Source organism: Equus quagga, chromosome 15 (genome assembly GCF_021613505.1).
Source record: "Equus quagga isolate Etosha38 chromosome 15, UCLA_HA_Equagga_1.0, whole genome shotgun sequence".
NCBI classification, from domain to species: domain Eukaryota; kingdom Metazoa; phylum Chordata; class Mammalia; order Perissodactyla; family Equidae; genus Equus; species Equus quagga.
In genome coordinates this window covers 88,547,892-88,619,980 of record NC_060281.1, presented here as the reverse complement: position 1 = coordinate 88,619,980, position 72,089 = coordinate 88,547,892, and the positions used below count along the sequence as shown (strand labels likewise).

The window sequence follows — 72,089 nt, the reverse complement described above, 5'->3', positions numbered from 1 at the left end:
TTCTCTGCCTGCAGGAATGTCTGACACCAGACAAAGAGCACCAGACTCACTGGGGTTTATTTTGTCTCTCAATTTCTCCCTTTCTTCAGTAGTCAAACTATTTTAATTTTCATACATTTGTGCATACAGGAAATTTGAGAGGATAGTACAGTAAACACTCATAAATCCTCTCCCTAGAATCCACACTGCAAACTTTGGACCCTACTGGTCTCTCTTTCTCTTTCCCATCTGTCCACAAAAATATAAATATACATATTTTTCTACTAAGCCTGACATTGTTATCATATATGAGAATGCTAACAACAATACTCTGCCTGGTCCATAGTCGCATTTCCCCCGTTGCACAAGAATATCTATAATAGCTGTTTAGTTTTTAAACCGAGCAGTATCCTAAGATTCACACTCTCACATTTCGTTGTTAGCTGTTTCTGATCTATCATTTCTCAGCCCAGATTCTTTTGAACCAGAGGCTTCCACGAAATTTTCTTAAAGTTCCCTAAGAAAGGACCACGCTCATCGTACACAATAGGACTGTGTTCACCTGTTGAGTCAATTTTAAGTTTTAGGGACTCACAGGGAGATCACTTATGACTGCTGGGCACTGAATTGCAGAGGTGGGTAGAAGGGGGCTGATGATGGTGCTGTCAGGGTCTATAAAATTGGACAAGGTCTACTGGGCAGATGGGAAGTTGAAGAGATGAGCGTGTAACTTTACACACAGAGTTTTCCCATACTGTATCTCATGCCCAGCCCCCACCCCATCCATGCACATGTTGTAAACAGGAATCACGCTGGGGAGAAGTCGCTGGGACTGGTAAGTTTGCATTTTCTCCCACCTTCTCCCTTGGTAATATATTATGTCTGTCTATTTTGTATTTTATTAGTGTTTGTGTTCTACAGACATGCCTGATGTGCAAATTGGTGATTTCTGAAGATGAGGTGTGAGGAGGGAGAGGAGGTTTGGGTCTGGGCGTAAGGACAATCCTGATTAGGGTGATGATGCAGAACTGCAGACATTGTTTCCACTGCACTAGTGCGAGGAGGGATGGAGTCCAGGCTACAGTGAGATTTGCTCATCTCGGGGTGTTACCAGGGCTTGACCATAAGCATCACGTCTACTGCACGCCTTTTGCGGAAAACACCCCACAAATGCAGCCATGGCTGGAGCACAAACAAAGAGATGCTTAACTGCCAATCACAGACATTTCACAAGTCCAGGTGATTATTATTTTATATGGCTTAGGAGTCTCAAAACAAACAGAGGAAAGATTATGTTTTCAAAGTGATCTTGAGGGGAGAGTCTCAGGGAGTAAGTTAATTAGTAGCACAAGATTTTTCCCAGAACAGCAAGGATCACATGTTTGGTGAGAACCTAGTGATGCCACCATGTAGGGGGGATGGTGCCTGGATGAGGAGCAGGACGGAAATGAAAAGTCCACGTTTCAACATGCAATGAGTTGGCACATTGAAGACAGGTAGCATATGCTGAGTTTTGTGTAAGAAACTGCAAACAACTGCTTCTTTATCCAAATTGATGAATGAAAACATTTCACCAGTATCATGGTGTAACATGTGTAGGTGTTGTAAATGATGGTTCCCATCCAGAAAACCTGTTCTGTTTCAAAGTACAACCCCAACCTTCACAGTTACATATTTCACTTATACCAAAGGCTTAATCTTCATCTGAAACAAGGTCCTGGGTGTAACTGGGTTGAGTCTGGATGGCTATTGACCCATCAATCATTGGCTGGATATGTTTCCCCCTCCTGTCTGAAGAAAAACAAAATCTGACATCTCAGAAAGCATGGCTCTCCTCACAAAGGGCCAGCATCCAAACTCTTAGAGGGACAGTGAAGAAATTTCTGGATGACCTAGAAAAATGGTGAACTATACACATAAAGACCATTTTCTGGAGGATGTTTAACAAACATGTGACAACCTGAACAAGAGGCACAAAGATCTCCTACAACACAGGGAAAGACAGAGTCTTAGCAGGGGAAATGTCCACATGGGAAATACACATTTTTTTTTCTTTTTCTCCCCAAATCCCCCCAGTATGTAGTTGTATATTTAGTTGTGGGTCCTTCTAGTCGTGGCATGTGGGACGCCGCCTCAACGTGGCCTGACAAGCAGTGCCATGTCCGCGCCCAGGATCTGAACCGGGTAAACCCTGGGCCACCGCAGCAGAGCATGCAAACTTAACCACTTAGCCACGGGTCCAGCCCCCCAAAATAAAAAATTTTTAAGTGTGGATTTTTTTGAAAGGAAAAACCAGAAGCTCCCTCCACATACACTCGTGTCACGTATGAGAGCTGAGGTCCAATGTGAGAGATGGGGACTACACATGGAAAAAAAATCATATACTGTTAAAAAATTATTGACAATTATAATTGGATGATTAAATGTATAGTTGACATTTCATGCTAATGGACCATGAGCAGTCAATAGATGATATTTTATGCACCAGATCCCTAAGACCTAAGGAATAATTCCAGGATTCTTCCACGGTAAAGACTATGAAAATGTCACTCTACTTCCTTCTGGAATATGGTGTCCTTGGGGTTTCTGATCAGCCCCAAAGGAAGCAGGAAGCTGACTGCCCTCCCAGGTGCATGACAGGCCCAGGTCAAGGTGCAGCAGCGCCCCCACAGGCATCTGGCAGAACTGAGAGGGAGACTCTTCATCAGAGACCCAAAAATTTTGGTAAGGACTTTCCCACAGCCCCTCTCCAAGCCCAGGCAGGTTCTAGAACATTCATAAGAGGTGATTATTTAGGGCATAAGACCTCTCTCTTCTCTCTTCATCCCCAAGTGACCTTGGGACTCCCACTGCCTCTCTCGGCCCCTTCCTTCCCTGCCAAGGACACTCTCAAAATTCCATACTCCCATTCACATCAGCAAATCTGTAGAAATTTAGCGAAAGCAGTGACTGGTCACTCACTCGGGACAGTAGACAGGTGGCTCAGGACCAGAGGCACATGCAGGTTGTGATGCTCAGAAACTGTGATCAGCAGTAGGACACTGCACTGATCTAAGCCTTGTATGGTCATCTCTATAGTTAACACTTCTATGATCAGTTCAGAAAACACAGACTTCACCTCTGAGCTCTGCCATGGTCAGGCCAGCCCAGGAGTGAGTCCAGGACACAAGTGGAGATGTCAGACCCAGAGTATGGGACCAGCAAGAGGAGGAGAATCCTCTGGTCTGATTTCTTCATGGATTTCCGTCCCCTCTCTGTGTCCCTTGGGGCTGAGTCCTTCTCTGAAACCAGAAAGCTCCTCAAGCAGCATCCCCTGAGCCCTGGCTGATCTGCATACCCAGAAGCTCTCTCCAGCAAGGAGATAAGAGAGGCCTAGGAGGAAACCTGCCCAGCCTTAGGCCTCAGGGAGCAGAATTGGGGGCACCTCCATCATGGCCAGGACTCCTCTCCTCCTCGGCCTCCTCATTCATTGCACAGGTGCTTCCCCCAGGCCCACCCCCAGCCCCAAGGCTCTGGGACAAGCCTGGCCCTGACTCTGAGCTCAGTAGGGTGGTGGACAGGATCCTCATGACCTTGCTGCAGGATGGTGGGTTGGTGGGACAGAAATCCCTCCACTGTGCTCACTGGCTCTGTGTGAGCCCTGAGGGACTGCACCTGCCCAGAGAAAGGGAGGAGGAGGTTCTCATTTTCACAAAGGCTCCATCCACTAGTCAGACCCATGGGCCAATGGGCTGAGAATGATGAGGTGGGGAGACATCTTGTGAGTCCACAGATACCCAGGAACTCAGGCCAGGCCAAGCAGGCAGAGGATTTGCAAAGGATGAGATACATCTCCTCTTTGCTCTCTTGCAGGTTCTCTGGGCTCTTATGAGCTGACTCAGCTGTCCTCCATGTCGGTGGCCCTGGGACAGACACCCTGTATCACCTATGGGGGAAACAACATTGGAAGGAAAAGTGCTTACTGGTACCAGCAGAAGCCAGAGTTGGTCATCTATAGTGATAGCAGCCAACCCTCTGGGATCCCTGACCGATTTTATGGCTCCAACTCAGGGAACACAGCCACCCTGACCATCAGCAGGGCCCAGGCCAAGGACAAAGCTGACTATTACTGTACTGTATGTGATGGCAGCAGGAGCATCAGTCAGTGACTCATGGTGACACAGACAGATGGGGAAGTAGGATGCAAACCTCCCTGCCCTGACCTGGCCCTTACTGTCACCCGCCCTCTGAGCAGCTGTAGGTCAGGACTTAGGCTCAGGTGTCCTTTCTGGTCCTGGCCCAGCCTCTCCAGGGCTGGGACTCTCAGGAGGTTCTCTGTCTTCTTAGGGCCTCAGTTTATCCTGTTGAGAAATGGCAGGATTGGGGGTTGTTCTGGCTATGGGGACTGTGGGCAGGTTTGTATTAGACACAAAAGGTGTAGAAATTCATCACATAGTCTCCACATATAATTAAGTGTCCTGTGAGAGGAGAGAGATGTCTTACATGGGGCAGTCCTGCTGGAATTCCTTTTCCTTGAGTAGGACCAGCACTGTGGAGGTTCTTGAATGAGGCATCCTTGACATCTGGACTGGCTGTGTGAAGCATTCAAAGATATCTAGAAGAGTCCTCTGCTCCTCCTGGGGTTGTTTATATCCTAAGATTTTAGAGACACTGCAGAGAAAGTGTAGACACTACCTCGGGTCCCTCCTGGGGACTTTCTCCTGGCAAAACTGCCCTCCCACTGCCCCCAAAGTCCCCATCACCTGCATCAAGCAGAGCTGACCCTATTGGGGTTGACCCCACTTCCTTGTTGGGTTTGGATTTGGTCAATGGGCTCTGAATTGCATTCCCTGGGGCTCATCAGGAAATGCTCCAGGCTAAGCTGGGGACCTTCTCCTTGTATTCATTTTCCATGGCTACAGGCAGAATGGAAGCATCTCTGCTGGGTGAGGCTGAGGGAGTCGGCCTGGAGGGACGTCTGATACCAGAGCATGAGTACCAGTTTCACTATTTTGTTTTTTTCTCTCAATCTCCCCATTTCTTCAGAAGCCCAATGACAGTGCTGGAAGCTTTGATAGTGAGGATGGTGCAGGAACCATCCAAACAGCCGATGGGAAACCCCATCACATGAACCAGTGAACATGTCTCTGCAAGGCCCTGGATGTCAACGGACAGAGATTCTTGGGTTTCAATAGAAACTAACTCTGACAAAAAGCACACTGAAAAAGGAAATACTGACATGTGTCCCAGTTGCTTTAAAAAATAAACAAAGAAACACTCATTTGTAGAAATACTTCAAGCAAAGTTTTAGGGATGTAATTGAAGTCTCTCAATGACAGAAGATGGTGCAGGTGTATTGAAAAAATATTGGCCAATAATGTTCTGAATTCTATGAAAACTCTAATCCCACAGATCCAAAAGTTTCAACAAACGCCATCACTGAAAAAAACGCCACAGCAACAAATTGTTTAAGACAGTGAAAACAAGACAATCTTAAAAGCAGCCAGAGAGAAATGACACTATTATCAAGGGAACAAAAATAAGGAATCTTCCAGATTCCTCATTGGAAAAACTGTAAGCGAAAGACAGTGGATTGACATCTTTAAAATGTTTGAAAGAAAAAAAATCTTAATTCTTTACCCAGTGAAAATATATTATAAAAAGGAAAGCTAAATAAAAGAATTCTTTAGACATGCAAAAACTGTCAGAATTGGTCATGAGCAGACCTGCAATCCAGGAAATATTTAGTGAACACTTGTCAGGCAGAAGAAGATGATACCAGAAAGAATCTGAATCAACAAAAATGAATAAAGAGAATTGGAAATGCTAACTACAGGGATAAATATTAAGAGTTTTGCTTATTATTTATAGTTTTTGAAAGATAATTTACTGAGTAAAGCAAAACTAAATAACCATGAATGTTGAAATTTATAATGCACGTAGAACTAAAATGTTTGACACCAATAGCTAAAAGAGTGAGAGAGAAGAGATGGAAGCATCTTATAAGGTTCTTATACTAGATGTGATGTGATATAATATCACCTGAATGTAGGCTTTGTCAAGTTACAGATAATAAGATGGCAAAGAGTTATAGCTGGTAAGACAAAAAAGGACATAAAATGGAATTGTAACATAACTTTATTAAGAAGAAACAGATTAAAAAAAGATGAATAAAGAACAGATGGGACAAAGAAAATAAATAATAAGATGTGATATAAAAATACATTAACAGGTATATTCATTGTAAATGGTCTAAATATCATAATTAAGAGATAGAGACTGTCAGATTTAACATAAAATGAAGACCCACCTAGGCTGCATGGAAGAAATCTACAAAATAAAAAGATGTAAAATTCTAAGCAAGAGTTCCTGATAAATATTCTCCCCAATTCTGCTTCCCAATGCAGGACAAATAAAAATTCATATTGAACAGACAGAGGATTCTGAGATAACCTGGACACGTAAAAACAGCCAAGATGGCAAATTTTAAGTCATACATGTTTTACCACAACAAAATAACTGGAAAAAAATCACAGTGAATAGATCATGAGGAACAGCTATAGAAATGCCCTTCAGCTCTCCCATCCCAGCTTCCAAGAGCTGGGACCCCTCGCAAGAACACAAGGTAAATAGGCACATACATGTTAGATCAAGGTGAAGAAGGGAGGCTCTGAAGATGTAGTGGAAGGAGGCTGTGAGGATGAAAGCCAAGATGGCCTCATTTGTGTGGGGACAGCCCTGTGTGAGGGCTTTGGTAGGGATTTTGTTTGCTTCATTGAAATCATGTAAAATGTTGGCATTCATTACTTGTTGCATTTCCTCATAATGCTATTAATTAATGTTGGGTGATTAGTGATATTTTTATCTTCCTTTACTTACTGGGTTTGATTTTCTCTTCTTTTTTTACCTTTAACAGGTGAGAGCTTAAGCCGTTTATTTTAGATCTTTCTTCATTTTTAATGTTCAGCGTTTAGAATGATAAATTTTCCTCAAAGCACTGCTTAAGCTGCAGTCATTAAATTTTGATGTTTTGTTTTGTGTTAACAAAAGTCGGTATTTTCTCACTTATGTTCTGATTCCTCATTGGCTCCCATTTACTTCAAAGTAGTATACTCTTCAATTTTCAAGTTATTGAGATTTTCCACATTTCTTTAGGTAGTGGTTTAAATGTTATTGTCTGGTCATGATTTTTATGATTCCAGTCCTTTTAATTTTGTGATATTTGATTAACGTCCAGAGTAGAGAGAATCCTGCTTAATTTTCCAGACATATTAAAAAATTTTGTCCTTGGTTACTATGGGTGCCATGTCCTACAAATGTTAGTTATGTCAAAGTGTAAACAGCGTTGTATAAATCTTCTATATCCTTGCTGATTCTCTCTCTCTTTCCCATCACTCCACTCCCTCTCGCTGGGAGACAGATATTGAAATGCCTGAATCTAATAGTAGAATTTTCAGTTCCTACTTTGGGAGAAGAAACTCTTCAAATCATGAGTTCAATGGCTTTATGATCCTGACAAAAGTCCTCCTGTGATTTCCCAATACTGACCAGGAAGAGAAAGGCAGAGCATAGATGCCACCTGGCAATGTCCCGGGAGCAGGTGAGGATCACAGGGATGTGCCCCCACTGGTTAGGCTGATTCAGGCAGAGATTTTGCCTTTTTCAAGGTCACAGATTCACGAAAATATCTATCAGAGAATCTGAAATCTATTTTTGAGTAACACATGATTATCTAAACTAAGGTCGTTGCATACATACAAAATTCTTACAGATCGTGCAACACACTGAAGTGAGTTCCAATCCACTGACAGTCTCAGACGCTGTTCAGTTAGCTGGAGATTCAACAGTGAACAAAGCTGGTCAAACTGCCTACTTCATGGAGCTTCATTCTGATGGAGATCAGCAATAAAGAATGAATATAGTAAATAAATGTAAAAATCATTGAATGGTACAGTACAGAAGAAGGAGATTAGTGACGGTGAGTGTCTGGGGCCGTCTGTAACTAACCTGGTGACTGGCTGGCTCCTCTCTCCTCACATTCATTCAGCCTCCATGCCTTGGGCATAAACTGCCTCCTAGAGCTGAGCTCCTGGTCTTGGCTTCTGGGCTGCTGCCCCCTCTTCCGGGAGCCCTGACCTTTTTGTCACAGTGAAGAGCTGGTCACTGGAGAATCCCACTCACTGGCCCTGCTCATCTAGGGCCAGGAGATTCCAGCCCCCTCTATCCTTTACCCATGGGCTCTGCTCACCCCTCAGGCTCTGCTTCCTGTCCCCAAGCTGAGGCTGCATCACCATGGGGCTTCCTTTATTTCCAGGGATCCTCCTCACTCAGGCTTTGCTGGGAAGTGCATTGCTTAGGAGCCTATGCTGGCATGAAAACAATTCCCCCCTCAGAGGTGCTTTTTCAGTTAAATGAGTTCTTGTGGTCAAAGCCGGAGGCACAGGGCAAAGCACATCACATGGTCAGTACCAAATCCCTGTTGCCAAATATTGTTACAATTATTCAGAGCCCTACACAGGGGTCAGTCACACCCACACACTACTGCCTGTTCCCCAGGAAAGAAACTCCTGGTGTGGGTTCTCCTCCACCAGCAGGGGGCAGCAGAGCTGCAGCCAGGAGCATCCAGGACAGAGGCTGAGGTAGCCCAGGAGCAGCCACAAGGGAGACAATCCCTGAGGGTCAGTACGTGTGGAGGGGTCAGTGCACAGACTGGAACTCAGGACAGTTCATCCCATCCCCTCAGGGTTCAGAGACCACATTCTGAGGGTCAAATTCACACAGTGACACACAGGACACTGAAGTGACCCAGGCACAGTGAGTGCCTCCCCTGGGAACTGCAGGTCAACTGACTGTGCAGCAGAAGCCCCAGAGAGCTGACTCCTCTGTCCTGGTCACGTCCAGAGACACCCTGATCACTCACCCTCTGCTTCTCCATCCCCACCTCCAGGCAGACCCTGACTTGCGGTTGCAGCTTCTTTACTCAGGGTCATCTCAGTGTGAGGGGACAGGCGGGGCAGCAGGATGGGGCATCCGCAGCCTCCTTCAGGAGACTCTCCAGAGTGAAGTGGACACTCACTCCTCAGGTCACAGCTCTGGTCACTGGGCTGTCCTTGGTTCAACGACAGGATCCACCTCACTGGAGGGACCACTGACCATCCAGTCCCCAGAGCTCACACCCTGTGCAAAGATATGACCCTCAGGACCCTCATAGAGGGCATGGAGCCATAAATTGGTGTCTCAGCCAGTGCTGGGTTAGAGGAGCTTTTAACAAGTTTATATTTATGATTTAAAAAACAAATCAAAGACAATGCCTATTGTTAGCCTATTGTGGGATGATGAAAGGGTGCATATATCATGTGTAATATGAGACTAGAAGTTGGGATGAATCTAGAAAAGTGGGTGGTTTTTTAACAAGGAAACTATCATATGTGAGATCATTAACAAAGATTCTAATGACACAGACCCACATTCTAATGATGTGGACGAGGGGGACAAAACTGTGTAGGAGACACTTTGAGAGGACAAGAAGGAGGACAAGGAAGTGATGGGGCCCATGGGAAGACCTTCAGCTGAATCTGTGTTGTCAGTTGTCTCTCAGGGAGGCAAGCTTAGCCCCATGGCCAGGCTCCTAGAAGGCCCACGGCCCCATTGGGCAGCCCAGGACAGACCACAGGCCAGAATATTTAGGGACAGCAGTCGTGTGGCCAAACCCCATGAAAGTGAGTGTAATCATGCATCCCAGAGTCCATGGCTGATTTTATGACATGAGAAGAAGCTTAGAAGAAGCTGGGAGACTCCACTTTTTCCCTCCTAGTCAGCTGGCCTGTATCTTGCAGGTTTTAAGAATGATCTATGTTCATTCGTCAATTTTGAGCCCCAGATGAGGAGCAAATTCGCATAAACACAAAAACTCTCTGCCCCAAAGCACTGAGAGGGAAGAATAGGGTCCTCATAAAGGCAGCAGTGCTGTTAGGTCTCAGGAGATAGATCTCTGGGGCACCTCCACCATGGCCTGGACCCCTCTCCTGCTTCCCCTCCTCACTCTCTGCACAGGTGCTGCCCACAGGCCCTGCCCAGAGGCTCAGGCCCCACAGGACCCTGGGCTGGGCCTGCACCAAACCCTGTGCTCAGCCCAGACACAGTCTCAGGGTGGGACCTGCTGGGTTAGGGTCCTTCATCCTCAATCCTCCTCTCCTCTCCTCTGTTACAGGTTCTGTGACCTCCCATGACTTGACTCAACCACCCTCAACGTTGGTGGCCCTAGAACAGACGGCAACAATCCCCTGCTCTGGAGATAATCTCGAGGATGAATATGCTTACTGGTATCAGCAAAAGCCAGGCCAGTCCCCTGCCCTGGTCATTTATAAGGATAGTGAGTACCCCTCAGGGATCCCTGACCAGTTCTCTGGCTCAAACTTGGGAAACACAGCCACCCTGACCATCAGAGGGGCCAAGACAGAGGACGAGGCTGACTATTACTGCCAATCGTGGAGCAGTGCTAATGCTCACAGTGACACAGGCTGATGGGGAAGTGAGACAGAAACCTCTTCCCCATCTGTGTCACACTCTCCTCCAGCCCCAGGAGGACTGTCGAGAAAGTCATGAGCAGGTCTGTTCCAGGTCCCAGATCTGAAATCCCCAGGCTCCCCTCTCCTCCCAACCCTCTAGGCAGGTTTGGCAGAGGGTGTAAATTAGGAGAGGATACAAAATTTAATATTATAACAATATTTTATTTGTTTGAGGAGCCTCAGGGATGGTTGAAAATGTTAAATGAAGACCTGGACGGCATTCAAACAAAACCACATCTAACTTCCGGATACGAAAACTGCAATTTCTGAGATTAAAAAAAACGCCGTATGAGACTGACAACAAATTAGATGCTGCAAAAGAAGGGATTGCTGAACTTGATAACATAAAAATAGAAATTATTCAAAACAAAACAAAGAAAAATGACCAGAGCCTCAGTGATTTGTAGGACAATTTCATGCAGCCTAATATGTGTGTAATGGAGTCTCAGAGCAGAGAAAACAGGGAGGGGTGAAGATAAAGAATGCTTAGTGAAATAATGGCCACAAATGTTGCAAATTTAGTGAAAACACTAACTGAAATATCCAAGAAGCTCAACAAAGCACAAGGCCAGGAAACAAGAGAAAACAGCACCAACACATATCTTAATCAATTTTCTGAAAACCAGTGATGAGCAGAAAATATTAAAAGCCGCCTCAAGAAAACACACATTACCTACAGAGGAACAAACATAATGGTAAAAGTAGGTCTCTCATTAACAGCAATGCAAGTAAAGAGACAGTGGAGCAACGTCTTTAAAAGGAAAGTTTCCAAAAACATATCTTTAAACGTAAGAAAAAACTCTGTCAACCCTGAATTCTTTGTCCAGTGAAAATAGCTTTCAAAAATGATGCAAAATAAACATTTTCAGACATGCAAAAAGTTACATAATAGGTCGCCCGCAAGAAGAATTAGTAACAAACAGCCCTCAGGCAGAAGGAATGTTATAACAGGAAGGAATGTGAATCTACACGAGGAAATAAAAAGCATCAGATGATAACTAAATGGATAAATATAGAAACATTTGTATTATGTTAATGTCTATAAGAGATAACTGTGTCAAGCAAAGAAAAAAAACCAATATGCCTTGGTTTTTAGTGAATGTCAAAATAAAATTTGTGACAAGAATAGCAGAAAAGTTGGGGGAAGAGAATAGTATGGGAAAATATTCAGATATTACATGTGAAGTGACAGCGCTGGAGGATAGACCTTGATAAGTAAGATTAGTGCTGTGACCCTAAAGCAACTACTCTAAAAAAACTATTTTAACAAAAAAGATTTGGCTAATAAGGTGTATTATTGAGAGTTCTCCAGAGAGTCAGAACCAATAGAAGATAGGTAGATGATAGAAAGATAGAAGATAGGTAGATGAAGTAATAGATTGTGTGTGTGAGAGAGAGAGAAGTTAAGGAAGTGGCCCATGTAATCATTGGGCTAGAAAGCCTGAAATCTGTAGGGCAAGCAGGAAGGTGGGATATTCAGGTAAGAGCTGATATGGCAGTGCTGCATCCAAATTACATCCAAAAATGATTGAAACTGTTAAGTGGAAACATGGAAGACAATAAAAATAGACAAATCAAACTTCTGGATAGGAAAACAAAATATCTCAGACCAAAAATGCAAGGGATGAGATTAATGTCAGATAGGACAGTACTGAAGAAAAGATGATTGCGCATGAGGGCATAGTAATAGAAACTACAAAACTAGAGAGAGAAAATATTTTTTTTAAATGAGCAAAGAATAACTCATTTGTAGGAATACTGTATGCAAAAACTTAGGCAGGTAATGGGAGTCTCCCAATGATAGAAAAAGGGGAAGGTGTATTGAAAACAATATATGAGGCTGTGTCACAGGGCTTCCTTTTTCCCCGGGGTCCCTTCTCATTCAGGCTCTGCGGGGACGTGCATTGCTTAGGAGCCTGTGCTGGGATGAAAAAGACTCCCCTCCAAGTGTGCTTCTGCAGCTAAATGAGTTCTTCTGTGCAGAACTACCGCACAGGGAAAAGCACAGCACATGGTCAGTGCTGAGTCACTGTCATCAAATATTGTTCCGATTATTGAGAGCCCAGCACAAGCGTCAGTCATACCCACACACAGCTGCCTGTCCTGAAAGCAGGGAAGCGCCAAGTCTGGATTCTCCTCCACCAGCAGGGAGCAGCAGAGCTGCAGCCAGGAGCATCCAGGACAGAGCCTGGGGCTGCCCAGGTGCACACTCAGAAGGACAACAGCCGTGGGGGTCAGCAGGTTCTCCAAGGGTCAGGGAACAGACTGAAATTCAGGACAGTCCCTCCCATCCCCTTAAGCTGCAGTAACCACGTTCTGAGGGCCAAATTCACACAGTGACACCTAGTTCACCAAGGGGAACTGGACACAGTGAGTGCCTCACCTGGGAAATGTAGGTCAAATCATTTTCCACCAGTGGTCCTGGGGAGCTGACCCCTCTATCTTAGCACGTCCAGACACTCCCTGACCACTCACCCTCTGCCTCTCCTTCCCCACCCCAAGGGAGACTCCAACTCAGGGCTGCAGCTCCTCTGCTCAGGGTCATCTTGAGGGAGAGGGAGAGATGGGGCCCTTGGAGCCCCTAGTCCCTGGATGGAGCGTCCGCAGCCTCCTTCAGGAGACTGTCCAGAGTGAAGGGGATGCTCACTCCTCAGGTCACTGCACTGCTCACCAGGCTGCCCTTGGTTCAGTGACAGGATCCACCTCTCTGAAGGGACCTCGAACATCCAGCCCCAAGAGCCTGCACCCTGTACAAAGACGTGACCCTCAGGACCCTCATAGAGAGCATGGAGCCATAAACTGGTGTCTCAGCCAGGGCTGGGTTACTAGAAATTCTAAGAAGTTTACATAAAATATTAATGAAAGAAAACAAAGGGATTAAATAATTGTCAATGCCGTTTGCTGGTCTATTGTGGGATGAGAGGTGTCCTAGAAGCCATGCAAACACCAGATGTAAAATGAGACTAGAAGCTGTGATGGAAAGCAAGTAGTTGTTTAACAAGGAAACTACCACACACAAAATGGTTAATAAAAATTCTAACAGCACAAGTGCATTCAAAGGTAACTATGCCGAGGATGGGGACAAAAATTCGTGAGGAACAGAGAAAGAGTGTTAAAGAGGAGGAAGAAGACAATGGGTCCAATGCAAACCTTCAGTGAGTCAGTGTTGTAAGTTATCTCTCAGGGGCCTAGCTCAGCCCCTTGACCAGGTTCCTGGAAGGCCACAGCCCTGCTGGGCCAGCCAAGAGCAGGTCACAGGCCAGGAGGGTTAGGAGACAGTGGTCATGTGGTCAGACCCCAGGAAGGTGACTGTGATCTCAGACCATGGGTTATGACTTATTTTCTGACCTGAGATGTAGGTGGAGCAAGCTGGGGGACTTGAAGCTGTTCTTCCTCAGTCACCTGGCTGTCATGACAGCAGGATTGAGTGACTCCCCATCTCAATGAGGAGCCCCAGATGAAGGGTAAATTTACATAAACACCATCCCTCACTGCCCCAAAGGCACAAGAAGAAAATAAGAGTGTCTTTGTAGAGCCCAGCAGTGCTGTGAGCTCAGAAGCAGAATGCTGGGACATCTCTACCATGGCCTGGACCCCTCTCCTGCTCCACCTCCTCACTTTCTGCACAGATGCTGCCCTTCATGGCTCAGCCCCCAAAGAAACCAGGGAGCAGCCTGACCCTGAAGTTCAGCTCTGCAGAAGAGAGGCTGCAGGGTTTTTGCCCTCTGAGAATGAGACCCTCATCCTCACACTCACCTCTCCTCTCCTCTCTTGTGGGTTCTGTGGCCTCTTCTGAGCTGACTCAGCCCCCTGCCGTGTCTGTGGCCTTCAGGATAGATAGCCACCATCACCTGCCCGGGAGAGAGAGCACAGAAAGCTATTACGCTTACTGCTCCCAGCAGAAGTTAGGCCAGGCCCCTGTGCTGGTCATCTATGAGTCTAGTGAGAGGCCCTCGGGGATCTCTGATTGATTCTCTGGCTCCAACTTGGGGAACACGGCCACTCTCACCAACAGTTGGGCCCTGGCTAAGGACGAGCCTGATGATTACTATCAGGTGTGGGATAGTGATACTGATGAAGCTCATAGTGTCACAGTCTGACGGAAAAGTGAGACACAAATCCCTTCCCCATCTGCGTCACACTATCCTCAAGCCCAGGAAGACTGTAGACAAGCAATGAGCAGGTCTGCCCCAGGTCCCCTGATCTGAGATCTCCAGGCTGCCGTCTCATCTCAGCCCCCAAGGCAGGCTCTGCTGAAGGGGGATCAGGTGTGATTTAGGGCTGGCAGGACCAGGCCCTCCTGGTTTTTTCTGGGCCAGGGTGTGATTAGGAAATAGAGGGACTGAATGGAAGGACAGACACACATTCATGCTTCTTTGTAGTCCCTGGATTTCTTACACGTGGTGATGATGACTATGGCATTGCCTTCTCTCCATGGCCCACATGTCCTGGACTAGCCCCAAACTGCCTGGAGCAGCTGAGTGCCTGAAGTCCCATGGCAGCCTGGGATTCTGAATGGAGCAAAACAGTGCAGTGGACACTGTGGTGTCCAACTAGATATCTCTTCACTCCTGCCCCCCCGCCCCCTGCCACAAACCAGCTGGGAGTCCCTGGCAGCTCAAAGTGTGTCCTCACTGAAAAATGCCATTGTCTGCAGAGAATTGCCTCCCCCAAGGTTGTGCCCCTTCTCTGAGTGCGATTTAGGTCCAATGACTGCACCATGCCAATTCTCCAGGGACTTGCCTCAGTTTAGGATGACCTTACAGGGCATCTAAGTTGAGTCCTCAATTGTTACCACATTGCAGGTCTGCCCAGTCTTAACTCCACACTCCCCTCCAGAGAGACCACCCAAACCCTGTGCATGCAATTCACCATGTCACAGTGTGCTTCCAGGGAGCCGGAGAGAAAGTAAAAGACCACAGGGAAGAGTACAGATGTGGAGAGATTTACACAGAGAGAGAACCCTGGAGTTCTGCAAATATCCCTAAGAGGACTGATGAGTCATGTGTGGGAGGAAACTGCCAGAGGCCCAGAATGAAACACCTAAAGTCATTTGGGGGAAGACTCTGCAGAATTTACATGCACACCCTATCAGAATAGCGTTTCTTCCCACCGTTAGGAATGGAAAAGCTCTTAATTAAATGGTATCTGGTTTACTAGTCCAAGAAGCTTTTCCTCAGTTTTCAGGACAAAACCAGTCCAAATAAATGGCTTCTCTGGTCCCACCTAAGAAAGTTAAAAGGAAGTTGAGATAGCATCAAACTGTTTCCAAGCAGCTTTACTGAATCCAAGAAAAATGTCACAATTATATCAAAAAAAATAAAAAAAAAAACATTGTGCCACCCAACATGGAACAAGTTACAATGTTTGGAATTCTATCAAAGATTTTCTGCAAAGAAGCAGAAAAATATGACCCATAATGGGTAGAGAATTTAATCAATCCAAACTGGATAGGAAACTGCAGCCGTGATGACGTTGTAGACATGGATGCAGAAGAAATCACGATAACTGCATCCCTGTGCTCACGAGGGGAGAGGAAAGATTGAACGTGTTAAGTGGAGACATGGAGCCATAAGCAAAGAACTTCTAGAAATGAAACTAAAATCTGAGAGAAAACTGCACTGGATGAGTTTAACAGCAGGAGAGATGCTGCAAAAGAAAAGATGAGCGAACTTGAGAACAGAGCAAGAGAAACTATTCAGAATGAAACACAGAAAAAATAGACTAAAAGAAAATAAGTAGGGGCCGGCCCCGTGGCCGAGTGGTTAAGTTCGCATGCTCCACTTTCTCGGCCCAGAGTTTTGCTGGTTTGGATCCTGGGCGCAGACATGGCACCGCTCATCAGGCCACACTGAGGCGGCATCCCATATAGTACAACCAGAGACACTCACAACTAGAATATACAACTATGTACTGGGGGGATTTGGAAAGAAAAAAAAAGGAAGATTGGCAACAGCTGTTAGCTCAGGTGCCAATCTTTAAAAAACAAAACAAAAGAATTAAATAGAGCGATACTCAGTTTTAAGACAACTTCAAGCACCTAAAATGGTGTAATTGGAGGCACCAAAGGATAGAAGATGAGGGAATAGGAAATTATTTAAAGAAATAATGGCCATTGTGTTCCAAATTTGATGAAAACTATAAACCACAGTTCCAAGAATCTCTACAAACTTCAAGAACACAAACACACACACACACCCCAAATAAAAGACCACCAGCACATCATAATAAAACTCCTTAAAAGCAGTTAGGAAGACACTCTTAAAAGCAGAGAGAAAAGCCTTTATGTACAGAGGGACAACACAAGGATAAAAGCTGATTTCTCACTAGAAACAACAAAATCCAGAAGAGAGGGGAGCATTGCCTTTAAATACTAAAGGAAAAACTGTCATCCTTGAATTCTTGCCCTAGTGAAAATATATTTCACAAATAGGTGCAAAATACAAATAGGTGTGAAAATATATTTCACAAATAGGTGCAAAATATACAAAAACTTACAGAGTTGATCACCTGCAGACCCTCACTATGAGGAATAATAAAACCTCCTCAGACAGAAGAAGGATGAAACTAAATAGAAATGTGAACATCGGGGCCGACCCCATGGCCGAGTTGTTAAGTTCATGGGCTCCACTTCAGCGGCCCAGGGTTTACTAGTACGGATCCTGTTCGTGGACCTACACACTGCTCATCAATCCATGCTGTGCTGGCATCTCACACAGACAAACTAGAATGACCTACAACTCGGACTATGGACTGAGGCCTTGGGGAGAAAAAACAAAAAGAGGAAGACTGGCAACAGATGTTAGCTTAGGGCCAATCTTCTTCACCAAAAAAAGCATACTTTAAAAACATAATAATAATTTAAAAAAAGAAATGTGAAGGTATACAAAGCAATGAAAAACTTCAGATATGGTAACTTTATGGGTAAATACATTAATGACATATAAATATAGAAATAAAAGACTTGAACTAGACAAAATATCAACTAGACTTAAGAGGCATCGATATAAATCTGCATCCAACACACACAGAACACATTCTTCTCAAATGCACGTGAACATCATCCAGGAGAGACCACAGAGAAAGGAACAACAAATATAAAAAGGCAGAAATGATTCAAGGTGTGTTCCCCAAGGTCTGACATGAAACAGTAAGAGAAATAATGTGGGAATGAACAAGCGCATGCCAACAAATTAGATGAAATGGACCAGTATACAAACTACTGGAACTGACTCAAGAAGAAACTTTAAAAAAAAATGACTAAACCTATAATAAGAAAAGAAATTAAGTTATTGATTAAAAACAAAAAACTTCCCAAAAAGAAAGGCCCAGGCACCGATGGTTTCACTGGTGAATTCTCCCAAAAGTTTAAGGAATTAATATAAACATGCACAAACTCTTCCAAAATAAAGAAGAGATAAGAACACCTATCAACTCATTCTATGAGGCCAGTGTTACCCTGGTACCAAAACCAGACAAACACATCACAAGAAAGAAAACTACAGACCAATAATCCTTATGAATATAGATGTAAAACACCTCAACAAAATACTAAAAACTAAATCTAGAACGTGTCGACTGAAATAGAGTCTAGGCAAAAGTTAATTGGAGGAGTCAAGGCGAGGAATTTGAAGCCCAGAAACAGTCAAACAGAATATGCTAGAAACTGCTTCAAGGTCTACAGTTCTGAGTGTTATTTACACCTTTTAACCAAGCAGTGTTCATGCAGCAAAGGGCTTACACATCTACTAGTCACCTAGATTCAAGGATAACAGGAGGTTTTTGGTTATACATCAAACGAGGCCTGTAATGCTGGTGCTATCCCTGTTTAGAGGGACGCAAGGACCAGGGTAGTCACTTTCTCCTTCAATCTCTAGGAGACGCAGGTGGGATGTGTGAGAGTGAGGTACTCACCATCTCTTCCTGTTGCTGGCATCTTCAGTCATGAGACGAGGGCTACAAGGTCATTTAGACACAGGCTTATGGGGCCTGCATGGCTGCTTCACAGCACAGCATGGACTTTTGTATTGACTCTAAGCCTTTGCAGCTTGCTGCTGGCTTTGCCTGTTAGACCAGGGAGAGGGGTACCAGTTGCATCCACAAAACGTAAAAAATGATTCTACCTCACGAACAAGTGGCATTTATCCCAGAATTGGAAGGTTTGTTTTAGCATCCTGAAATCAATCAATCCACTGTACTATATTAATAGAATAAAAGACAAAAACACATGACCATCTCTGTAGTCACTTAAAAGGTTTTCATGCAAACAGACATTGCTTCCCATTGCGTTTCTAGTCCTGTTAGGGTATCATAAAGGTAAGACAGGAGGTGTAGAGACAGGAGGGAGAGGTGTGCTCCATGCAAAGAATCTGGATATCCCATACCCAGCTGTGAGGATATCTTCTTTCAAATACCCAAAAAATGTGATTCTTGGGACCAGCCCTGTGGCATAGTGGTTAAACTCACACACTCCAATTCAGCAGGGGTGTTCACCGATTCGGATCCCAGATGTGGACCTACGCACCATTCATCAAGCCATGGTGTAGCAGACATCCCACATATAAAATGGAGGAAGATGGCTGAGCTTCATCAAAAGAAAAATGTAATTCTGTGTTGCCAAATGTTCTAGGGGTCAGAGGCTGCCCCCTAAGCATGTGATACGTACACAGAGCTGAAAGGGTGATTATGATTTAAGCAGGTGCTATGGTTTGACTGTTTGGGTCCCTCAAAATTCATATGTTGAAATCTTACCCCAAAGTGAAAGAATTAGTAGTAGATAGGCCTTTGTGTGCTGATTAAGTCAAGAGGGTGGAGTCTCATAAATGGGATTAGTGATCTTATAACAGATGCCACATCCCCGCCTCTTCCACTGTGTGCAGGAAGACACATAGAGAAGGCACCAGCTGCAACCAGGAAGAAGGCCCTCATGAGAAGGTGACCATGCTGGCGCCTTGATCTTGGACTTCCAGCCTCCAGAACTGTAACAATAAATCTGTGTTGTTTTTAAGCTAAACACCCCATGGCATTTTGTTATAGCAGCTAAGATGGAAGAAGACAGCAGGCATTGGCAAGGAGGAGACTCAGGAGAAGCATTTCAATCAGAGAGAAAAACATGTGGAGGCTCTAATACAGAGACCATAAGGGGTGAGGTCATGAGGAAAGTCCAGATCATCTGGAGCTGAGCAAGAAATAAAGAAGTGATGTGAACCATCTATTTCCACTTGGACATCCCACTGGGATATCCCTCAAACATGATCCATGTGGATTGTGAAAATTTCTGTTCTAGAAATATTTTTCCATACAATTACAGGACCCAGCATGTGAATCAAGCTCAGTTTGATGACAGGACAGTTAGGTGCCAATACACAGGTGGACTAAGAAGGATGTGGGAGAAACAAGGGCTCAGTACTCAAAAGCACAGGAAGGGAGAGTCTTCACAGTGACGTAGACCAGAGCTTCTGAGACTTCAGCGAGCACACAGTCCCCTGGGGGTCCAGAAGATGCAGATGTAGCTTCAGCAGGTCAGGGTGGTGCCCAGGAATCTGCATGTCTAACAGATCCCAGGGGAGCCCATGCTGCTGGGCCTCCAAGGACCACATTTTGAATGGCTTCACTCCGGGAGATCCTCCGTCACTCACAGCTCAAGTGACAGTCATCACAGGAAGGCACAGTCTGTGAAGGACAGGGTCTTGCTCTCCTTCCCACCCAAGGTCCATTGGGTCTTGGCCATGCATTCACTTTTGTCTGCATTTCTCCCTCCTGTCAGTGTTGGGGGCCCAGTCTGTCCTGACTCAACCTCCCTAGGCATCTGTGCCCTCCTGGACAACGGTCACCAACTCCTGTGCTGAAGCAGCAGTGACATTGGGGGTTATTATTGGGTCTCTAGGTATCAATATCTTCTGGTGCAGCCCAAACAACTGAGGGTGGAGTCAAGAATCAAACCTCAGTGACTCCAGACTCCAACTCTGGCAACACAGCCTCTCTGAGCATCTCTCAGCTCCAGTCCAGCCATAATGCTGATTATTGTTCCTGTTCTCATGCAAAGTTGGGGAGGGGGACTTATTCAAACTGTTCCTTAGTGATGAGAAGGTGAGAACAAAAGTACCCTGGGCTGCCCAACTCCCCTCCTGCTCCCAGTTCTGTTGTCAGCTCCACGGGAGTGGGTCACTTTCTAGGTTCAAGGGTGAAAAAGTGAGGTCCATCCTCTCTCCCACCACTTGACAAAGTGCGTCCTTAGGTGCATTGGCTCATTGAAGCTACTCGGGAGCAAAGGTTCTGTCCCCGCCTGTGCTCTGTGTGCTCAGACACCACTTGATCTGCTCAGGAGAGGCAAGTACAGACGATGTCCAGATGACTCAGAGTCCAGGTTGGAACAGTGTAAGGGGGTAACCTTGAGACTCTGCCTTTAGCTACTGTTGTCCACCCCATCCTGGGATGGGGGCTTCTCTGTCCAGCTTTTCAGATCTGTCCTCCCTTCCTATTACCAAGGAGAGGAGTACTGGGACACGTGAACCTGGTCTGACTTGACTAGTACCTGAGGAAGTAGATCCAGGAGGTGTCCTCCAGCCTGAGCTGTGTGGGGCTTACTCAGTAATCAGCAGCCATGGAGCCCTGAAGGAGCCATGAGTCCTACCACCAAAGTTGCTCCAAACTTCCTGATAAATCCCTTTAACCACCCCGTGGTTTATCCCAGCTCCCTGCCCCTCATCCTTCCCTGGATTACTGATCCTTCCCAGGTTAACACCAAATTATCCTTCACCGTTCTGTTTAAAAGTCCAATCATGGGGAAGGTCATTCATGACATAAAGACTAAGTGAGATGTTTTTCCTGAATGTTCTCAGAGGACCCTGTATTTCCCGTTTTGCAGCTCTTGGCACATGTCATATCTCATGTATACCTTTGTCATGATTAGACTCAGTTCTGGGAAGGAGAGACTGCGCACAAGTTCCCACAAGGTAGTGATTCTGAATATTTGCAGTCATTGTTGTAATTCACATGGGAAACTACAGAATGTTCTTGTGAGAAAGAACAAGGATCTAGAGGCTGTGTGCATCACTCTCCACCATGAACCCAGAGGGAGCAGGCAAGCGGATGGAGGAGTCTTGGGTTACAGAAGAGACCTAGAACCCTGAGAGCAGAGTTCTGGGGACTGAGCTAGTTTGCTAGGATGGCTGTCACAGAGCACCACATACTGGGGGCTGGCAATAGAGGTTTACTGTCTCACAGTTCAGGGGTTAAATGTCTGAGATCACGGTGTCGCAGGGTTGGTTTTCTTGTGAGCTGTGAAGGAGAATCTGCTCCAGGACTCTCTTCTAGCTTCTGGTGGTTTGCTGGCAATCATTGGTGTTCCATGCTTGTAGATTCTGCCTCCATCCTCATCTGGTATTCTCCCTTGCATGTGTCTCCAAATTTGTACCTTTGTAAGGATACCAGTCAAATTGGATTAGGGGTCACACTCCTCCAGTATGATCGCATCTTAAATTAACTAATCTGTCTGCAATCATCCTCTATGCAATAAGGTCCCATTCAGAGGTACTGGGGTTAGGACCTCAATATACGGATTTGAGAGGGGACCCAACTCAACTCATAACAGTGTTTCTGCCACGGTTAGGCCATCCCTTCCCATGGGGAGGAAGCTTGGAGATGCAAAACTCTGCAGGTTGTAGGTGCACCACCAAGCTCTCAGGGATTCAGGTGGGGCATGAAGTGACAGCCCAGAAAGACCCTTGACTGTCCCCTAACTGACCCATCCCTGTTCCTGATGTCCAGGCTTCATCCATAGTGAGCACATCTCTGACACAAAGAAGGGTGACCTGAACAGCCTCCCATCAAGTCATAAGTGAGATAAAAACCCCTTTCCTTCTGTGGGGTTGGGTGCTCAGTGACAGCTGCCTTCCTGACAGAGTCCCTGGGACACCAAGCTGTTCTACTCCTCCTCTAAGCACAGGTCCAGGTCCTCCTGAGCCAGCTCAGCTCTGCTGTGGACAGGGCATCCCTAAGACCTGTTAGACTTCCCCTGGGATTTCTCAACTATCTCGGAGGAATCAGTGTGAGGAGACCTCAGTGTGAAGTGCCCCTGCTCTCACTGCCCAGTGTCCCTTCCCCTCAGTCACACGAGCCACAGCCCTGAGGCCTGTCATTCCTCGCCTGCCTGCTGTCCTGTGGACAGGTCAGAGGACACACGCTAACTGCCAATGTTGTGCAGTTCAGGTTTGCGGTTTCTGCAGAACTAGGTGACCCCTCTCAGAATAAGAAGTCACATAGATTGTCATTTTTTAAGCCATTTTAATATATCTGTAGTGGTATCTACATTTTGTTGTTAATTTTCATTTCCTTAGTGACTTGTGATGTTGAGCAGCTTTTCAGGTGGTATTTGTAGTCTGTCTCTTTTTCTGTTGGTGAAACATTTGATCAAATCTTTGCTTATTTTCAAATTCAGGCTCCCCAGCTGAGTTTTACTCATTTGTGTGTGTGCATTTAGATTGATGTGATTTTATTCTGTGAGTAGGTTCATATAGCCACCAGCACAGTCAAGATAAAAAACAGTTCCAGGTCCATAAGGATCCCTCCGGTTGTCCATTATGACAACATCCACCTCCTCCCTCTGAGGTGCCATTTGCTGCACCTAACACCTGGCACCCACTAATTGATTCTCCATTTGTAAAGTTTTGTCTTTTCAGAAATGATATACATAAATAAACAGTAGAGTCCTACAGTATGTAGCCTTTTGGAATTGACATTTTTCACTCTGCATAATCTCTTGTATGTTCATCAATATCATTGTGTGCATTAAGAGTACAGTCCTTTCATTGCTGAGTAGTATTCCATGGTCATGGTGTACCAAAGTCTGCTTTTTCATCCACCCAGTGAAGGACATCAGAATTGTTCTGTCTTTAAGGCTATTATGCATAAGACTGTAACATCTATGCATAGTTCCTCTGTGAACATAAGTTTTCACTTTTTTGAAATAGATGCCCTAGGGTATAATTCCTGGTTGTATGGGAACCACAAGTTTACTTATTTAAGAAGCTGCCATACTCTTTACCAGAGTTGCTGCACCATTTCACATTTCATCAGCCAAGCAGCAGTGATCCAGTTTCTCCACATCCTTGCAGCATTTAGTGTTGTCACTATCTTTCATACCACAGATTCTGATAGGATGGTAGGGATGTCTCCATGTGGTTTTTATGTGCATTTCTCTCTGGGCTTATAAGGAACATCTTTTTATGTGCTCTGCGCCATCTCTATATCTTCTTCCATGAACTATTTGTTTTTGTTTATTGCTCATTTTCTGAGTGGATGTTATCTTTACTGTTTAGATTTGAGAGTTTTTGTATAATCTATACGCTAGTTGTTCGCTGGATATGTGGTTTGCAAATATTTTCTCTCTGTTACTTGGGTTTTTTCAATCTTCTTTAGAAAGTTTTACAAAGCAAAAGATAATTTTGACAAGGTTCAGTGTATTATTTTCCTTTTACGAATCATGCTGCTGGAGTCATCAAAGAATTCTTGCCTAACCCTAGATCCCAAGGATTTCTCCTACATGTTTTTCTAAAACAAAAAAAAAAAGGGGGGGGATTTCCTGAGAGGTAGATGAGCAATTTCTCTGTATCTGATCATGAATTCTGGCCTCTCATACAACAGCATAACCACAGTCCCTACAAGCTCCTGGTTCAAGCACGGCCCAGCCCAACTGCATGGGTGACCCATCACTAGAGCAGGAATGAGGGCTTCTCCCCAAGAACAGAGAGGAAGCCCAGGGCACAGACTGAGGTGTGCATGTGCTGGGGGCAGGGGTCAGCACTTTCTCACTCAACACCAGAGGGAGCTCTGAGTGCTCAGAGACAGGCCTTGGGAACAGGACCCATTTTCACAGCCTGCTTTAAGCTCAGCCATTTTCTCCTCAGCAGGAAGACACCCAACAAGGCCACAAAAAGGAAGGAAGTAGATTTGCATTTCTTCAGAGAATAAGAGAGGCTCTGAGGCACGTCCCCAGCTGTGGTCTCAGAGGCAGAGCTCTGGGGCATCTCCACCATGGCCTGGACCCCTCTCCTGCTCCTCCTCCTCACTCTCTGCACAGGTGCTGCCCCTCAGGGCTCAGCCCCAAAGGGCACCAGGGAGCCACCTGACCCTGACTTTCCTCTTTGCAGAGAGGATGCTGCAGGGTGTCTGTCCTCTGGGAATGAGTCCCTCGTCCTCACACTCACCTCTCCTCTCTTGCAGGCTCTGTGGCTTCTTCTATGCTGACTCAGCCACTTACCTTGTCCGTGGCCTTTGGAAGCACAGTCACTATCACATGCCAGGGAGAGCTCCTAGACAGTTATTATGCTGAGTGGTACCAGCAGAAGCCAGACCAGGCTCCCGTGCTGGTCATATATTATGGAAGCAAACGTCCTTCGGGGATTTCTACCCGATTCTCTGGCTCCTACTCAAGCAAGATGGCCACCCTGACCCTCAGTGGGGCCTGGGCCGAGGATGAGGCTGACTATTACTGTCAGGTGTGGGACAGCAGTGGTAACCAGCCCACAGTGACACAGGCTGATGGGGAAGTGAGACACAAACCCCTTTCCCATCTGTCTCAGACTCTCCACCAGCCCCAAGAAGACTGTAGACAAAGCCATGAGCAGGTCTGTTCCAGGTCCTCAGATCTGAGATCCCCAGGCTCCGTCTCCTCTCAACCCTCCAGGCAGGCTCTGCAGAGGGTGGGTCAGCACAGGACACAAAAACAGCTGTTATGACAACAGCTCATTTGTTAGAGAGGGCAGACAAAAGATTGAACGTGTTAGGAGCAGATATGGAAGACATTCTAAAATCACCAATTAAATTTCTTGGAGATGAAAATGACATGGTGTGTGATTTAAAAATACACTGGGTGAGACTGATATCAGATTAGATCCTGCAAATAAGAGATTTTTTTAACTTGATATCATGGTAATAGAAACCATTCAAAATAAAACCAAAAGAAAAAGGTTGAAAAAATGAATAAAGCCTCAGTGAGTTGTAGGAAAACTTCAGCAGCCTAAGTAGTGTGTACTTGGAGGAACTGAGGGAGAGAGGAAGGGAAGCGGCTGATGGACAGAAGAAGTATTTGAAAAAATAGTAACAAAAATGTTCCAAATTTGATGAAATTCATATATCAATATCTCCAAGAAGCTCAACAAAGCTCGGGCACAGGAAACATGAGAAACAGCACTGACACACATCATATTGGAATTGGTACAAACCCATGATGAAGACACACTCTTACAAACAGGCAGAGGGACCAGCCTGGTGGCGTAGTGGTTAGCTTCACATGCTCTGCTTTGGCGGCCTGGGGCTCGCAAGTTCGGATCTTGGGTGCAGACCCACACACCACTCATCAAGCCATGCTGTGATGGCACCCCACATACAAAACAGAAGAAGAATGGTACAGATGTTAGCTCAGAGACAATATTCTTCACCAAAAAAAAAAAAGCCACCAGATAGAAAAGACATGATGTACACAGAGGAGCAAGTATCATGGTGAGGGCAAGTCTTAATTAGAAGCTGTGTGAGCAAGAAGACATTGGAGCAATATCTTTGAAATACTAAAAGAAAAAACCTGTCAACCTTGAATTCTTTCCCTAATGAAAATGTCGTTCATAGGGGTAGGCAAAATAAAACATTTTCAGAGTTCAAAACGTTGCAGAATTGATCACCAGAAGATCCTCACTACAAGATGTGGTCTAGGAGGGCCATCAGATAGAACGAAAAGATGATAGATAGAAACATGAATCTAGTCTACACAAAGAAATAAGAAGCATCAGATACGATAAACATACAAATGTTTTTATTTGTTAATGTCTATGAAAGATAGTCACATGTTCAAGCAAAAAATAACAATGCTATGTTGTGATTTATAGTGAGTGTAAAAATAAAATATACGACAATGCTACCACAAATGCTGGGGGGAGGAAGAACATGTTATGCTCTTCTTTAACTCCCTGCAGAATTATAGCATATCACTGGGAGGTAGACTGATAAGTGAATCATTTAATTTTAAAAATGTTAAAGAAAACACTTAGCAACAAAGAGTTATACCTAATAAGATGTATTAGCTATGCTTCTCCAGAAAATATAGAACCAATAGTACGTATATCTCATATGTATATAAAATGTAGAAATGTGTATACACACATGTACATATGCATGTATTTGAGAGATAAGCATTTTATATACTTTAATTATATGTTAATAGTATATTCTATAATGTTATATATAACTTGTTATATATATTTATAATTATATATAACCATTATATCTCTAGCTCTTTCTAAATATATATAAATACATTTATAGAGAGAGAGAAAGATTTTAAGTAGCGCTTCTTCCAATTGTGGGGCTGGCAAGTCTGAAGTCTGTAGGCAGACCAGAAGGCTAGAGATATCCTAGTAAGAGTTCATGTTTCATCTTTAGTCAAAATTTAATCTGAATGATTGAACATTTTAAGAGGAAATAGAGAAGAAAATAAAAAGATCAAAATCAAACTTCTAGAGATGAAAACTACAATGTGTCAGATTGAAAATACAAGGAGTGAGATTAACAGCAGAGAAAATACTGCAGAAGAAGAGATGAGTGAACTTGAAGACACAGCTATAGAAACTGCAAAAGAAAAGTTAGAACAAAGGCATTAAAAATCACCAGAGAATCGCTGAGCTATAGGACAACTTTGGGCAATATAAAGGGATGGAATTGGAGTCCCTCAAAAAGAAAAAGTGGGGTGGGGAGTTGAAACCAGGCACAGGTGGGGCGATTGCCTTGTTCTACAAAGCAAGCCAGTTGGTACACAATTTTGCATGTGAGCTACAAAGTGGATGTTGCTTCACTACTACTCTCCAAATCCTGCACGAGAATCTCTCTCTAAATCCAACCTAAGCAGAAATATAGACAGAAATAATTCTGTGAAATACAGTTCACCCTATCAAAGTGGACACTTAATAGCAGTGCACCCCTTGTCCACATAAGACCTACTCGTATCTCCACACTCCACACAAACGCCAAATAAATGTAATGGTAGCCATACCACCACCTGAAAACACTGTCTTGCCAACAATTAAGAACATGCTAATCTTTTCCCCAGAAGAGGATGCAAAATAATATTTTGTGTTCTAGGGGTATTTTTCTCCCAGCTCATTCATATTTCCCCTTTGATTTCCTCTACCTTAAACAGAGAGACATAGTGTTAACTGCTGTTGACATTTCCTGTGTAAAATGGTAATAGGATGAGACAGGGGAAGAAAACAAAAATATATGGTTCATATTTTTCCAAACACAAACATATCAAAATAAGGAAGAAATACTTGTTGCTTCTGTAGTGCACGTTTTTGCAACTGGCCATGTAGTCAATCAGACCTGGTACCTATAATTACCTTCTTCACTATCCATTCCTTATTTCCATTGCCCTCAGCAAACAGCTCACTCATTCTTGATCCTTGCTTGGTGGGATGACCAGAACATTCATTCTGGAAGGTTTTGGCCCGTTATCACTCCTGCTAAATTGGACAATGGTGATTTTATGACTGTAACCACAGGCCCAGGGAGCACTAGAGGATCTCTTGCACTTCAGACATACTCCTCCTTACAATTGTGTAGAGCAAAACAATTCCCCCTTGACAGTTAACACCAACCACCCCAGTCAAGACTCTCCTACTCTGCCTCATGATTCACTGTCAGGAGGAGAAAAAAGGGATCATAGAGCAGTCTCAATGTGCAGTTCAATGCAATGCAGCAGAGTGTAAAGTCTCAGGGATGAGAAGGACAAACTGTGCTCATGGATCAGTAGGAATAACAGTGAGTGCTGCACCTCCCACTTTCCACCTCACAATTCCTAGACCCAAGAATCCTGACTATGAGAGAGGCAACATTGTGCATTATAGACTGACTTAGAGTACATACAGCATCCTGGAAGGCATTACCTCAGCCCTGTAAGGCGTTATCACCTACCTGGCATTGTCACTGAGTCCTCAAAAGCCCTTCCATCATTCGATCAAGGCAGTTGCTTCAGAATGAAGAGGAAGATTGTAAGACCAATGAGCCCATGAGCCTGGGCCCATTGCTGCTTTCCATTTGCAATGAAATGAGTTCTTTGGTTAGAAGACCCCATGTGGAATTCCATATCAAGGGTAAGGAATTCTGTTAGTCTATGGACAATATTTTCGGCAGAAGCATGTCAGGCAAAGAAAGAAAATCCCTATCTAGAGCAAATGTCCTTTTCACTAAGAAAAAAGAGCAGTCCCTTCCATGATGGAACCAGTCTGATGTATTCAGTCATCAGGTAACTGACTGATGTCTTCTAGAAATGTCATCATCTTTGGGAACTAAGTACTGTGTTCTGCTGTTGGCAGCAATTCTTCCCCTGGGGCAAGAGTGCCTGCATCAGGGAATCACGACCTGAGAAGTAAGTTCAGAATGCGCACCTGGACAGAGGTTGTCCCTGCGCCTCCAGCCACTAGTGTGGAACAGGGCACCAGGGCACAGCAGAGGGTCGCCCGTCAAGGGCCTGGGAATGAGGGTTTTAAAAGCAGCAAAGGAGACTGTCACATGCAGGGAGGGTTAGTAACCGTGACCCAACACCTGAAGGAAAAGGCGGCAGCTATATTTATACTATCATCCTAGACAACGACGTACACATTTCTGACCCTGTGGTCTTTGATCTCAATCTAGTAGAAATTATCTATTTCTCTGACCCAGGTTCAGGCACTTCAGTTCCCCCATACGCGCCAGTCCTGGTTTAATACCATCACTGTCCACACATGATCCTCCACCCTGTGACCACAGGATACCCTCCTCACTCCCCCCTCTCTGAGAGGCTCCTGTCCTGCAGACGGTGCCGCTCCTCACTCCCGGGATGAGTGCCTGGCACACAGCAGTTGCTGGCTAAAGTTTGTATTCTGAATTAATTAAATTAAGATGTTTTATTACTTGATACAGTTTCCCAAACAACTGAAGGCATTTAATTATAATAACCATTCACTCCAGATGCTCTTAGAGTTTGAGCCAACTCTCATCTTATACAGCAGTTCTTTCCAGTGTGATCTGTCCTTGGCCCTGAGTAACACTGGTGATACTGAGGCACAGTGACTATGACCTAGCCCAGGAGCTCACACCCAGAGCAGAAACTTATAGCACTTAGATTATTCTTTGTGTGTTTGGCAAGTGATGCATTTCCTTCAGGATCTGTGTTCAGGAGCTATGATTGGCTTAGGACCCTGCACCTGTCTAAGTCTTGTAGTGTCACCTGTAATATGGCTTCAGAAAAAGCAGACAGACTTCACATCTGAGCTCAGCTGTGGCCAGCCGAGCCCAGGAATGAGGTCAAGACAAAGTCTGGGATAAAGGTGTCAGCCCCAGATATGGGACCAGCTGGAGGAATAGTATCCCCTGGACTGAGGGTGGGGGTCTTCAGGGGCTGCCCCTCCCTTCTCTGTGTCCCTTGAGGGTGAGCTCTTCTCTGAAACCACAGAGCTCCTCAAGCAGCAGCCCCTGAGCTGGGGTGTCATCTCACATAGAACCAGAGGGACCTATAGTTAGGATAGAACTGTGTACTGGGGCTTTGGGGAGAAAAATAAAAAGAAGAAGATTTGCAACGGATGTTACCTCAGGGCCAATCTTCCTCACCAAACAAACAAAAAAGCATACCTTTGAGAAAAGAACAGGTGAGATTGGAGGTGCAGAGATGGGATGGGGGCGTGATTTCATGCAAGGATTCTGGATGTCCCACACCCAACTCTGAGGATTGTTGTTGTTAGTGCCATCAAGTCTATTCCAACTCCTAGCTGCCCTGTAGAAGGCAGAGTGGATCCCTGCCCTGTATTTCTGCAACATCCTACCACATTTGGGCACTATATTGGACAATTCTCCACTGTTATTCATAGGGTTTTCATGGTCAGTATTTTTGGAAATGGGCAGCGTGGGGCACTGGAATTGGCCACCCCAAGATATGTCTCTGTGGCATGAGGATTATTTTGGGCTGGTTACTTTTAAAAACCACAGACATGAGAGAAACTCTGAAAAGTAGAATTTACTTACCCGTTGTTAAGAGACATTTACATTTGTAAAGGAAATCTCCATCTGTAAAGCTGTCTCCCTCTCTGTACCAGGAAGAAGGGGGATGACCTTATCTCTAGAAACTTATCAATGTAGAAGGCAAGGACTTAAATCTGCATGATAACCTTACCCTTGTTTACTGTGCATTTCTGGTAATCTCCCATAACTGGCTCCCCCCACCCCCAACATCCTCCTTTGCCATTAGCTTAGGGTGGTATTTAAGGCGAAAGCTTCCGTCATTTTGGCAAATTGCTCAGTTTGCCTGATCCTCTCCCATGTACACATGTTATAAATCTTTGTTGAATTTTCTCTTGTTATTCTGTCTCATGTGAATTTAGTTCATTGTCCAGCCTGAAGGACCCAGAGTGGGTAGAGGAAATGTCTTTCTCCCCTATAGCAGTCATGTCTTTCTTCCTAAACTGTGAGAAAATTGATGATGATAAAGGAGCCTATTTCTGTGTTTCTGAATGTTCTGGTGTTGAGAAGTCACTTCCTAGACATATAGTATGGACACTGAATGAAAGGATGACTGGGATTCAGGCATTGGTGAAGAGAAGTGTCCTAGGGAGAGTTTCTGTCACAGAGAAAAACACACAGAAACTAGAAGACAGAAGAAAGCATGATGTGTGACAAAGTAGGACAGTCCAGATCAATGGCAGCTGACTGAGATCAAGAAAAGAGCAGGAACCACCTATTTGTGTCTGGACATCCCATTGTGACATTACCCCCCAACTCAACACCCACGTGGCTTGTGAAAAGTCTATTCTTAAACATTTATCCACATCGTTGCAGGGTATAAATCTGAATCAAGCTCAGGTGATTCAGGGCAGGGCAATTAAGCCCCAAGACCCAGGTGGCCCTGGAAGGACTTGGGGAGATAAGCATGAGGAAGTGAGTTTCCATGTGACCTAGACCTGAGCTTCTGAGACTTCAGTGAACACACAGTCCCCTGGGGGTCTCCACAAGATGCAGATGCAGCTGCTGCAGGTCAGGGTGGGGCCCAGGAATCTGCATGTCTAACAGCTCCCAAGGGAGCCTGTGCTGCTGGTCCTCCAAGGACCACACTTTGAGTGGCTTCACTCCTGCTCACCTGCTACTCACAACTCAGCTGAGAGTCACCACAGGAAGGCACAGTCTGTGAAGCACAGGGGACTTGCTCTCCCTCCCACCCCGTGTCCATGGGATCTTGGCTCTATACTCACCTCTGTCCACATTTCTCCCTTTCATCAGATTTAGGGGCCTAATGTGTCCTGACTCAGCCTCCATAGGTATCTGGGGCTCCTGGACAGATGGTCTTCATTTCCTTTGCTGAAGTAGTGGTGACATTGAGCGTTATGATTGTGTCTGCTGGTACCAACAACTCCTGACACAGCCCCACATGACTGAGGGTGGGGTCAAGAATCATATCTCACACACCCTAGACGCCAAGTCTGGCAACATGGCCTTTCTGAGCATGTCTTGGCTCTAGCCCAGCCATGAGGCTGATTACTATTGCTGTTCCTACACAGGGTGGGGGAGGGGGACTCATTTCCACTGTGTCTTAGTGAGGAAGAAGTGAGACCAAAACCATCCTGAGCTGCCCCTCTCCTCTCCTGCCCCCTGTTGTGTTGTCGTTTTACCTGTAGTGTGTGGGAATCAGAATTAGCCACCCTAAATGTGTCTCTTTTGCTTGATTATTTTTAAGAACAAGAGACTCTACAAGAAACTTTCACCACCCCCTCAACTGCCTAAAGAATTTAAAATAGAAGACCTGTTCCAGGAAGGGGCTAACATGAGAAGATAACTATAATGTAATGTAAAATATGTTTCTCAGGTCACACTGTGTGTAGTTGGCCCATTTGCATTTCCATATCCATGTAAATTGCCCTCCTCCCCCTTGAAGTCCCTCCCAAACCCCTACCCACAACATTCTGCTCTTTCTTTAGCTGAAAATGGTCTTTAAGCTGGCAGCTAGGCCATTTTGGTGAGTTGCTCAGTTTTCCTGAGTTTCTTCCATGCATACGTGTTATAAAGCTTTGTTTGATTTTCTCCTGTTATTCCATCTCATGCCTTTTAATTGGTAGCCCAGCCAGAGGGACCCACAGGGTAGAGGATTTGTCTTCCTCCCCTACAAGTACATCACTTTCTATGTACTTTTCTTTTATGGCTGAAGAAGTGAGGTCCACTCCTCTCTCCAACTACACGGCAAAGGAGGTCCTGGGAAGCATCAGCTCATTGAGGCCCCTTGGGAGCAAAGGCTCTGTCCCTGACTGTGGTCTGTGTGCTCAGACACCACTTGATCTGCTCAGGAGAGGCAGGTATGGATTGATGAGGATTTTTAGGCTGCTTAATTTTAAAACGGTTTATGATGAGGATTTTTAGGCTGGTTACTTTTAAAACTACAGATGAGAAGCAGGCTCCGAGGACTGGAATTTTGCTTGCCCTTTTGAGAGACATTTGCATTTGTGAAGGAAGGGGGGGATGAGCTTGTAGGGACCTGAAATTGGCCACCCCAAGATATGACTCTTTGGCATCGGGATTGTTTTGGGCTGATTGCTTTCGATAAAGTGGGACAGGGAAGGAGGCTCTGGGGAATGGAACTTGCCCTTCTTGGGACACATTTACATTTGTAAGGTAAATCTCTATCTGTAAAAGGTGCCTCCTTCTGTGTACCAGGAAGAAGAGGAGAGATGACCTTGTCCCTAGAAACTCTTAATGGGGAAGGCAAGAACTTAAGTTGGTTGCTGTCTGGCAATCTCATCTAACTGGTTTAGGCTGGTGGCGTCTAACCTTTCTAAGCTTTACTTAATCCAGTTTGATTCTTGTCTAAAAGTCATGGGATCACCCAATGACCAGACCCCACCTGCACTGATACCATTTTAACTTATTTTCATGTTCTTTCCTTTGTCTTCGTAAAGAGATGACTCACATACCTATGCCTTAAATTTAGCCCTAACCCTCAACTCGGGGCAGCAGCAGAAGCTCTGACTGCCCGTGGGTCCTGTCCCCACGCACCAGCTCTGCCTGCCCATGGGTCCTGTCCCCATGCCAGCGGGGGCAGCAGTAGCTGCTCTGCCTGCCCATGGGCCCTGTCCCCATGCTATTCCACACTATTCTCTAAATAAAAGAGCACTACTGCCAGATCTTGAGAGTCCAAGAAATCTTTCTTTCGACTCTTCGGCTCACTGACCCCGCATCATGGATGACGTCCAGATGGCTCAGAGTCCAGTTTGGGACAGTGCAAGGGGGTCACATTGAGATCCTGTCTTTAGCTACTATTGTCCACCCCATCCTGGGACAGGGGCCTCCTTGTCCACTTTTCATATCTGTCCTCTCTTCCCGGTACCAGAGAGAGAAGTTTGACAACAGGTGACCCTGGCTTGACTTGCCCATGACTTGAGGAAGCAGATCCTGGGGGACCCTTTCACCCCATGGGGGTCAGGCTTTGTCTGTAATCAGCAGCCTTGGAGCCCTGATAGAGCCATGGGTCCTACCATCAAAGATGCCTCACTCCTCCTCGTAAATCCCTTTCTCCACCTCATGGCCTTTTTTGTCTCCCTGACCCTCATTGGCACTCACAGAGGTACTAAACTTTACCAGATTAACACAAATTATCCTTCAAGGTCTGTTTACAGTCCCATCCTCAGGGAGGCCATCCATGATGTAAAGACTAAGTGAGATGCTTTTCCTGAATGTTCTCACGGCTCTCTGTATTTCCCCTTTTGTAGCTCATAGCATCTGTCACATCTCATTTATACCTTTGCCACAGTTAGACTCAGTTCTGGGAGGGCGGGATTGTGCACAGGGCTCTACAAGCTAGTGAATCTGAGTATTTACAGTGATGGTTATAACTCGCATGGAAAACTACAGAATGTCCTTATGGGACAGGACAAGGCTATGGAACCATGTGCATCACTCCCCATCATGATCCCAGAAGCAGGAGGCCTGGAGACAGAGGGGTCTAGGTCACAGGAGAGACTGTGCTGCCTGGGGATGAGACAGGCTCCTGGGAGGAGAATGGACACTATAGGGGAGGGAAGCATGTTACAGGAGGCCCCTCCCAAGGGGTTGGGATCATAAAGACAAAGCAGCTGGAAGGAGCCCAGCCCTGCTGCAGAGGCCCTGAGAGCAGAGTTCTAGGGGGACTGAGTTAGTTAGCGAGGGCGGCTGTCACAGAGCACCACACACTGGGGGCTGACAATAGAGATTTGCTGTGTTACTGATCTGAAGTTAAAAGTCTGAGATCAAGGTGTCAGCAGGGTTGGTTTTCTTGTGGGGTGTGAAGGAGAATATGCTCCATTCCTCTCTTCTAGCTTCTGGAGGTTGGCTGGCAGTCATTGGTGTTCCTCACTTGAAGATTCTGCCTACATATTCACATGGCGTTCTCCCTTGTCATTGTCTCCAAATTTTGGCTTTTGTAAGGACACCTGTCAAATTGGATTAAGGGTCCACCCTACTCTAGTATGATCTCATCTTAGATTAACTAATTACATCTGCAATCATCCTCTATCCAATAAGGTCCTATTCAGAGGTACTAGGGTTTAGGACTTCAATATATGGATTTGAGAGGGGACAGAATTCAATTCATAACAGTGGTTCTACCATGGTTGGACCCTTCCTTCCCTTGGGGAGGAAGCTCGTAGGTGCACAATTCTGCAGGTTGTAGATGCACCACTAAGTACTCAGGGATTCAGGGGGCATGAAAGGATGGCCCAGGAAGACCCCTGACTGTCCCCTACATGACCCATACCTTGTGCCTGAAGTCCAGCCTGCACTATAGTGAGAACATCTCTGACATGTGACAAGGATGGCCACCACAGGCTCCCAGTCAGGCCATAAGTGAGACAAGAGCCCCATTTCTTCACTGGGGGGGAAGGTGTTCAGTGGCAGCTGCCTTCCTGACAGAATCCCCAGTACATCCAGTTGATCTGCTTCTACTCCAACTACATGTCCTGTTTCTCCTGAGCCAGCTCAGCATAGCTGTGGATGTGCCATCCTTAAGATCCTGGTGACCTGCCCCTTGTGCTCTCAGAACTGATCAAAATGATCAGTCTGATGAGCCCCTGCTCTCTCTGTCCAGCACCCTTTCCCCTCAGTGATGCCAGCCCAGCCCTGAGCCCTGTCAGTCCTCACCTGCCCACTGAGGAAATTAATAAAAGTGATCTTAGCTAAAGAGGAGTCAGAAAGGCCTGTAATGGGAGCGCTCACGCCCTATCGTACCTCATCAATTACTCCAAACAGGAAGAGAGGTGCTTATGTCTCCAACAGGAAGTACAACTACTCTACAGCTGAAGGAGGATTTCTCTCCCACTGGCAACAGCTCAGCCAATGAGAGGTGTTTCTGCCCTCAACTCTTACATTCCCCCAAGGGGCTTTCATTTAGAACAGCCCCTCCCTACTCCCCCATTTTCTCTGTAAAAGATGCTTTTTTTCCCACATTTGCCCATCTTTTTCCATCACTCCCCATCATGATCCCAGAAGCAGGAGGCCTGGAGACAGAGGGATCTTAGGTCACAGGAGAGATTGTGCTGCCTGAGGATGAGACAGGCTCCTGGGAGGAGAATGGACACTATAGGGGAGGGAAGCATGTTACAGGAGGCCCCTCCCAAGGGGTTGAGATCATAAAGAGAAAGCAGCTGGAAGGAGCCCAGCCCTGCTGCAGAGGCCCTGAGAGCACAGTTCTAGGGGAGACTGAGTTAGTTAGCGAGGGCGGCTGTCACAGAGCACCACACACTGGGGGCTGACAATAGAGATTTACTGTCTCACAGTTCAGGGGTTAAACGTCTGAGATCAAGGTGTCAGCAAGGTTAGTTTTCTTCTGGGCTGTACAGGAGAATCTGCTCCAGGCCTCTCTTCTACTTCCTGGTGGTTTGCTGGCAATCGTTGGTGTTTCTTGCTTGTAGATTCTGCCTCAATCTTCACATGATGTTCTCCCTTGTTATTGTCTGTCTCTGAATTTCTTCTTTTTATAAGGACATCAGTCATATTATTTGGATTAGGGCTTACCTTAATCCAGTATGTTCTCCCTTTAAATTAACTAATTACATCTGCAATGATCCTGTATCCAATAAGGTTCCATTCAGAGCTACAGGGATTAGGACCTCAATATACGGATTTGAGAGGGGACATAATTCAAGACATAACAGTGTCTCTGCTATGGTTGGGTCCCCCTTTCCCTTGTGGGGATAGTTGTGGGTGTACAGCTTTGCAGGTTTAGAGGCACCACCAAGCTCTCAGGGACTCAGGTGGGGAATGAACTAACATCCCCTAAATGACCCATCTATTGTACCTGATTTCCAGGCTCCTTCCACAGTCAGCAAATCTATGACACAAAGAAAGGTGACCTCCACAGCCTCTTATTCAGGCCATAAGTGGGATAAGAACCCAATTTCTTCTGTGGGGGTTCAGGAGCAAAAGCCTTCCTGACAGAGTCCCCATGACACCAAGCTAATCTGCTTCTCCTCCAACTGTAGGTCTTGGTCCTCAAGAGCCAGCTCAGCTCTGCTGTAGACATGGCATCCATAAGAGCCTGGTAAACTTCCCCTGTGTTCTCTGGACTGACCTGTGGGATCAGTGTGAGGAGCCCCTGCTCTCTCTGCCCAGTGTCCCTTCCCCTCAGTGACATCAGCCCAGCCCTGAGGCCTATCAGTCCTCACCTGCCCACTGAGGAAATTAATAAAAGAGACCTTAACTAAAAAGGAGGCAGGAAGGCCTGTAATGGGAGATCTCATGCCCTGTCATACCTTATCAATTACTCCAAACAGGAAGAGAGGTGTCTGCATCTCCAACAGGAAGTCCAACTACTCTACTGCTGAAGGAAGACTTTCTCCAACCCCAGCAACAGCTCAGCCAATGAGAAGATACTGCTGCCCTGAACTGTTGCTGCCCCTCAATGGACTCTCCTTTAGAGCAGCCCCTCCTTACCCACCCTTTTGCTCTATAAAAGCAGCTCCTGTCCTTTGCTTTCTAGATTTGCCTATCTTTTGCTATAGTATGCACATCCCGAATTGGAATTATTTAAGCTATTCCCAAATAAACTCATTTTAAGGGTAAAATAACTGGTGAATTTGCTTTTTAAGTTGACACCTGCATGCCGCCCTCTGTGGATGAGTCAGAGCACTCACACTGATGTCAACAGGCGCAGTTCGGGTTTGCAGTTTCTATCCCGGCCCCCCCCCCCCCGAATGAGGAGTCTGATGCAGGGCTGACTCTAGTGAGACAACGGGGATGGGATGACGCACATCGCAGATCTGGACAAGCATGAGGCAGTTCTGCTGTCGTTCGGCTGGGACATCACCCGATGCCACTTTTGGAGAACCAGGGCCACATCCTTGCATCCAAAGACCTAGTGGTCAGGACTGGAGGCTGGGAGAATGTGCCCCTCCATGACCTGTTCATAGGGCATTGCATTTGTGATCTTGCGTGCATGTGCATGAGTGTGTATTTTGATTTGGCCAGGAAATGTTGCCAATGTCACATGTCCCAATCCCGAGACTTTCTCTCTTCATAACATTCTTCCTTTCATTATTCCAGTGTCTTTGCTTTATATTATGCATAGGAATAAGGATAAGGATATCAATAGAAGGAGAAAAGGGAAACATTCATATGTGCTTAATATGTATCAAGCACCATCCAAAGCACTTCATATTTATTAAACTGTTTAATCACATACCCTCTATGAACAGGAATTCTCATCATCACCCAGTTTTACAGATGGGGAAACTGAGGCATGGAGGGATGAGCAACCTTCCTGAGGTCAGAACTAGAAAGTGGCTGACCCAGCAGCAAACGCAGGTCTCTGACCCGAGTCCCCGGTCTCCACCACCATCCTGTGGCCTCTCATTGTGCCTTCAAAGCTGAGACTTGGCCTCTCCTTAATGTGCAGGAACTTCTCTCTCCTATTTCAAAAGGAAATGACTGATATAGTGACTTCTCAGTGCAACCCTGTCCAATAGAAACAAAATTCGAACCACATATGTAATTGAAAATCTTTCAGTAGCCACATTTAAAAACTGAGGAGAAACAGGTGGAATTACTTTTGGAATATATTTTGTTTAACTCAATTAATTGAAAATATTATCATTTCAATGTGAGTTAAACATAAAAATATTGACATATTTTACGTTATTTTTATACTAAGTCTTTGAGAAGTGATGGGTATTTCAGAACTACAGCATATCTCTAGTGGGACCACCCACATTTCATGGTTGGCAGCTAAATGAGGCTCGTGGTCACACTATGGACAGAGCAGGTTGGATGGATGAGTTTTCCTTGGGGTAATGGTCCCTGCAGTGTGTAATCACAGCCACCAGGCGGCGATGGAGAGTCCCATATCCCAGAACCTCACAGGAGGGCAATGGCTGCTCCAATTTCCAAGCAAATCAGGAATATTAAGGCCACCTAGAAATGAGGGAATTTTTATAACGTGTCCACATTACTTCTGTTCTCGAATACAAGATATTAAATACAACTACAATATTAAAGATGAATCTGAGGGGCCGGCCTGGTGGCACAGTAGTTAAGATCACACATTCCACTTTGGCGGCCCAGGTTTGCCGGCCCGGATCCCAGGTCTGGACATGGCACCACTTGGTACGGCATGCTGTGGTAGGCGTTTCACATATAAAGTAGAGGAAGATGGGCATGGATGTTGGCTCAGGGCCAGTCTTCCTCAGCAAAAAGAGGAGGATTGGCAGCAGTTAGCTCAGGGCTAATCTTCCTTAAAAAAGAAAAAAGATGAATCTGAGCCATCAACATATTTTTCTTTTTTTGAGGAAGATTAGCCCTGAGCTAACATCCGTGCCCATCTTCCTCCACTTTATATGTGGGATGCCTACCACAGCATGGCTTGACAAGCAGTGCATAGGTCCACACATGGGATCTGAACTGGCCAATCCTGGGCCACCAGAGCAGAACATGGGAAGTTAACCACTGCGCCACCAGGCTAGCCCCCATCAACACATTTCCACTATTAGTCAGTGTAGTGAAGGACAATAGTGTGTGAATTTTTAAATTAATATTGACATCTGTATCTCTTTCAGAAAAGATCATTTCCATAAACCTCATGACAAGTCATAAAGTTATGTTTTGAGCATAATTGAGAAAGGAAGGCTGATCATAAGAAATATTTTATTGAATTTGGATTACCCGGTATTCTCCACAAAGAGATACATTTTCCTAACCTAAGAGCAATGATCAATTTAGAAATGGTCAGTTCTCCCCAGGATGGTACTAACAAGTTCCCTCCCATGCTGTAATGAGACCCAGAAGCAAAGGTGTCAGAACCAGCCTGCAGGAGTGGCCAGCAGGGCCCCATGGGGTAGACTCTAAGGTGTGAAGTGTGAGGAGTGGAGGCATCAAGGTGGGGGGTGGAGAGGAGCTGTGTGTAACACGTTCAGTGGGAACAGAAGTGCATGTGTCTGAGGCATGTGGCCCCCATCTCATCTTCGATGATCTCTTCAGACCAAACTCTGAGGAGTGAGCACATGGGGTCTCCTGTCTGTGCTCATGTATCAGCACAGCGCTTGACACATTATTTCCATGTACAACATCTCTAGCATTTTGTCAGTAAATTAGTGTCATCACATCCTCAGCAGTACTAGGTCTGAAAACAAATACATTTCTTCACAATATTAGGTGAAAAATGCATCTTGCCATCATGTGTATAAACTTTAAAAAGTTTCTGTTCCTACTCTGACAGTTGTCCAAACTCAGTGGCCTTGACCATGTCAGAAAAGGAATCCTGATCCTGACTTGTCAGAAGAGCCTGACAAGAGGAGCCTGGCCAGGCATCTGATTTCCCCAATGTCCCACTGACACATTCTTCTGTGTTGTCTGTCATGGAGGGAGCCGAGGGAAGGTCCCCATCTCTGTGTGTGAAGAGACGTGTGTTTCATTGGGACACACAGGTACCAGCACTGTGAAGATCTGGGTGCTCTTCAAAACAGACTCAGGGAGGAGGGAGCACCTGAATACAAAAGAGAAAGGTGTTGACAGGAGGGCCCAGAAGGGCTGGGATGAGGGTGGAGGAGGAAATGGGTCTTGGTGAGGGGCAGGCAGGGAGGGAGCTGACATGTCAGGCTCTGAAGTCAGTCTCCTGGCGTGGACTCTTGACTGACTCATCACTGTCTGGGGGACTTTGTGGAAGTCATTTAACCTCACAATGATGGCTCCTCCTCATCAGACTGGAAGAGAAGGTGGCCTCAACCAGAGGGCTGCTGGTGGGTTATTGTGATAATCTGGCTGAGGCGGTGCATGTAAACACTCACCAAGGGTCTGATGTCTATTAAGGGCTCAGAAGTAGTCATTCTACTGAACTAGCTGTACATGTAGGATGACATTCAACCTAGGGGCACAGGGGGCACTGTGGGTCCTGGTTTGGGGACCCTAATAAGATCAAGTCCCTCGGGTTGTACTCAAATGCAAATGGCATGACTGTCACTTCCTTTGCAGGCACTTCTATTGGGCATAATCAACCCCCAACTCTGAAACTCACACCTGGCCCTTCTTCTGACCTCAGGAAATTACCAGCCAGAAGTCCTTAGCCTCAGGGCTCAGACAAGAGCTCAGAAAGAAGGAATAGAGAGTAGATTTGCATTCAATGCTCCTCCCTTCTTGAGCTGCAAGAAAAGAGGATAAGACTGGAGCTTGAAGAGGCCAGTGCAGCTGGGCAGCCTCAAGGCAGAGCTCCTGGAAGCCTCCACCATGGACTGGGTTTCCTTCTACCTTCTGCCCCTCATCTTCTCCACAGGTCAGAGTGTCCCAGAGTACTCAGGGGTCTTCATCCCTGACATATCCTCCAAGTACCTTCCCCAGGGACATCTGTCCGGTCTTGGGTCATTCAGCATCATTCTTGTATTTTCTGTTTCCAGGTCTCTGTGCTCCTCCTGTGCTGACCCAAGCCTCATCTGCATCTGCCTCCCTGGGAGCCTCAGTCAAGCTCACCTGCACCCTGAGCAGTGAGCACAGCACCTACTACATTGAGTGGTATCAACAGACACCAGGGAAGGCCCCTGGATATGTGATGAAGCTTAAAAGTGACGGAAGCCACAGCAAGGGGGATGGGATACCTGACCGCTTCTCAGGCTCCAGCGCTGGGGCTGACCGCTACTTGACCATCTCCAGTATCCAATCTGAGGATGAGGCTGAGTATTACTGTGGTGTAAACTATAAAATTGATAACCAAGTTGGGTAAGCCACAGTGACACAGACAAAGGGGAAGTGAGGCCAAAACCTCCCCCTCCCTCTTCCCCATGGTGACTCAGGGTGAGCTAGTCCCTGTTCCTCTCCAGGACCCTGAGATGTTTGACTCTTCTTGTAAAACCCATCATCCTGCACCTCCTCCTGAAGACTCCGCAAGGATTAGGCAGACTTATGTCACAATTTAGGTCATTTTGACAACACGACATTCTATTTCCTCTACCACAGGCTTGTGCAAATGAGGCTGGGAGGGACCAGACCAGTCCAGGCAGGAAAATTACCCTGAGAAAGTGGCTGAACTGAGATGACCATGTCCCCAAGAACCATTGGGCTCAGTACACACATCACGGGGCTTTGTTTGGGGAAGCTATACAGATCTCAGGGGTCCAGGGGGCACCCTGGAAGCCATCTGCAGTTAGTATCTTGAATCCAGGTGCACCAGGGTGTACAGCAGGACTCCTGTCAGGGTTGAGGGTTCAGCAGTAAGCCTTTGGCGCTCAGGGGAGGTAGGACAGAGAGACCTGAACCCCATTTTTGGTGTGGAGTTGGGGTTCAGTAGGGAAGTGAGGTGCATGTTAGGAGGTCTATGGCAGGACTGAAATGGAGCACGGTTTTTTTTCTCCATCTGAGTTATATTCTCAGCTTGTGGTGCCAAGAATGGCTCCACATCCTGCACAGGACCTTTCCAGGGACAGGCTAGCATCACATCCATGGAGACAGCAGCAAGGCATGGGTGATGGGGACACAGAGTTGGAAAATATGTTGACATCCCATTGTCTCAGCACAGTGAGTGATCTGCCTCAAATGCATTGGAGGGGGCAAGTCTCCAGGATGTATTGAATTCCTCCATAGCTTTTCTGGAATCTGAAAACAAGCATCTTTCACACACACCCACACCTTGTGTCAACATGCAGCAGCTGTATTGACCTTGTAACCCTCGTCTCTGTCACTGACCTGAGCAACTCAGGTGGGATATCAGGGGTGGGCTCTAAAAAGTCAGGCTGGCCTAGCCCCATGTCTGAGCTCTGAGATGGTAATTCCGGGAACCCAAGCAGAACAGAAAAGAGAAAAAAGAATTAGACAGAATGAGAACAGTGTAAGGGAACTCTGGGACAATATCAAGCATGCTAACATTCGGATTATAGGGGTCCCATAAGGAGAAGAGAGAGACAAAGGGGCAGAAAATTTATTTGTCGAAATAATAGAGGAAAACTTTCCTAACCTGAGGAAGGAAACAGACATCCAAGTTCAGGAAGCACAGAGAGCTCCAAACAAGAGAAGCCCAAAGAGGCCCACACCAAGACATATTGTAATCAAAATGTCTAAAATTAAAGACAAAGAGAGAATCCTAAAAGCAGCAAGAGAAAGGCCACAAGTGACATATAAAGGGAAGCCCATCATGCTATCAGCGGACTTCTCAGTCGAGACCCTACAGGCAAGAAGAGAATGACACAACATATTTAAAGTGCTAAAAGGAAAAAATCTACAACCAAGAATACTCTATCCATCAAGGTTGTCATTCAGAATGGAAGGAGAGATAAAGAGCTTCCCAGACAAGCAAAAATTAAAGTTTATCACCAAGAAACCAGTTCTGGAAGAAATGCTGAAGGGACTTATTTAAGTGGGAAAACAATGACCACAAATAGAGATTTTAAAAAATTAGCAAAACAAAACAAACAACAACAACAAAAAAAAACAGGCAATAAAATCACTTGTAAGGTAAAAGTATAGTAAAGGAAGCAGATCAACTACCTGTGAAGATAATATGAAGGTTAAAAGGCAAATGTACTAAAATCACCTATTTCAATGATAAGAGGGTAATGGATAGACAAACACTAAACAAAACACTATATATGATGTGAAAAACATATGTGGGAGGAGGGGAGTGAAAAAGTGGAGCTTTTAGAAAGAGGTCAAGCTAAAGAGTCTATCTACTTAATATAGACTGTTATATGCATAGTATATTAAATAGGATCCCCAAGGTAACCACAAACTAGAAACCTATAACAAGCAGGAAAAAAAGTAAGACAAAAGAAATCAAACATATTACTAAAGATAGCCATCAAACCACAAGGGAAGTGAGCAAGAGAAAAAGAAAGGAACTGAGAAGAACTACTAAAACACCCCCCCCAAAAAAAAAGAAAAAGTAACAAAATGGCAATAAATACATATTTATCAATAGCTACTTTAAATGTCACTGGACTAAATGCTCCAATCAAATGCCATAGGGTGGCCAACTGGATAAAAAAACAAGATCCATGTATATGCTGCATACAAGAGACACACTTCAGACCTACAGACACTCACAAACTGGAAGTGAAAGGATGGAAAAAGATATTCCATGCAAATAGCAAAGAAGAGAAAGCGGGGGTAGCAATACTTATATCAGACAAAATAGACTTTAAATCAAAAACTGTAATAAGAGATAAAGACGGGCACTACATAATGATAAAGGGAACAATCCAATAAGAAAATATAACACTTGTAAATATCTATGCACCCAACATAGGAGCACCTAAATATATAAAAGCAATTATTAACAAATATAAGAGGAGAAATAGACAGTAATACAATAATAGTAGGGGACTTTAACACTCCACTTACACCAGCGGATAGATCATCCAAAGTGAAGATCAATAAGGAAACACTCGCCTTAAAGGACACATTAGACCAGATGGACTTAGTAGATATATACAGAACATTCCATCCAAAAACCACAGAATACACATTCTTTTCAAATGTCATGGAACATTCTCCAGGATTGATCGCATAGCAGGCCACAAAACAAGTCTCAATAAATTTAAGAAGATCGAAATAATACCATGCATCTTTTCTCACCACAAAGCTATGAAACTGGAAATCAACTACAGAAAGAAAACCAGAAAAGCCACAAAAATGTAGAGATTGAACAAAATGCTACTGAAAAATGATTGGGTCAATGAAGAAATCAAAGAAGAAATCAAAAAATTCCTGGAAACAAATGAAAATGAAAACACGACATGCCAAAATTTGTGGGATACAGCAAAAGCAATTCTACAAGGGAATTTTATAGCAATTCAGGCCTACCTCAACAAAGAAGAAAAATCCCAAATAGACAATCTAAAAGCGCACCTAAAGGTACTGGAAAAAGAACAACAAGCAAAGCCCAAAATCAGCAGAAGGAAGGAAGTAATAAAAATCAGAGCAGAAATAAATGAAATAGACACTAAAAAAAAAAAAATAGAAAAAATTAGTGAAACCAAGAGCTGGTTCTTCGAAAAGATAAACAAAATTGACAAACCCTTAGCTAGACTCACCAAGAAAAAAAGAGAGAAGGCTCAAATAAATAAAATCAGAAATGAAAGAGGAGAAATTACAACGGACACCTCAGAAATACAAAAGATAATGAGAATACTATGAAAAGCTATATGCCAACAAAACGGATAATCTAGAAGAAATGGATAAATTCTTAGAAACATACAACCTTCCAAAACTGGACCAAGAAGATGTAGAAAATTTGAATAGACCGATCACCAGTAAGGAGATCGAAACAGCAATCAAAAACCTCCCAAAAAATAAAAGTCCAGGACCAGATGGATTCCCTGGTGAATTCTAACATTCAAAGAAGACTTAATACCTATCCTTCTCAAACTCTTCCAAAAAATTGAAGAGGAGGGGAGGCTTCCTAACTCATTCTACAAAGCCAACATTATCCTGATACCAAAACAAGACAAGGACAACACAAAAAAAGAAAATTACAGGCCAATATCACTGATGAACATCGATGCAAATATCCTCAACAAAATACTAGCAAATCGAATACAACAATACATTAAAAAGATCATACATCATATCAAGTGGGTTTCATTAGGGGCATGCAGGGATGGCTCAACATCTGCAAATCGATCAATGTGATACACCACATTAACAAAATGAAGAATAAAAATCACATGATCATTTCAATAGATGCAGAGAAAGCATTTGACAAGATGCAGCATCCATTTATGATAAAAACTCTAAATAAAATGGGTATAGAAGGAAAATACCTCAACATAATAAAGGTCATTTATGACAAACCCACAGCAAATATCATTCTCAATGGAGAAAAACTGAAAGCTATCCCTCTTAGAAAAGGAACCAGACAAGGTTGCCCACTGTACCACTCTTATTTAACATAGTATTGGAAGTCCTAGCCAGAGCAATCAGGCAAGAAAAAGAAATAAAAGGGATCCACATTGGAAAACAAGAAGTGAAACTGTCACTCTGCAGACAACATGATTTTATATCTAGAAAACCCTAAAGAGTCCACTAAAAAACTTTTAGAAATAATAAAGGAATACAGTCAAGTTGCGGGATACAAAATCAATGTACAAAAATCGGTTGCGTTTCCATACACAAACAACGAAGTAGCAGAAAGAGAAATTAAGAATACAATCCCATTTACAATTGCAACAAAAAGAATAAAACACCTACGAATAATCTTAACCAAAGAGGTGAAAGATCTGTACGCCAAAAACTATAAAATATTGTTGAAAGAAATCGAAGAAGACACAAAGAAATGGAAAGATATTCCGTGCTCTTGGATTGGAAGAATTAACATCATTAAAATGTCCATACTTCTTAAAGCAATCTATAGATTCAACACAATCCCTATCAAAGTTCCAACAACATATTTTACAGAAATAGAACAAAGAATCCTAAAATTTATATGGAACGACAAAAGACCCCAAATAGCCAAGGGATTCCTGAGAAAAAAGAACAAGGCTGGAGGTATCACACTCGCTGATTTCAAATTATACTACAAAGCCATAGTAACTGAAACAGCATGGTACTGGCACAAAAACAGACACACAGATCAATGGAACAAAATTGAGAGCCCAGAAGCAAACCCACATGCTTATGGACAGCTAATATTCAACAAGGGAGACAAGAGCATACGATGGAGAAAGGAGAGTCTCTTCAATAAATGGTGTTGGGAAAACTGGACAGCCATATGCAAAAGAATGAAAGTAGACCATTCCCTTACACCACGCAGAAAAATCAACTCAAAATGGATTAAAGACTTGAATGTAAGACCCGAAACCATGAGACTTCTAGAAGAAAACATAGGCAGTACGCTCTATGACATTGGCCTGAACAGCATATTTTCAAGTCCCATGTCTGACCAGGCAGGGGAAACAAAAGAAGAAATGAACAAATGGGACTACATCAAACTAAAAAGCTTCTGCACAGCAAAGGAAACCATCAACAAAATGAAAAGACAACCTAACAATTGGGAGAAGATATTTGCAAACCATATATCAGATAAGGGGTTAATATCCAAAATATACAGAGAACTCATACAGCTCAACAACAGAAAAACCAACAATCCAATTAGAAAATGGGCAAAAGATCTGAACAGAGATTTCTCCAAAGAAGATAGACAGGTGGCCAACAGGCATATGAAAAGATGCTCGAGGTCATTAGCTATCAGGGAAATGCAAATCAAAACTACAATGAGATATCACCTCACTCCAGTCAGAATGGCTATAATTAGCAAGACGGGAAAAAACAAATGTTGGAGAGGGTGTGGAGAGAAGGGAACCCTTGTCCACTGCAGTCTGGTGCAGCCACTATGGAAAGCAGTATGGAGTATCCTCAGAAAATTAAGGATAGATCTACCATATGATCCAGCCATTCCACTGCTGGGTATTTATCCAAAGAACTTGAAAACACAAAGGCATAAAGATACTTGCACCCCTATGTTCATTGCGGCATTATACACAATAGCCAAGATATGGAAGCAACCTAGTGCCCATCAAGGGACGAATGGATAAAAAAGATGTAGTATTTATACACAATGGACTGCTACTCAGCCATAAGAAATGACGAAATCCGGGCACTTGTGACAACATGGATGGACCTTGAGAGTATTATGCTGAGTAAAGTTAAGTCAGAGGGAGAGAGTCAAATACCATATGATCTCACTCATAAGTAGAAGATAAAAACGACAAAAAAAAACCCCCACATAGTATTGGAGATTGGACTGGTGGTTACCATTGGGGAAGGGGGGACGGGGGAGGGCAAAAGGGGTGATTAGGCTCACATGTGAGGGGATGCACTATAATCAGTGTTCGGGTGGTGAACATGATGTAATGTATACAGAATTCGAAATACAATGTACATCGAAAAAAAATAAAAGTTAAAAAAAAGAGAGAGAGGCCCTGAGGCACATTCCCAGCTGTGGGCTCAGAGGCAGAGCTCTGGGGCATCTTCACCATGGCCTGGACCCCTCTCCTGCTCCCCATCCTCACTCTCTGCACAGGTGCTGCCCCTCAAGGCTCAGCCCCCAAAGAAACCAGGTAGCAGCCTGGCCCAGACCTTTAGGTCTGCAGAGGGCAGGCTGCGGGGTGTATGCCCTATGGGAATGAGACCCTCATCCACACACTCACCTCTCCTCTCCTCTCTTGCAGGTTCTGTGATCTCCTCGGAGCTGACTCAGCCACCTTCAGTGTCTGTGACCTTAATACAGACAGTCAGCACCATCTGCCAAGGAGAGATCCTAAAAACCTATTATGCTAACTGGTACCATCAGAAGCCAGGCCAGGTGTCTGTTCTCAACATCTATAAGGATAATGTGCGGCCCTCAGGGATCTCTGACTGATTCACTGGCTCCAAATCAGAGAACACAGCCACCTTGACAATCGGTGGGACCCAGACAGAGGATGAGGCTGACTATTACTGTCAGTCACAGGACAGCAGTGGCAACGTTCACGGTGACACAGGCTGATGGGGAAGTGAGACACAAACCCCATTCCCATCTGTGTCAGACTCTCCTCCAGCCCCAGGAGGACTGTAGACAAAGCCATGAGCAGGTCTGGCCCAGGTCCCAGGTCTGAGATGCCCAGGCTGCCCTCACCTCCCAGCCCTCCAGGCAGGCTCTGCAGACAGTGGTTCAGGACTAGATTTTTGGCTGGCAGGATGAGGCCGTCATGGTGTCTTTTCAGCTTTGGAATTTGTTAGGGTCAGAGTACCTGTATGGAAGGACACAGAGGAAGAAATCTGTCGATAGTAGTCATCCCTGGATTTCCATTTTGGAGTGTCTGGGCCACTCCTTGGTCCACGTGTCCTGGGTTAGGCCCCAGAATTGCTGAGATTCAGCTGGCACTCTGAAGCCCCGGGCCCACAAGGCATCTGGAATTCTGAGTGGGACACATTATGCCATGGATGCTATGGTGTCCATCTAGGTCCCCCCTTGTGGCATGACACACCCACCCACCATTGCTGGGAGCCCATGGCTGCTCATAGCTGTGTTGTCACTGGGATGAGCCACTGTCTACACAGAATTTCCTCTTCCTAGGTTATACCCCTTTCTGAGTGCAACTCAGGTCCAATGACTGCCTGATGCCAAGACCACAAGGTTTACCCTGAGTTCAGGATCACCTTGAAGGGCCTCCCAGCTGAGTCTTCAACTGTAAGTACATTGCAGTTAGGCCTAGTCTTTCCTCCATGCTTCATTCCAGAGACAACACCCCAAATCCTATGCATGCAACTCTCCACGTCACAGTTTCTTCTAGGGAGGCATAAAAGAAAATAAAAGTCTAGAGGGAAGCATATGGAAGAGGAGAAATCTGCACAGAGGGAGAACCCTGGAATTCTGCACATATTCCTAAGGGGACTGATGAGTCACATGTGGGAGGAAACTGCGTGAATTTGAGGAAAGAACCACCCAGAGACACTGGAGGAACATTCCACAGGGCTCACACTCACACAGTCACGTAGTGCTTGTTCCCCAGTCAGAGGGAAAAGATCCTAGTTAAGATCAGGTTGACTAGTCAGGAGAACTCGCTTCAGTCATGGGGAACATTAGCCCCAAACTAAAGGCTGCTCTGCTGCCACCTAAGAATGTGCACAAGCAAGTTGAGAAAGGATGGACCTGTGCCCAAGAAACTTTACTTAATCAAAAAAAATTTTTTTTAAGAAAAACCGTGGAGAGAAATACAAAGTATCCAGGACCCCACAAGAAAAAATTCACAATACCTGTCATCCTGTCAAAAATTTCTTGCAAAGAAACAGAAAAATAAGAGCTATAATAAGTACAAACCCAATTAATCTAAATTGGCCCTGGAGTTGACCAAAGGATGTAACTTATAGACAAGGATGCAAAATCAATTATTATAACTGTATTCCATGTTCTCATGAGGGTAGAGGAAAGATTAAACGTTGTGTTAATGTATGCACATACACACAGGTATTCATTGATCTACTAACACTGCTTTAGAAGCACCATATATAAAATATATGTGATCACAGATAAATAATGCATCATTTCACCCTAAGATACTATAAAAAGAAGAGCAAACTGAAAGAAAAGCAGGAAGAAGGAAGCAAATGATAAAGATAGAGATGAAATTAAGGAGAAAATAGAAAAACACTAGACAACAATGTCAACAAAACTTCAACGATATTGACAAAACTTTAGCTAGGTTTATCATTTTTTAAAAAAAATACAAATTACTAAAATCAGGAAGTAAAGAGGAGCCATTACTACTGATATTACAGAAATAAAACAGGAATTTAAGGTTGTGAGGGAATACTATGAACAATTACATGCCAAAGAAATTAGATAAAATTTACAAATTCCCAGAAAGACACAGCTTCTTGAAATTGACTCAATACAAAATAGAAAACTGCAACAAGGAAAGGGATTAAACCAGTAACCACAAACTACCCACAAAGAAAGGACAAGACATAGAATATTTTCACTGGAGAATGCCATCCATTCTTTAGGGAAGAATTGCTACCAATTATTCACAATCTCTTCCAAAAAGTAGAAGGGGAAAGAACGTCTACCAGATCATTCTATGAGGTCATTATAACTCTGATACCAAAACTGGATAAAGATGTCACAAGGAAAAAAAGCAACTATACATCAATAACTCTTAGGGATATAGACACAAAAATCCTCCACAAAATAAAAGAAAACCTAACCAAGCAACTTGGAAAAAGGAATATACTCCATGGCTATATGGTATTTATAGCAGGAATGTAAGGTTGATTTAACACCAGGAAATCAGTTGATGGAGTGCACCATATTAATAGAATGAGGACAAAAGTTGTGATTTTCTCAAGAGTCACAATGTTTTCATGCAGCAAACGTTGCTTGTTATGTTTCCAGTCCTATTACAAAATCAAACAGGTGAGATTGGAAGTGCAGAGATAGGATGGAGGGTTTATTCCAATGCAAAGAATCTGGATGCACCACACCCAACGTGAGGATACTGGTAAATGATAAAAGAGTATAATTCTGTGTTTCTGAATGTTCTGCTGTTGAGAGAACATTTCCTAATCAAGTGCTATGGACATAGAATGAAAGGATGACTAGGACTCAGGCTTTAGTAAGGAGAGGGTCACAGGGAGGGTTTCAGTCAGAGAGAGGAAAACATAGACACTAGAAGACATAAGAGAGCATGACGTGTGAGAAAGTAGGGAAGTCCAGATGAACTGGGGCTGAGTGAGATCAAGGAAAGAGCAGGAACCACCCGTCTCTATCTGGATGTCCCACTGGGACATCACCCCTCCCCAACCTAACAACCATGTGGCTTGTAAAAAAGTCTATTTTTAAACATTTCCCCACCTCATTGCAGGGTCTAGAATCTGAATCAAGTTCAGTTGATGAGGGCAGGACAGTTAGGCCTCAAGACCCAGGTGGCCCAGGAAGGACTTGGGGAGACAAACAGGAAGAAGTGAGAGTTTCCACAGTGACCAAGACCAGAGCATCTGAGACTTAGTGAGCACAAAGTTCCCTGGGGGTCTCCACAAGATGCAGATGCAGATGCAGCAGGTCTGGGTGGGGCCCAGGTATCTGCGTGTCTAGCAGCTCCCAGGGGAGCCTGTGCTGCTGGTCCTCCAAGGACCACAGTTTGAGTGGCCTCACTCCTGCTCACCTGCTACTCACAGCTCAGGTGAGAGTCAACACAGGAAGGCACAGTCTGTGAAGCACGGGGGAGCTGCTCTCCGTCCCATCCAGGATCCATGGGGTCTTGGCCCTGCACTCAGCTCTGTCCACATTTCTCCTTCCCATCAGACTTGGGGGCCCCAGTCTCCTGACTCAGCTTCCCGAGGCATCTGGGGCCTCTGGGCAGATGGTCTCCACTTCCTGTGCTGAAGCAGCAGTGACTTTGGGGTTTACAATTGTGTTTCCTGGTGCCAACATCTCCTGGCACAGCCCCACAGGACTCAGGGTGGCCCAAGAATCAAACTTCACCAGACCCCAGATTCAAACTCTGGCAACACGACCTCTCTGAGCATCCTTCAGCTCCAGTTCAGCCATGAAGCTGATTATTATTGCTATTCCGATGCAGAGTGGGTGAGAGGTAGTCATTCCCACTGTTTCTTAGTGATGAGAAAGTGAGACCAAAACCATCCTGGACTGGCCCTATTAGTCCTTTCACCTCTTTTGTAGTAAGCTCCCCTGGAATGCATCACTTTCTGGGTTCAAACCTGAAGAAGTGAGGTCCACTCCTTTCTCCATCTATTTGGCAAAGTATGTCCCTGGAAGCATCAGCTCGTTGAGGCCTTTTGGGAACACAGGCTCTGTCCCTGCCTGTGTTGTGGCATGCAGACACACGCTCTATCTACTCAGGAGAGGCGGGTATGGTTGACATCCAGATAGCTCCAAGTCCACGTTGGGACAGTGTAAGTGGTCACCTTGGGATCTTGCTTCTAGCTACTGTTGTCCACCCCATTCTGGGTTGGGGGCCTCTCTCTCCAACTTTTCAGGTCTGACCTCTCTTCCTATTACCAGAGATAGGAGTAGGGACAGTTGACCCGGTTTGACTTGACTGTTACCTGAGGAAGCAGATTTATGGGGTGTCCTCCAGCTTGGTGGTTATCAGGTGTGATCTGTAACCAGCAGCCTTGGAGCCCTGAAAGAACCATGGATCCTACCATCAGAGATGCCCCGCACCTCCTCATAACTCCCTCTCTCCACCTCATGGTTTATCTCAGCTCCCTGCCCCTCACTCCTCCCTGGGGTACGGACACTTACCTGGTTAACACTCAGTTATCTTCTTCATTGTATATAAAAGTCCCATCCTCAGGGAGGATTTAAATAATAAAAAACTCCGTGACATAAAGACTAAGTCAGATGCTTTCGCTGAATGTTCCCAGAGGACCCTGTATTTCCTATTTTGCTTCTATTAGCACATGTCATATCTCATTTATACTTTTGTCACAATTATACTCACTTCTGGAAGGGAGAGATTGTGCATGGGGCCCAACAAGATAGGGACTCTGAATATTTACAGACACGGTGATGAAATTAGAATGCAAATAAAACAAATAAAGACTATTTTCTGTATGCTTAGATGGTGACCAAGCAGTGAGGGAGCTGCCAGTACAAAGCCTTGTCAGAGAGGGGCAAAGGTCTTTTAGAGGCCATTTCTTATGGTCAAGGTTGCAACAGAGCAGGGTCTTATCAGAGGGCACTGTCAGCTCTTGTCATGTGAAAGTGACTAACAAATAGTATGAAGGACAGGTGTCCCTTCCCGGCTTGTTCTACATCAGTGATGCTTTTCTCCAGATTGCCAGGTGATCCTGAGACCGGAAAGTAAAATTTACATCAAAATTACCCGTGTGATATCAATTAACTCAATATATCTGATAAAATGTGCTTGTGTGGCCGTGGCCTTTGCAGAGTCCTCCAGAACAGAACCATTTATGCCTTTGTCTCATTTGGGGAATCTCTCCCACCTGCTCAGCTATTGACAATTGAATCCAGGGGCAGCTGAAACAGGTCTCAGGACCTGCCCACAAGGCAGGATGGCGCTAATGTCATGGAGAGTGTGACAGTCCCCACAGCTAGAAATAGATGGAGGAGTCAAGCAGAGTCTTGAGAACATAGGCTTTCAGCCCCACCTTTCTCACCCTGTGGCCCTTCAGGACCATGGACAGGGCCTCCTTGCGCCACAGGGAGGCCAGGCCAGCTGGGCAGAGAGAGACAGTGTGCTAGAGGACGTGTCCTTTCCCTCCCGCTCATCCTCCACCTGCCTCTGTCCTCCTTTCTCTCGTCCTCCACTTTCTTCTCCTGCTTCTTTCTCTCTCTGCTCCCTCCTGAGATGTTAAGATTTTCCCCTGGAGATTATGTTTTATTTAACTCCTCCATCACATCTGTATCTTATGCCATTGTTCATGTTTCATGCACTGTTTCTTCATCTTTTTCCTGTCCATAATGTGTGTGTGTGTGTGACTGATTTTATCCCTTAATTATTCATAACCCCAAAACTAATGACATGTGTCTGTCACTGACCTAGGTGTCCAGTGTGACACCAGAATCCTAGCCCCTCACCTAAAGGATGGAGTCCTCATTGCCCAGAGGCTGGGATGTCAGCATCCGTAGCTCCAGGACTTCCTTCTGCTGAAGAGAGCTGGCACAGAGGGAACGCTCCCCTTCCTGGTGGCAGCCTGCCTCTAGTAACCTGTGCATGTTGTGGGATAAACGCAGGGCCCTAACCACCTTCAGTAGGATCTGAAGAGCACAGCCAGCACCAAAACTCTTGTGAATCCCACTGTGGACCAAGCCATGATGGCCTTACATGTCAATGTCCTGTCCCCATTGCATCCTGTCCTCGGAGCATGTTCTCTAGTTTATCTAGATTTCCTGCACACTGGTCTCTAAATGAGAGTTTGTTTCTGGGAATTTGTACTGCCACAGTTGATTTCTTTCTTTTCTTCTCTTTTTTTAAACTTTCCCTCACCTGAGCAAAGATTTCATGTCTTATTCAGAGAGGTTTCCCCTGACTATCACTAAATATTCGTTGATATAATTAAATAGTTAGATAACTTATTAATACACGTCTTTGTGTGTGGTAAATTAAGGGATCCTGATTATAATCATAACTTTCATTTGAAAGAATCTTACTGTTATGTGTTCCTTTGATGAATTTATTCCACCACTAATTTTGAACACCTCCTATAGGACAATTTCTATGCCAACCACAGTCGCACGGTAGGAGAGAAAATTACCCTGGGCACCATAACATAGTCAAATGAACATAGTCAATTGGTCTATACACCATCCGTGCATAATACAAAAGGCAGAAGTGATTGAGGCTCTGTCATTCGCGACCCTGGGACTCTGGGTGAGTCTTCCCATGTCCAGGCTCAGGCTGTCATCCATGCAATGGGAATATGAACACTCACAGCTGCTCAGAGTTCTTGGGAAGGAGAAATGGCACACTCTCACTTTTGGCCCAGCGTGCTTGGCCTCCCCATCATGTTATCCATGAGTCAGAGTGTTGGAACATGACAATTTATTCTTAAATTTCAATCATGAGTGACCTTCAAATTCGTATGAATAACCCAACATTGTCAATCACTGTTGGAGGCATAATTGGATCTGCTCCTGGTCTTCTCCTCCAGTGCTCTCTGCTCTCAGCACCATGGAGACCACAGTCCAGGCCTCAGAGTCCCCACAGCTAGAAATAGATGGAGGAGTCAAGCAGAGTCTTGAGAACATAGTCTCTCAGCCCCACCTTTCTCACCCTGTGGCCCTTCAGGACAATGGACAGGGCCTCCTTGCCCCACAGGAAGAGCAGGTCCTTTCTCTGTGGACCCCAGGCAAAGTAGACAAGTGACAAAGGCCAGAACAGAGGCTGAGCTAGTGATGATTATCACAGGACGAGCCATACGGGACTCCCCTTGGAGGCCATGAGGTTGTGACAAGGTCTTCTGGGACCAGGGCTGGAGTTCGCGAGGCCGAGAGTGAAGGCTAAAGGCAAGAGTCTCTCTTTTTCTCTTGGGACCTGCCTCCTCTCAAAACCTCAGAGAGCCTCCTCAGGGGGACAATGAGGTGCCTCTCTTATTTGCATAGCTGAGCAGGATCTCCTTTTGGGGTACAGCAGGGGAGCATTGCTCAGCTATAGGGTCTCAGGAGGCAGACCTCTCGGGAGTCCCCACCATGGCCTAGTCACCTCTCCTGCTCCCTCTCCTTGCTCTCTGTACAAGTGCTGCCCCCCAGGCCCTTTCCACATGCTCAGCCCCCACAGGACCCTGGGCTTGGCCTTCCTCAAAGCCTGAGATCAACCCAGGCACAGACTCAGGTGAGATCTCCTAGGTTTGGGCTCTTCATCCTCAAGTCCCCTATCCTCTCTTCTCTTACAGGCTCTGTGGACTCTTACGAGCTGAGGCCGCCACTCTCCGCATAGGTAGTCCTGGGAAAGAAACATCTGCTCTGGAATAACCTGGGGAATAAATAGGGATCTTGGTCCCAGTGGAAGCTGAACCCAGCCACTATGCTGGTGATTTGTGAGGATAGCAAGAGGCCCTCAGGGATCTCTGACTGATTCTCAGACTTCCACTGCAGAGCACTGCCACCCTGACCATCAATGGGATCCAGGCTTGGGATGATACTGACTATTACAGTCCCACCTACCATGGCAGTGGGAGCAGTTTATAGTGACTGACAACGACACAGACAATTAATTGGGAAAGAGCAACAGGTACTTTCCCGCCTCACGTCATCACTCACTCTCACCCGCCCTCTGAGCAGCTGTGGGTCAAGTCTTAGACTCAGGCATCCTCTCTGGTCCTGGCCCAGCCTCTCGAGGCCTGGGAGACTCTGAACAGCTCTCTATCCTCTCTGGACCTTAGTTTATCCTGCTGAGAAATGGTGGGATTGGAGGTGGTTCTGAGCTATGGGGACTGTTGGCAGGTTTTTATTAGACACATAAGGTGTAGAAATTCATCACATAGTCTCCAAGACATAACCAAGTGTCATGTGTGAGAGGAGAAAGATGTCTCACGTAGGGCAGCCCTGCTGGAATTCCTTTTCCTGGAGTAGAGCCAGTCCCATGGAGCCCCAGGGGTGGTGCTCATCTGGTTTCTTGGATGAGGCATCCTCCACATTCTCACTGGCTTTGTGAAGCCTCCAAGAACTGGGCATCAGGCCCCTGCTGGCCCTGGGGTTCTTTTCATCCTAAGATTTTCCATATACTACGGACGGAGGGCTGACTCCACCTTGGGTCCCACCTGGGGACTTTCTCCTGGCACCACTGCCCTCTTACTGCTCCATCTCACCTGCACCAGGCGTGTATGACTCTATTGGGGTTGACCCTGCCTCTCTGTTGGGTTTGGATTTGGTCATGGGGCTCTGGGCTGCATTACTTGGAGCTCACCAGGAAGCCCTTCATGCCAATCCCAGGACCTTCCCCTCGGCTCCATTTTCAATGTTTCAGGCACAAGGGGAGCACCTCTGCTGGACGGGGCTGAGGGAGTCTGCCTGGAGGGACATCTGATACCAGAGTACGAGTACCCTCTTCCCTGGAGTTTCTTTACTCTCAATCTCTCTGTCTCTTTACTCTGTCTCTCTGTCTACTTTAATTATGAAACATCCCTGCATATATAAAAGTCAAAAGAATATTGTAATCAGCTCTCACATACCCTTTCCCTGGACGTAATTCTGCTAACATTTGCCATTTTTGTTTCTATCTCTCTCTCTATTCATCTATCCATCATCTATCTATTTATCATCTATCTACTATCTATTTATCTCTTTGTATCTCTTGCCTCCAATTCAAAGATGTATAATGATCCATACTGCTCTTCAAAGCATAAACTCTTTATAACTAAGAAAATTAACAACAATCTTGTATCCAGTCTGTAGTCTCATTTCCCCAGTTGCACAAGAACTCCTCCTAGAAGTGATGAATTGTTAGCAATCAGTATCTTCAAGATTCAAACACCAACATTTGCTTTTTGGTTCTCTCCAATTCGTCATTTCTCAGCCTGGATTCCTTGAAGCCTAGGCTTATGGAAAACACAAGAAAGAACTGTGTTCATTGTGCACAGTAGGACCGTGTTGACTTGTTGGGTTCATTTTCACTTTGTGACCAACAGGAAATCATTCAGACTCTACAGCTCTGAGTGGCAGGGACTGGAAGACAGTGACTTTTTGTAGTGTTACTGACTGACTTATAGAAGTGGACAAGAAAATGAAAAGATCTACCCTCCAATGTGCTATAAGTCAGGGCAGAAAAGACGGAACATGTGGTAAGAGAGTTTTGTGTAATAAACTAGCAAAAACTGTTTCTCTGTCAAGACTGATAAGTACAGAGTTTCACCAACATCAGTTGTAGCTTATGTCGGTTTACGTGACATGATGGTGACGTTCAAGAACTCCTGTTCTGTTGACCTAAGCCAACAGCACAGCCATCTCAGTTATACCGAAGACTCCATCCTCCTCCGGAATAAGGATCCAGAAGGCGCTGGGTTGCACCTAAACATTAGATGCCCCATCCATCACCGGCTCCACCAGCGGTTTCACATTCCTGTTGAGAAAGATAATCCTGATGTCCTCACAACAAATGGCTTTCCTTACAAGAGAACCAGACTCTTAGACTGTCATTGAGGAAATTTCCGGAAGACCTACAATAATGGCTAACTTTACACACAAGTTATTTTCCTGGAGAATATTTAAAAGACCATGTGATGATCTGGATAAGATCACACAGGTCTCCTGCAGCAAAAGAAAGGAAAAATAGCAGCCACGGAATGTGCTCAGCTGAGCAGAAGAGATGAAACAAGGATTTCAGAAGCACTTTCCAGAAAGTTTTCATCCCAACAGTGCTGGGAGCTTTGATGGTGAGGACGGTGCAGGAACCATGCATTCGGCAGATATTTCCCATCACATGAACCAGTGAACATGTCTCTGCGACGCCCTGTATTTCAAGAGACAGAGATTCTTGGATTTCAACAGAAACTAATTCATGGAAAAACACTACACTGAAAAAGGAAATCCTGACACGTGTCCCTGCTGCTTGGGCTGCCAGGAGGAACAACCCAGTGAGTCCCAGGTGATGGAGAGCTCCTGGGAGATCTGCATTAGGAAGGGACAGCCCTGTTCCATCCTTTCAGCACAATGAGTGACAGCAGAGGGAGCTGTTCTCTGGTCCTCTGCTCCCTGAGGACTTGGAGTTGAGAGAAGAGGGAGGACCCCATGAGACTAGTCTGACCAGAGTCTCCCAAATCCTGCTCTGGATTTCTGGGGAGGAAGAGGCTCCTGCTCCACGTGGAAAGTCATGTGCAGGTGGCTTTCCAGTGTGAACAAGGGCAGAAACCAGCTCTTTCCAGTGGAAAAGGGAAAGTGTTCATGAGAATCTCACATCAGACCCAGAACTGAACGCTTGTGCAGCAGAAACAAGCACAGGCTCTCATTCAAGACATACATTCCATTGTTCACTTTTAGATTCAGAAATAATGCTTTTTATGCAAACACATGTCTACTAAAAAGATCAGATACCAACACATGTGTATGATGATGTAAACTACCAAGTCTATGCTGAGCCTGATCCTGTGGCTATGTAGGAAAATGTAATTTCAAAGCCCTAAATAAGGTTGTATCGTAGGCTGTATTTCTCTCCATATTTCTGTGGTTTGTCATCTTAGTACTTTCAATTTTAGGGCACTTGGAGAGATGAAAAATACATATCAAATGAGGATTTTTTTTTTCCTGTGGAAGATTTGCCCCGAGCTAACATCTGTGCCAGTCTTCCTCTGTTTTGTATGTGAGGCACCGCCACAGCATGGCTGACAAGTGGTGTAGGTCCGGGCCTGGGATCCAATCCCATGAACTCAGGCTGCTGAAGCAGAGTGTGCCAAACTTAACCACTATGCCACAGGCCCAGACCCCCAAATGGGGACTTTTTGGAAAAGGAAAAACAAAAAAATACTCTATCCACATTCCTGACGTATCAAACTGATACTTTGTGAGGAAAAGAGAATCACACAGAAAGGAAAGAATTATTCTCTCCTCAATAAATCACGACAATATAATGAGATTATGTATTATACCTACAAAGTAACGATTCTGCTAGTGGACGGTGAGCAGTAGGGAGCCTGACTAAGCAGAGAGCCTGAAGACCAATATTTCAATGGCGCTTGCAGGGTAAAATAACAGTAAAAGGCCCCTTTAGTTCATGATAATCTGGGGCTTTCAGATTTCTTTGAACCCCAAAGGGAGCAGGGAGCTGGCCACCCTCTCAGGCGCCTGACCCGCCCCGTGTCCTGGTGCAGCAGCGCCCCCGCAGGCCGCTGGGGGAACTGACAGGGAGAAGCGGTCTCCATCAGGCTCCACAAATGCTTGCCGAGGGTTTTCCCTCATCCCCTCCACCAGCCCAGGCTGGTTCCTGTACATTAAAGGAAGTTGCTCTGCCTGATCTAAAGCCACCTGCTCTTCTCTCTTCCTCAGGTGTCCTTGGGAACACCACTCACCCTCTCTCAGCCCCTTCCCTTCTCCGTCAAGTGCACACCCCTCCTTCTGTTTTCCTGCAGGTCAGCCAGTCTGTGAGAAGGAGGGAATGCAGGGATGACTCGCCCACATGGGACCCTAGACAGCTGGTGCAGGACCAGAGGCACATGCAGCAGCTTAAGTCCCCACATGGCTGCGTGGAGGGCAAGGGGATGAGGGGACCAGCAAGCCCCTGCTGAGTGTCTTCAGCCCCAGGAAAACAGGGAGAGGCCAGGAAGTGTGCCTGAATCCACCGTGTTTCTCCTCTCCCTGAAAGTAGCACCGTCCTGGACCACCAGGCAGTGTCCTAGGATGCTGCCAGAATCCTGGTTTATTACCTGGAAATCCCCCCTTATCACATAGCTACACATCACTCCTGTCCCCAAATCCTTCACTTACAGGAAAGTATCACCTCAGATTGGAACTGGTCTGGATCCAAGGCCCTCAGGTTGCCCTCGAGCACTCTGACTCTCAGCGGTGGGCGCTGACTCGGCTCTTCCTCATATTCTCCTGTCACAGACATACTCCTCTTCCCCAAGCGTGGAGGCTTTGCTTTCATCGTTTTCAAAATTTCATGGTTAATTTGAGCCCTCACACCTGGTCTGAGTCAACCAGGGGCCATGCAGAGAGGGGCAATTCCTGCCCTGGGGCAGCAGTCCCATTATCAGGGAATCTGGACCTGAACAGTGGGGTCTGAATATAACCCCGGACAGAGGACACTTCTGTGCATTCACAGACTGTATGGAGCAGCCACCAGGGGGCAGCAGAGATCACCAGCCACCTGGACATGGGATGGGCCCAGGCATCAGGGGCTCTAACATGCAGGCAGTTCAGTAACCACAAGTTCACACCAGAAGGAAAAGGTTTCCTTATTCTTCTACAGGGTCACCCTTCACTCTCAAGGACATTTTCTGGCCACCTGTGCCTCAGATCTGCTCCTGGAAATGTTGCCTATTTCTCTGGCACAGGTCCAGGCACCTTGCCCCCAGCCCACCCTAATAGTGCTAACACACTGTCACTGTCCACTAACACCATCCTCCCTGTGACCACACATTTCTCCTCTGTCCCTGGGCTCTGAAAGCCCCCTCTCCTGACGGACATGGCCACTCCTCCTTCCCTGGAAGCCCCTCCACCACCCCCCCACCTGTCCCTCCACTTACCTCTCCCAGGAAGGGAGAGGGGAGCAAGAAAATTCTATTCTTCCTGTTTCCCAGTGCCTGAAACACGGTAGTTTTCCCAATAAACTTTCCTTGACATAATTAAATTAATTTTTTTTTAATTAATACACTTTCCTGAGCAATATACACATGAGGACTTGTTGGAGTTTCCAACCCACTCTCATTCTTATGCACTAACATTTCTTTTGAGCACATGATGTGTGCTTGGCCCTGACCACATAATGGGAATAATGATACACAGACCCTATGACACCACGGCCAAGAGCAGAAACTTACAACACTTAGATCACTGCTCAAGAGCTCTATGTGTGCTTGGCAGGGGAGGAGTTTTATCCTTGGCTCTACCACTTGGGACCTGTGTCTGGGGTGGCGCCACACCTGTCTAAGCCTCATAGTGTCACCTGTAGAGGGGGCACGAGGGCCTGGAGGTCAGAGGGGACTTTGATTGTAAAGTTTCCAAAGGTAGAGCTGGGACGAGATCAAAATGTGACTCCACCACAAAATGTTTATGGACTGGATACTCTGGAATCCTGGACCAAAATTAAGCACTTTCCTTTTGAGCAAGAATCAGACAGGGGAATGACCTGGGTCTCAGGATAATCCAGCATCAGCACTGTGACTCTCCAGCCACCTCCACAACAGGACTGAGGATCACCCCATGGGCAGTGACTTCAGTTTATTTACAAAATGCACAGAGACTCAACCTCTGAGCTTTGCCACGGCCAGGCCACCCCAGGGGCAAAGCCAGGACACAGTCTGGGGTAAAGATGGCAGCCCCAGGCTGTGAGACAAGCAGGTAGAGGAGAATCTCCTGGGCTGAGTGCAGGGTCTGCAGGGGTCACCCCTCCCCTCTCTGTGTCCCTGCGGCTGAGCCCTTCTCTGAAACCACAAAGCTCCTCAAGCAGCAGCCCCTGAGCCCTGGCTGATTTGCTTACCCAGCAGCTCTCTCCAGAAAGGGGATAAGAGAGACTTGGGAGGAAACCTGCCCAGCCTTGGGCCTTGAGGAGCAGAATAGGGGCACCTCCACCAAGGCCTTGACCCTTCTTCTCCTTGGCCTCCTTGCTTACTGCACAGGTGCTGCACCCAGGCTCACACCCACCCCCAGACCCGGGTCTCTGGGAAAAGCCTGGCCCTGACTCTGAGCTCAGCAAGGCACTGCCTGTTGTGGGCAGGATCCTCATGAACCTACTACAGGATGAAGGCTGCTGGGGCTGAAAGTCCCCCACTGTGCTCACTGGCTCTGTGTGAGCCCTGAGGGCCAGTACCTACCCAGAGAAAGAGAGGCGGGGGTTCTCATTTGTTCAGAGGCTCCAGCCACCAGCCAGGTCCATAGGACACTGGGGCTGAGATTGTTGGTAGGGGACCCTTGTGGCCACATATGCCTGGGTATAGGTTCTGGTGAGTCAGATGGGAGACCTCTTGGGAACGGGTCCTTCGTCTTCAAGCCCCCTCTCCTTTTCCCTCCTTGCAGGTTCTTGGCCTCCTATGAGCTGACACAGCCACCCTCAGTGTCGTTGGTCCTGAGACAGATGGCCAGGATCACCTGTGGGAGAAACAACATTGGAAGGAGAAGTACTCAGTGTTACCAGCAGAAGCCAGGCCAGGCCCCTGTGCTGGCCACTTATGAGGATAGCGAGTAGGCCTCAGGGATCCCTGACTGGTTCTCTGGCTCCAACTCAAGGGACACAGCCACTCTGACAATTAGCAGGGCCCAGATCGAGGACAATGCTAACTATTACTGTCAGGTTTGGGGCAGCTGTGGTAATGTTCACAGTGACACAGGCTGATGGGGATGTGAGGCACCAACCCCTTCATTGTCTGCGTTGCACTTTCCTCCAGCCTCAGGAAGACTGTAGATAAAGCCACGAGCAGATCTGACCCATGTCCCCAGATATGAGACTCCCAGGCTGACCTCTCCTCCCAGCCCTCCAGGCAGGCTCTGCAGATGGTATATTAAGAGACAATAAAAAAATAATACTGTAACAATATTCATGTGTTTAAAGAGCTATAAGGGTGATTAAACACTTTAAGTGCAGAAACAGAAGACAGTTAAACAAGGTCACACCTGACTTCTGGAAACGAAAACCTCAATGTCTGAGATTAAAAAATACACTGGATGAGATGGAGAACAGATTAGATGCTGCAAAAGAAAAGATTTGTGAACTTGATGACATAAAAGTAGAAACTATTCAAAATAAAACAGAAAAAAAATACTGATAGAAATGTAGGACAACATTGTGCAGGCTACTAACCTTGAAATGGAGTATCAGAGCAGAGAAGACAGGCAGGGGTGAAGCTAAAAAATATTTAGTGAAATAATGGCCAAAATGCTCCAAATTTGGTGAAAACAATAACTGACATATCCAAGAAGCTGAACAAAGCACAAGCCCAGGAAACGTGAGAAAACAGCACCAACACACATGATAATCAACTCACTGAAAACCAGGGGAGAGGAGACAACAGTAAAAGTGACCTAGAGAAAATATGTGTCATCTACAGAGAAACAAACATCATGGTAAAGGCAGATTTCTCATTAAAAGCAACGCAAGGAAAGAGACAGTGGACCAACATCTTTAAAATAAAGCCTTTTGAAGTTACTTTAAGGAAAAAAACCATTGTCAACCTTGAATTATTTGTGCAGTGAAAATCATTTTCAAAAACGAAGGCAAAATAAAACTTTTTCAGACAAGTGAAAACTTACATAACTGTTCACCCACAGATCCTCAACAATTATTAGTAACAGACACCCCTCAGAAAGAAGGAATATTATACAGGCAAGAAATGTGAATCTACACAAAAAAATAAAAAGCATCAGATGTTAACTACATGGATAAATATAGAAACATTTATATTATGTTGATGTTTATAAAAAGTAATTGTGCAAAGCAAAAAAAAACATGCTTTCATTTTTAATGAACGTCAAAATAAAATATCCAACAACAAAAGCACAAAAGTTTGGAGAATGAATAACACATTAAAATCCTTTGATACTATATGTGAATTGATAGACTATCACTGGAATATAGACCATGGTAAGTTAGATTAGTGCTATGACACTAAAGCAAACATTCAATTAAAATCCGTTTAAGAACAAGGATGTATAGTTGCTAAGGTGTATTAGTTGGGGTTCCCCAGACAAATAGAACCAATAGAAGAGAGTAGATAGATAGATACACATGCACACATTTATCTGATATATATATAAGATACCTATATAGATATAGATAGATAGTAATATCTGTATCTATTTATCTGTCTATAGCAAGAAAGAGATTTTAAGGAATTGGCCCATTTTTTTGGGCTGGCAAGTCTGAAACGTGTAGGGCAAGCAGGAGGGTTGGTTATTAAGTTAAGAGTTCATGTGGCAGTGACGTATGCAAACTAGGTCCAAATGACAGAACCTGGTAAGTGAAGACATGGGAGACAATAAAAATATACAAATCAAACTTGATATGAAAACAACAACTTCTCAGATTAAAAATACAAGGAGTACCACTATGGAACACAGTATGGAGATTCCTCAAAAAATTAAAAATAGAAGTACCATATGACCCAGCTATCCCACTACTGGATATCTATCCAAAGAACTTGAAGTCAGCAATTCCAAAAGTCCCATGCACCCCAATGTTTATTGCAGCATTATTTACAATAGACAAGACGTGGAAGCAACCTAAGTGCCCATCAACAGATGATTGGATAAAGAAGATGTGGTATATATATGCAATAGAATACTACTCAGCTGTAGAAAAGAACAAAATCGTGCCATTTGCAACAACATGGATAGACCTTGAGGGAATTATGTTAAGTGAAATTAGCCAGATAGAGAAGGACAATCTCTGTATGACTCCACTCATATGAGGAATTTAAAAATGTAGACAAAGAGAACAGACTAGTGGCTACCAGGGGAAAGGTGGGTTGGAGGTGGGCACAAAGGGTGAAGGGGTGCACCTACAACACAACTGACAAACGATAATGTACAACTGAAATTTCACAAGATTGTAACTTACCATTAACTCAATAAAAATTTTTTTAAAAAATACAAGGTGCATAATTAACAGCTCATGTGACACTGCTGAAGAAAGAATGATTGAACTTGAAGACAACAATAGAAACTACAAAATTAAAGAGAGTAAATACTTCTAAAAACGAATAAAGAATCATATGTTTTCAGAATACTTTAAGCAAAGTTCCACAGAAGTAATTGGAGTCTCCCAATGATAAAAGATGGGGCAGGCATATTGAAAAAATATTTGAAGAAATATTGGCCAAAACTGTTCTGAATTTGATAAAAACTCTAAACCCACACATCCAAAAAGCTCAGCAAACACCAAGCACAGGAAAAAAAAAGATGCAAAAAACATCAATATCAAATAGTTTAAGATAGCGAACATGAGACAGTCTTAAAAGCAGCCAGAGAGAAAAGACAGGTGAACAAAGATAAGGAATACCCAAGATTTCTGATTAAAAAAAATGTAAGAGAAAAGGCAGTGGATCGACATCTCTAAAATTCTTGAAAGAAAAAAAAACTAAATTCTTTACCCAGTGAAAATATATTTAAAAGATGAAGGCTAAAAAAAAATTTTTCTGGCATGCAAAAACTGACAGAATTGGTCATGCGCAGACCTGCAATCCAGGAAATATTAGTGAACACCCCTCAGGCAGAAGAAGATGATACCAGAAAGAATCTGACTCAACAAAAATGAATAAAAAGAATCAGAAATGCTAACTACAGAAATAAATATTGACTTTTTATTATTTATAGCTCTTTAAAAAATAGTTTAATGTCTAAAACAAGATACAATAACTATATGCATTGAAATTTATAATGTACATAAAAGTAAAATGTTTGACATGGATAGCTAAAAGAATGAGAGAAAAGAGATGGAAGCGTGTGATAAGGTTCTTATACTACCAGTGACGTGATATAATATCACCTGAATGTAGACCTTGTCAAGAGACAGATGATAAGATGTCAAAGAGTTATAGCTAATAAGACAACAAAAGACATAAAACACAATCATAACAACACTCAATCAAAAAGAAACAGATAAAAGAAAAAAGTGATCAAAGAGCACATGGGCCAAAGAGAATAAATACTAAGATGTTATATTTAAAATATATCGGTAACCTCATCCATGTTAAATGCTCTAAATATCATAATTAAGAGACAGAGATTGTCATATTGAATATAAAAAGAAGACTCAGCTAGACAACATACAAGAAATTCACAAAATAAAAAGATGCAAAACTCTTAAGTTAGAATTTACAGTAAATTTTCCCCCAAAATCTGCTTCACGATGCAGGACATACAAAAATTCATAGTGAAAAGACAGAGGATTCTGACATAACATGGACATATAAAAATGGTTAAGATGGTAAATTTTATGTCATGCATGTTTTACCACAATAAAAGAATTCTATAAAATTAAGAGTGAACAGATCATGAGACATGGATATGGCAATGCTTTTCCCCTCTCCCACCCCAGCCTCTAAGAACTAGATTCCCTCCCAAGAGCACAAGCTAAATGAGGCACATACATGTTAAATCAAGATGAAGAAGGAAGACCCTGAAGATGTCAGTGTTTGGGAGACTGTAAGGCTGGAAACCAAGATGGCCTCACTTGTGTGGGGACAGCCCTGCATGAGGACTTTTTAGAGATTTGGTTTGCTTCATCTAAATCATCTAAAATGTTGGTATTCATGACTTGTCACATTTCCTCATAATGCTGTTAATTGATCTAGGGTCAGTAACGATGTTTTTATTTTCCTTTTCTTACAAGGATTTGATTTTCTCTCCTTTTTTTCACCTTTATGAGGTGAAAGCTAAAGTCATTTATTTTAGACCTTCCTTCCTTTCTAATGTTCAGCATTTACAGCTATAAATTTTCCTCAAAGCACTGTTTTAGCTGCAGTCCTTAAATTTTGATATGTCTGGTTTTTGTGTTAATAAAAGTCAGCATTTTCTTGTTTATGCTGTGATTTCTTCTTTGACTCCTGTTTACTTAGAAGTGTATTCTTCAATTTTCAAATAATTGGGTTTTTCCATATTTCTTCAGGTTTTGATTTAAATTTAATTCTGTGTGGTCATGCTTTTTAATTTCATGATATTTGATTAATGTCCAGAATACAGTTAATCCTGGATAATTTTCCAAATGTATTGAAAAGATTTTGCCCTCAGCTACTATGGATTAAACCCTCAAATGTTCTACAAATGTCAGTTATGTCAAACTGCAAACAGTGCTGTATAAATCTTCTATATCCTTACTGATTCTCTCTCTCTTTCCCACAACGTAACTCTCTTCTTCTGAGAGATAGGTATTGAAATATGCAAATCTAATAGCAGGATTTTCTATTCCTACTTTGAGAGAGGAAACTTTTCAAATCATGAGTTCAATGACATTATGGTCCTGACAGAAGCCCTCCTGTGATTTCCCAATACTGACCAGGAAGAGAAAGACAGAGCTCAGACTCCACCTGGCAATGTCCCGGGAGCAGGTAAGGATCACAAGGATGTGCCCCCACTGGTTAGGCTGATTCAGGCAGTGATTTAGCCTTTTTCCAAGTCACATATTCAAGAAAATATCTATCAGAGAATCTGAAATCTATTTTTGAGTAACATATGATAATCTAAACAATGGTCTTGCGTACACAAAATTCTTAGCACAGGGTGCAGCACCATGAAGTGAGTTCCAATCCAGTGACTAGTCTGAGATGCTGTTCAGTGAGCTTGAGATTCAACAATGAACAAAGCAGATCAAACTGCCTACCTGATGGAACTTCATTCTGGTGGGGATGAGCAATAAATACTAAATAGAATAAATAAATATAAATATGAGTGAATGATATAGTATGTGAGGAGGTTAGTGATGGTCAATATCTGGGGCCATCTGCACTGTCCTAGGTGTCCTGTGTGACAACCAGAATCCCGGCCCCTGCCCTTCAGGATGGAGTCCTCATTCTCCAGATGCTGGAGTGTTGGCAGCTGCAGCTCCAGGACCTGCTTCTGCTGAAGAGACCTGGCACAGTGGGGACACTCCCTTTTGTCCTGGCAGCCTGCATCTAGTGACCTGTGTATGTTGTCGGACAGAGGCAGGGCCTCCACCCCTTTCTGTAGGATCTGAAGAGCAGGCCCAGCATCAGAGCCCCATTAGTTCTACTGCGGTCCTGGCTGTGACTGGTTCATGAATCAACATCTGTCTCTTCTATGTCTGCATCCTTCATCCCATCCTGTCCTCGGGCTGTGTTCTCTGGTTCATCTAGACTCCTGCACACCAGCCTCTAAGTGAGAGTTGGCTCCTAGTAGCATGCACCTGCCACAGTTTATTTTTTCTTTTTCTCTTTCTTTGTATTGAGTTATAATTTACATACACTAAAACCCATGCTTTTTAGTGAGCAGTTCTGTGAGTTTTAATAAAGGTAAACACAGGTGTAAGCACTTCCACAATCATGAAGTAAACAGTTGAATCATTGTCATAAATTCCTCAGACCCCTTGGTAGTCACACTTTCCTTCCACCCCTCACCTCACAACTCCTGATCTGTTGTCTGTCCCGATAGTTGGGTCTTCGCAAGAACATCGTATAAATGGAATCATACATGGTAGCTTTTTGGTTCTGGCTTCTTTCACCCAGCATAATGCATTTGAGATGTGTCTGTGTTGTTGTATATTAACAGTTCCATGTTGATTGTTACTAGAATTCCTTGCAGGGATGAACCAGTTCTTTTGTCCATTCTCCAGTGAAATAAAATTTAGGATGTTTCCATTTTCCACTCTTCAGAAATTTCAAATAACCCCTTCATAACATTTGTTATAGGTTTTTGTGTGGACATAAGTTTCCATTTTGCACAGGTAAATCCCTGGGAGTGGGATTTCTGGGTCTTATGGTAGACAAACGAACTTTCTCAGAAACTGGCAAACTGTTTTCCAAAGTGGTTGCTTCATTTTGCATTTTCACTATCACCACTTATTTATGAGACCTCCAGTTGTCCCATGTCTTCATTATCACTAGATAGCCATATTTTTAATGCCATTTTAATATATCTGTAGTGGTGTCTCATTCTGTGTTTAATTTTTGTTTCCTTAGTTGCACGTTACAGTGAGCAAATTTTCACATGCTTATTTGTCATCTGTATATTTTATTTAGTGAAGATTTTAATCAAATATTTGCCTATTTTCAAATTCAGATCCCGCACGTGACTTGCACTCACTTGTGGGTGTGAGTCTTTGGATAAGTATGATTTTATTCCATGAGTAAGTTCATATGTCCACCACCACAGTCAAGATCCAGAACAGTTCCATCTCCACAGGGATTCCCCATGTTGTCCATTGATAGCAACATCCACCTCCTCCCTCGGAGGTGGTCTTTGCTGCCCCTAAACCCTGGCATCCACTAATTGATTCTCCATTTCTAAAATTTTGTCTTTTTAGAAATGATATATAGAAATAAAAAATAGACAAGATTGGCCCCGTGGCGCAGTGGTTAAGTTTGCATGTTCCACTTCGGCGGCCCAGGGTTCACGAGTTTGGATCCCAGGTGTGGACCTATGCACTGCTTGTCAAGCCATGCTGTCACAGGCAACCCACATATAAAGTAGAGGAAGATGGGCACGGTTGTTAGCTCACGGCCAGTCTTCCTCAGCAAAAAAGAGGAGGATTGGTGGCAGATGTTAGCTCAGGGCTAATCTTCCTCAAAAAAAAAAAAGACAAATAAAAAATAGAGTCCTACAGTATGTGGGCTTTAGGAATTGCCATTTTCACTCTGCATAATCCCTTCTACATACAGAAAAATCATTGTGTGCATTAGGAGTCAGCTCCTTTTCATCGCGAAGTAGTATGCCACGGTTTTGGTGTGCCAAAGTCTGTTTATCCTTCCACCCATTAAACGACATTTGAATTGTTCTCAGTTTGGGATTATTATGAATAAAGAATGTTTGTGCATAATTTCTCTATTAACGTAAGTTTTCTTTTTTCTGAAATAAATGCCCAAGGTACAATTGCTGGGTTGTATGGTAAGGACAAGTTTGATTTTTTAAGAAGCTGTCCTACTCTTTCCCAGATTTGCTGCACCATTTCACATGCCCATCAGCAGGCGTGAGTGATCCAGTGTCTCCACATCCTTGCAGCATGCAGAGTCATCGGTATGTTTACTGCGGCCATTCTGATGGGCATGTGGGGAGGTCTCTTTGTGGTTTACACTTACACTTCCCTGATGGCTATGAGGAAAATCCTTTCATGTGCTCGTTGCGATCTCTATAGCCCCTTCCATGGAATGTTTGTTCCTGTTCATGGTCCATTTTCTGAATGGACATTACTTTTACTGTTTAGATTTGAGTATTTTTACATACTCAACACAACTGGTCTTTCATTGAATAGTTGGTCTGCAAGTATTTTGTGTGTGCTACTTGGTTTCTTTTTTTTTTTTTTTTTGGACCTCTTTAGAAAGTTTTACAAAGCAAAAGATATTAATTTTAACAAGATTCAATGTATCAACATTGCTTTTACAAGTGATGCTCCAAGTATCATCAAAGAATGCTTGCCAAGCCCTAGATCACACAGATGTGTCTTATATTATACATAAATCATAAAAAGTATTGTGTGAGTGGTATATGAACAATTTATCTGTGTCTGATCATGAATTTTGGCTTCTCATGCAACAGCATGACCACTGTCCCTACAAGCTCCTGCTTCATCACTGCCCAGCCCACCCTCTTGGATGACCCATCACTAGAGCAGGACTGAGGGCTTCTCCCCAAGAACAGAGAGGAAGCCCAGGGCACAGACTGAGGTGTGTGCATGTGCTGGGGGCAAGGGTCAGCACTTTCTCACTCAACACCAGAGGGAGCTCTGAGTGCTCAGGTTTAGGCCTTGGGAACAGGACCCACTTTCACAGCCTGCTTTAAGCTGAGCCCTTTTCTGCTCAACAGGGAGACACCCAATGAGGCCACAAAAAGGAAGGAAGTGGATTTGCATTTCTTCAGAGAATAAGAGAGGCTCTGAGGCACATCCCAAGCTGCGGACTCAGAGGCAGAGCTCTGGGGCACCTCCACCATGGCCTGGACCTCCGTCCTGCTCCCCCTCCTCACTCTCTGCACAGGTGCTGCTCCTCAGGGCTCAGCCCCCAAACAGACCAGGCAGCAGCCTGACCCTGAATGTCAGCTCTTCAGAGGGGAAGATGTCAGGTGTGTGCCTTCTGGGAATGAGATCCTCATCCTTACACTCACCTCTCTTCTCCTCTCTTGCAGTTTCAGTGGTCTCTTCTGAGCTGACTCAGCCACCTACAGTGTCCGCGTCCTTGGGACAGACAACCAAGATCACCTGCCAGGGAGGCAACTTTGGAAGTTATTATGCTAGCTGGTACCAACAGAAGCCAGGCCAGGCTCCTGTGCTAGTCATCTACAGCAACAACAAGCGGTCCTCAGGAATCCCTGACCAATTCTCTGGCTCCTACTTGGGGAACACGGCCACCCTGACCATCAGTCGAGCCCAGACCGAGGACGAGGCTGACTATTACTGTCAGTCATTGGACAGTAGTAGTTATGCTCACAGTGATACGGGCTGATGGGGAAGTGAGACATAAACCCCTTCCCAACCATGTCACACTCTCGTCCAGCCCCAGGAGGACTGTAGACAGAGCCGTGAGCAGGTCCAGCCAGGTCCCACAGATCTGAAATCACCAGGCTTCCCTCTTCCCGAGACCTCCAGGCAAATTTTGCAGAGGGTCGATCCGGACTGTATTTAGGGCTGGTAAGATCATGTTGTCCTGCTGTTTTCTGGGCAAGGGTGTGAATTCAGGACAGAGGGCCTGAGTGGAAGGACAGATAGAGAGAGAAATATGGCCATTGGTCATTATGTCTGTACTTCCATATGGGAGTGACGGGGCCACTGGTTGACCCACTTGTCC

The 72,089-nt window shown here is 44.9% G+C and overlaps 1 pseudogene and 5 gene segments (V, D, J or C); all 6 read left to right on the top strand.

Annotated features, from left to right (window-relative positions):
* Window positions 1-3,410: 3,410 nt before the first annotated feature.
* Window positions 3,411-5,097, top strand: LOC124227163 (immunoglobulin lambda variable 3-9-like). The segment is given in 3 exon segments: window positions 3,411-3,456; window positions 3,832-4,094; window positions 5,005-5,097. Coding segments are annotated over 3 exon segments (402 nt in total).
* Window positions 5,098-9,965: 4,868 nt separating this feature from the next.
* On the top strand, window positions 9,966-10,482 carry LOC124227162 (immunoglobulin lambda variable 3-25-like). The segment is given in 2 exon segments: window positions 9,966-10,011; window positions 10,169-10,482. Coding segments are annotated over 2 exon segments (360 nt in total).
* A 14,078-nt stretch (window positions 10,483-24,560) lies between these two features.
* LOC124227161 (immunoglobulin lambda variable 3-19-like) lies at window positions 24,561-35,371 on the top strand. The segment is given in 3 exon segments: window positions 24,561-24,606; window positions 24,750-25,075; window positions 35,333-35,371. Coding segments are annotated over 3 exon segments (411 nt in total).
* Window positions 35,372-41,245: 5,874 nt separating this feature from the next.
* Window positions 41,246-41,763, top strand: LOC124226572 (immunoglobulin lambda variable 4-3-like). The segment is given in 2 exon segments: window positions 41,246-41,319; window positions 41,441-41,763. Coding segments are annotated over 2 exon segments (369 nt in total).
* A 6,242-nt stretch (window positions 41,764-48,005) lies between these two features.
* LOC124226574 (immunoglobulin lambda variable 3-19-like) lies at window positions 48,006-48,516 on the top strand (annotated as a pseudogene).
* Window positions 48,517-71,236: 22,720 nt separating this feature from the next.
* Window positions 71,237-71,747, top strand: LOC124227159 (immunoglobulin lambda variable 3-19-like). The segment is given in 2 exon segments: window positions 71,237-71,282; window positions 71,431-71,747. Coding segments are annotated over 2 exon segments (363 nt in total).
* The last annotated feature ends 342 nt before the right edge of the window (window positions 71,748-72,089 follow it).